The sequence below is a fragment of the Oncorhynchus tshawytscha genome, linkage group LG24, assembly GCF_018296145.1.
Source record: "Oncorhynchus tshawytscha isolate Ot180627B linkage group LG24, Otsh_v2.0, whole genome shotgun sequence".
Lineage (NCBI taxonomy): Eukaryota > Metazoa > Chordata > Actinopteri > Salmoniformes > Salmonidae > Oncorhynchus > Oncorhynchus tshawytscha.
In genome coordinates, this window is record NC_056452.1 from 14,612,742 (window position 1) to 14,680,639 (window position 67,898).

At 41.8% G+C, this 67,898-nt stretch overlaps 2 protein-coding genes and 2 long non-coding RNA genes across 4 annotated transcripts; 2 read left to right on the plus strand and 2 right to left on the minus strand.

Moving 5' to 3' along the window:
* Window positions 1–14,706: 14,706 nt before the first annotated feature.
* On the plus strand, window positions 14,707–17,225 carry LOC112223645 (homeobox protein Dlx3b). Its single transcript, XM_024386736.2, has 3 exons — window positions 14,707–15,224; window positions 16,005–16,189; window positions 16,458–17,225. Exons 1-3 carry the CDS (start codon window positions 14,882–14,884, stop codon window positions 16,767–16,769), a joined length of 840 nt encoding a protein of 279 aa, XP_024242504.1. The 5' UTR covers window positions 14,707–14,881; the 3' UTR covers window positions 16,770–17,225.
* A 4,566-nt stretch (window positions 17,226–21,791) lies between these two features.
* Window positions 21,792–42,425, plus strand: LOC112223643. Its single transcript, XR_002949355.2, has 3 exons — window positions 21,792–22,004; window positions 41,649–41,779; window positions 41,891–42,425. It is a non-coding gene; the product is annotated as an uncharacterized LOC112223643 (long non-coding RNA).
* Window positions 24,494–30,084, minus strand: LOC112223642 (homeobox protein Dlx4b). The gene is made up of 3 exons (XM_024386734.2): window positions 29,484–30,084; window positions 27,999–28,192; window positions 24,494–25,224 (listed from the first exon to the last, which is right to left on the minus strand). Exons 1-3 carry the CDS (start codon window positions 29,794–29,796, stop codon window positions 24,976–24,978), a joined length of 756 nt encoding a protein of 251 aa, XP_024242502.1. The 5' UTR covers window positions 29,797–30,084; the 3' UTR covers window positions 24,494–24,975.
* LOC112223644 lies at window positions 34,457–37,482 on the minus strand. The gene is made up of 5 exons (XR_002949356.2): window positions 36,638–37,482; window positions 35,911–35,949; window positions 35,528–35,611; window positions 35,252–35,348; window positions 34,457–35,119 (listed from the first exon to the last, which is right to left on the minus strand). It is a non-coding gene; the product is annotated as an uncharacterized LOC112223644 (long non-coding RNA).
* Window positions 42,426–67,898: the final 25,473 nt, after the last annotated feature.

Here is a 67,898-nt window from a genome sequence, read left to right on the forward strand (position 1 = left end):
TGCATAGTTTGGGTATTGTATTATTTTAAACTGATATTTCAAAGCAAATAAAGAAAAGGGAAGTATTTGAGTTAGTGTGGGTAGATTTGACTGTAGCACAAGATATCTGATCCAAAAAAAAAATTAAAATCAAAAATAGGAAGTGACTCATTAAGTTCTGTTGTAACTTGTAAGATAGTGCTAAATATCATTATTGATCAGCATGCAAAGTATGTTTCTTGTAAAGTATGATCTGCTTATTATGTCAATATTACCGTGTCTCACCTTAAAAAATAAGCACTTCTGAAAATCATGAAAATCGTGTATTATAAATCCCTATTCAGTCCTAAATCCAATATGGCCGCATTGTTTTATGAATGCACTCCTTATTCCAGAAAGTTGAGTAGGATTAGGCTAACAGGATCTGGAATGTGAAGTGTTGCAATCATAGCAACTGGATCCTCTCTACTCCACTCACTGTATGTGTGTGACTATGTGTATGTTCAGCCTCTTTTCCCCACTGTCTGAGTACACTCTCTCTCCTGGGTGTGTGTGAATGCAGAGTGAGGCCTTTGTTTTCCTGTGACAGGGGGAGCCGCGCTCCACAGAACTGCACATTTTCCACTCAATTGAATGGCTCTCTCAGATCATTAAATATCCATTCATTAGTGCTGGGGGGCCTTGGGGACACTCAGCAAGACAAACACATGGAGGCCCGACTGGGTGGCACTGTCTCTCACCGGCTATCTGGCCCATAACAATGCACTGCAGTATGTGGTAGGTAGCGGTTTAGATACTTCAGTTTAGGCAGCGTAGACAATTGTCTATTTATGGTTCAATTTACGGTTTATTTGCAGTTTATACTGTAGACAATGGTCATTCTATTTATGCAAAGACCACATGTAATATTTGTGGAATTACAGGCAAATCTATCGAATTTAGTTCCAAATTGTTGTCTGTATTATAGTTTGAAATCCTTTCAGTGACTGAGAACATGTTTCTTTAAAGGTGCTTAAGAGTCATATTGCATATCTATTCCACCGGGTGACACAGTACTTCTTACAGTCAGCAGGAGATAGATATATATATATATATATATATATATATATATATATATATATATATATATATATATATATATATGTAAATATAGGATGACCCATTAAGAGATCTCAGTCAACCCACAAGTCCTCCCTCATACTGTACATCCTGTCTGTGTGTATAATAAGTATAACATATAAATAAAAAATATATTGCCTAGAGATACACATAAATACTGTATCTCTGGTATGTCTATTGGTCCTACTCAGTGTGGACTCCGGGGAGGCTTCCAGAATGTCAATCACCCCCTTGGGAATGCTTAACACAGTATGTGACTGGGCAGGAAAGGAGAGGAGGGCTCGGGCTATGGTGTATTTATGCAGCTCTATCACAGCAAAGCTCAGAGATATTGTTGGCTGATACCGATGAGTGCTGCTTATTAACCTCACTAGATGTGTTCCCTAATTTGGATGGTCATATACTGCAGTATTCCTCAACCTTTTTTTGTGCTAGGGCCCAAGCTATGCTGATTCCTCACGGAGAGGACCACTTAGATTAAAACGTAACTATCTTTTGAAATTGACTCAATTCTGTCAGCTGACCCATCTGAAGGACTGGGGCCGGACGGTCCACAAACCAAACGTTGAGAAACACTGACCTATCGTGGTCTATCGTGGAGTCAGTTTGGCTGAGTTTTGTGTAGGCGGTTGAGGTGGGAAAGGGGGAGGAATGGTAATTCCCCCAACCCCTCTGTGCTGCGACATTCCCAGAGAAATGACACCTCTAGTCTCCACACAGTCGGTGTTAACTTGCAAAAACGTACAAATAACAAGGTGCGTGTCAAAGAAAACCTTTCACAAGACTGTGCTGTAATTTTCCTCCCTTGCACAGAACTCAGTCAAAGAGCTTTTTAAATATGGTTGGGTGACTAACTAACTAAGACTGACACAAACCTACACAAAGACACCTCCAGATTGAACACGTTGTCATGGTTCCTGTCATTATTTCCTGTCTACCTCTGTCATTGAGGCGCAGTCAAGTGTGTGGGCCTCGCTGAACACTGAATTAAACACAGTCCAAATTAAATGTCATGCCTGCGCAGGACTCTAGTGTAAACAGGCGTCTTGTCATGGGAAAGCGTGTAGCCTAACTCCCGTCCAGAGATGTGTTGTGAGGAGATAAACCGGGTGCTGATGTCATGGAGATAAGCAGATGGTACTGTTTCATCTAGTCCCCCTCAGTGTCTTAACCCCAGCCAAAACAAACAGAGACTGATCAGCCAGGGTGCGGCTTCCTAGCCCTTCACTGGGAGGGCATCTCGACTGTGCACAGACCCTCAAGGAGAGAACACACCACATAGTAACCGAGGCTACATGCTCACAATTCTCCAATAACCAATAGGAGTGGTGGATGACCGTTAAGGGTGAGAGGTCAAAGCCTATAAAAACCAGTAGGGGTTCAAAGTTCAAACCGTGGAGTGCTGGGTTGGTCTGGGGATTTGTAGTCAGAGGTTGTATCTTTATAACCTCTGAAGATCTTCCTTAACTGCTGTTAGAGAATTTTGGAATTCCATTAAGTTTGGAGAAGCCCAGCGATCGCTCAGAAATCAATGCACCACTCTAGAGACAGCCAGTGCTGAGTCATCTTATTGCCTTCCACGGCCCTCCCTTGCAAGTCAAACTCCCACTAGGAAAGAGGCAATTGTGAATAAGAGGAGTTGGAGGGGCTGAGGGAACAAAGAGGACATAAAGAAGTGGAGACTCCCTTTCTCTCTCTCTCTTTCTTTTGATCACTTCCTCAACAGCTGTTTCCAGCCATTCTGGGATCAGTAGGGCTCCAGTCAGAATAGATTATGCATTCTTGCGGACTGGGCCGGAGTTGCCAGGATGTTGGAGGGTTTGATGCCTCTATATGTGTGCGTGTGTGTGTTTGTGCAAGCTTAGGTGTGCACACAAGTAAGTGTGTATGTGTTTGAGTCATAAAGAGAGACAGAAAAAGAAAGAAAGAAAGAAAGAAAGAAAGAAAGAAAGAAAGAAAGAAAGAAAGAAAGAAAGAAAGAAAGAAAGAAAGAAAGAAAGAAAGAAAGAAAGGGGATTAGATATACAGAAAAGATGGAGAGAGGCTCATTCAGCCAAAGGGGGAACAACAGGGACTATTCTTACTGAAGGGACAAGTTGGACAACCAAAGGGAAAAGATGCAGTCTGGCAGCATGGGCACAGCCTGGGCACAGACAGACAGACAGCCCAGACATTATTGGTCTTTCAAGAAGAAATGCTTCACTGGGAGACAGTGACATTGTCCAGCATGCTGGGTTGGCACTTCTCACAGCAAATTGGCATACAGTGCATTCCGAAAGTATTCAGAATCCTTGACTTTTTCCACATTTTGTTACGTTACAGCCTTATTCTAAAATGTATTAAATATGTTTTTCCCTCATCAATCTACACACAATACCCCATAATGACAAACGAAAACAGGTTTTATTTTTTTGGTGCAAATTTATTACAAATGAACAACAGAAAGACCTTATTTACATAAGTATTCAGACCCTTTGCGATGAGACTCGAAATTGAACTCAGGTACCTCCTGTTTCCATTGATCATCCTTGAGATGTTTCTACAACTTGATTGTAGTCCACCTGTTGTAAATTCAATTGATTGGACATGATTGGAAAGACACACACCTGTCTATAAATGGTCTCACATTTGACAGTGCATGTCAGAGCAAAATCCAAACCATGACGTCGAAGCAATTGTCCGTAGAGCCCCGAGACAGGATTGTGTCGAGGCACAGATCTGGGGAAGGGTACCAAAACATTTCTGCAGCATTAAAGGTCCCCAAGCGGCCTCCATCATTCTCGAAGACGTGGATGTCGATTATGACAGCCCCCCCGCACCTCCCTGATTCGGAGGTATCTCCCTTTCCCCTTCCATTTCTAAATCGAAGAAGATTGGAACCAACAAGACTCTTCCTAGAGCTGGCCGGCCGGCCAAACTTAGCAATCGGGGGCGAAGGGCCTTGGTCAGGGAGGTGACCAAGAACCTGATGGTCACTCTGACAGAGCTCCAGAGTTACTCTGTGGAGATGGGAAAACCTTCCAGAAGGACAACCATCTCTGCAGCACTCCACCAATCAGGCCTTGATGTGGTCAGATGGAAGCCACGCCTCAGTAAAAGGCACATGACAGCCTGCTTGGAGTTTGCCAGAAGACACATTAAAGACTCTGACCATGGGAAACAAGATTCTCAGGTCTGATGGACCAAGATTGAACACTTTGACCTGAATGCCAAGCGTCATGTCTGGAGGAAACCTGGCACCATCCCTATGGTGAAGCATGGTGGTGGCAGCATCATGCTGTGGGGATGTTTCAGTGGCAGGGATTGGGAGACTAGTCAGGGTTGAGGGATAGATGAACGGAGCAAAGTACATAGAGATCCTTGATGAAAACCTGCTCCAGTGCTCTCAGGACCTCAGACGGGGGCGAAGGTGTACCTTCCAACAGGACATCAACCCTAAGCACACCAGTGTCTTCTCTTTTTTTAAGCCCATAACCATGTGTGTGAGGTGTATACTTTGGCTTTGTTTCAATGTAGATTTGTTTAAGACTACCAAGAAACACTCGTGTGACCCTGAATTAGCCCACTGCAGTAAAAGGTTAAATCAATTACAATTACAGTTACAATGTTGATTAGCATGGAATGTTGTAGGGGTCAGAGAGGTCCACTGTTTATAGTTTATACCCCCAGAGTTGAGTACCCTCTAGTGAGTCATGAATAGACTAGCTAATATTTCCTTTATCATCAACTACACCCACTCAGTTTATCTCTCATGTAATGATCAGATATATTTGGATTAATCTGCTGAGAGTGCCCATTCATATTCCTTGATTGAAATCCAATAGGTTCTCTCGATCTCCTCTGAAGCTAGTCACAACCTCTTTCAAAGCACAGGGCTGTGGGGATGTGATGTCATGGAGAGTTGCATGCACCTGCCTCTAAGACTGTGTGTGCGCGCTTGTATGCGCTTACACACACACACACTCCAAGGGTCATCTTAAATGGGCTGGACTGTGGGGGAACATTGGGAGCGGAAGTGTGTTAAAGTCTTGAAAACGCTTACAGAAAGAGGACTGTCAGCAGATGGTCAATACGAGTGGGCCTTTGACTCCGGTGATTTATACATGTGGGGGTGGTACCACTGGGATCAGGGGCACTTTTAGACAGTATCCACTGCAGGTTGTACACCACGCTTCCCCAACTGGCAGCCCACGGACCAGGTTTTATTTGCCCCCCCCCCAAGTTTTCACAGCAAAAAATGTAATACATTTATTTATTTATTTATTCATTTATTCCATTGTAGGACATAAAAGACAGCACAACACCAGGAAATCATCTCCAAGAGATCTGAATTTAAGAAATATGTTCCCAAGTATTCCCACACAAGAGAGAAAAGTGATCATATGCAAATATAAGCAAGGTTTTAAATGATTATGTTTCAGTCAAACATCATACTGTATTTGTTTTGGCTTCTTGTGGTCAATTTGCAGTCTACAAATTATTTGTAATTGTGTTCCGGTACCCCGACCATCCGCTCAAGAACAAATCAGCCCGCGGCTGAATCTAGCTGATGATCCCTGGTGTACACTGTGTGTGCGTTCATGCTTGCATATTTTAGTCTACTGTGTGTGTGTGTGTGTGTGTGTGTGTGTGTGTGTGTGTGTGTGTGTGTGTGTGTGTGTGTGTGTGTGTGTGTGTGTGTGTGTGTGTGTGTGTGTGTGTGTGTGTGTGTGTGTGTGTGTGTGTGTGTGTGTGTGTGTGTGTGCGTGCATGTGTCTGTGCGTGCACACGTTCATGCATTCTGTCACAACATCTGGCTCCCATTAGGTATTTGACTCCTTCAGCAGGCTACTATAATTGATCATGTAATAAATCATGGTCTATCAATGAGAGAGGCTGGTCTGAGAGTGCAGCCAAATCTGCAATGCTCAACACTGGCATCTATTGTGAGACATTTCCGGCAAAACAACAGGTAAGATGTGCATTCTGCAAGAGCATCTGACTGAATTGCACATTACAGAAGTAAATTGAGCAAAGCCTTCAAACCCACTTGTGTGTGATTGTTTTTGTATTTCTGCTTTTTACCCAACGATTACCTTCCACAGGCGGCAGAGGTAGGATTTTCACTGCTGTGCAGGAAACTGCAATCGTTGATATGGTCATCAGAAACAACGGCATAAAACTCACAGAGATTTGGGACAGAGTGTTGGCAGACAACATTACATTTGGAAATATTTACAATGTAAACAACTATTTCTAGAGTCCTGAAACAACATCAAGTCAGGATGACGCAGGTGTACACTGTCCCCTTTGAGAGGAACTCTGAACGAGTCAAGCAACTCAGGAATCATTATGTCTAGGTAAGATGACAATAAAATACAGAACTGGTTTTGAACAAAACCAAACAGGGCAGAGGCACACTTGGCATATGGCATATTTTTTAGGTATAATGTAAACTACCGTAATAGCCTAACTCTTATGTTGTCTTGTGGATTTATTTCAGAGTCATGGAGATTGAAGCCAGGCAAACACCCCACATATTCATCTTTGTGGATGAGTCTGGTTTCAACGAGGAAGGAATGTGACTGGGAAAAGAGCCACAGTGGATGTCCCGGGCCAGAGGGGTGCCAACATCACAATGTGTGCAGCAATATCCTCTGATGGATTGCTGTTACACAAACCGCTAATTGGGCCATACAACACCGAGCGTCTCCTTTCATTCCTGGATGACCTCTATGGAAGGGTTGGGTCAGGTGAGGAAAGGGTTGCAGCGAGGCGAAATCGGTCAACGTTTGCAATTGTATGGGACAATGTAGCATTTCACCACTCCCGTGCAGTCACAGGGGCTTTGCAGCCCATCCCAGGATGGTGTCACTTTTCCTCCCACCTTACTCTCTATTCCTCAACCCCATAGAGGAATCATTTTCCTCATGGTGGTGGAAGGTTTATGACCACCATCCACATGATCAAATGTCCCTCCTAGACGCAATGAATGCTGGATACCTGGACATATCTGCAGAAGATTGCCAGGGATGGATCGGGCATGCCAAAAGATTATTTCCTAGGTGTATTGCCCAAGATGACATAAGATGTGATGTGGATGAGAACCTGTGGCCAAATGCAGAACACAGGATTTACTGGCATTGCTACTGTATCTGTATCGGCAGACGATGTATAAACAAATGAATGTATTTTCACTCAATGCCAAAGAACGACATAAAACATATTGAAGCATATTGCATCATGTCTGATGTATTCCTGTAACATATACTGCAGTGAATTATAAACACTAGATAGGTGTCAATCTTGTTTTGTAAAGAAATTTGACAAAAGGAAGCATTGTGTAATGCTACCTGTTGTTAAGTGTTTTTTAGGTCATTGTTTTATGAGTGACAAAGTGTGCTTGTTGGGTGACAACCTTTGCTAGTGTTATGGAAGAATGAGTTGATTTGAGACATGTATGAAGAGTTTTGGTAGTTTTAGTGCATTTTGGAGGTGAAATGAACTGCTGTGCCAAGCTGAAAGTTGGTTAGGAGAACTGTGTGAAGAGTTTTGAAAAAGGGACCTAAGTATTGAGAAATGGGTCCTAGCGATTGTAAAAAACTGTAATACACACGGGAGGCTTGCAAGACTGGGCTCTCAGATTCATACAGATACACACTGTACAGAGGCCTCAGTGTCCTTGAGTTGGAGCCATAGTGGCTTTCATTAATGACCAGAGAGAGACTTTCTGCTGGCTCTCCCACTCACTAGCTTGCCTTGACTCCCTGACTCCCTAACCCAGCCATCCATTCTGTCTAATGAGTACTATACCCAGGCTTTACCTGGGAGGACATTACCCAGGCTTTATCTAGGAGGACATTACCCAGGCTTTATCTGGGAGGACATTACCCAGGATTTATCTGGGAGGACATTACCCAGGCTTTGTCTGGGAGGACATTACCCAGGCTTTATCTGGGAGGACATTACCCAGGCTTTATCTGGGAGGACATTACCTAGGATTTACCTGGGAGGACATTATCCAGGCTTTATCTGGGAGGACATTACCCAGGATTTACCTGGGAGGACATTATCCAGGCTTTATCTGGGAGGACATTACCTAGGATTTACCTGGGAGGACATTATCCAGGCTTTAACTAGGCTCTTTCCTCCCCCACCACTGTGGCTTTCATCAATGACCATAGAGAGATGTACTGCTGGGTCTCCTAATCACCAGAGTGCCTTGGCTCCCTGATTCACTAACCCAACCATCCATCCATTCTATCTGATCAGTACTATGTAGCCAGGTGTGTGTGTGTGTGTGTGTGTGTGTGTGTGTGTGTGTGTGTGTGTGTGTGTGTGTGTGTGTGTGTGTGTGTGTGTGTGTGTGTGTGTGTGTGTGTGTGTGTGTGTGTGTGTGTGTGTGTGTGTGTGTGTGTGTGTGTACCTGCACGTGTGCGTGCATGTGCTGTGCATGTAAGTATGCACATTTCCTCTCCTTGTGGGTGTTTGCGTGCACTTGCAGGCATGTCGGCACGTTTCCACATGCCTGGAAAAATAGGCTTGCCTCTATAATAATCTGCTGTTGTTCTAAAGCTAAACATGTAACTTTCCCCCCTGCATCACCATAGGGGAATATTAACTAAATGGCCGACAAGTGTGAGGGTTTTTCCTTCAAGCAGAGAACATGAGAACAGAACAGTCTCCCGAGAGGAGAAGCAGACTAAAAACGAAAAAAAGAATGGCTGAAAACTAAATAGGTACTTTGTGTGGAACAAGAGAGTAAGTGAGTGACATAGAGGGTAGATAGATCCTTCAAAGAGCTAACAGAGCGTTCTGTTCAACATCACAGGTGACGTACCCAGTCTTGTTTTAGGTAGTGGCTCCACTCCAATTGTCTCAGCACAAAAAGTATTTTCTTAAAGTGTCATTTCTCCAGCAAAATCAACCTCCCCGCATTTGGTTTGAATGTGACCATTGTTATATTTACAGTCCTAAAGTCTTGTAGTAGGAGTTCCAAAAAACTCAAGTCAGTCTGTCTAATGCTGGTCAGTCGATTCAGTACTATTATACCGACACCCCTTTAGACCTAGGGGGCTAACATAATGACACAGCTGGCTCTTAGAAGGATTTGAGTGGTTTGGCAGAAAATTGCTCTCCTCAAGGAAAACAGCTCCATTTAGAATGTCTCCTACAAAAGGTGAGCTCAATCCAGTATGTCAATGGACTAAACCCTGGTTAGTCAGTAATTACTGGTTTACAGTGAGATGCCCGATCCTTTGTCCTATTCTGGAATACATCCAGATGCTCCAGTTTAACACATTACCCTAGGGAAGTACAGAAATAATTCATTGAAGCGACTTTGTGAGAATATGTTATGCAGCTTGGTCTACTGTACAATGGAAGTTCAGAAAAAAAACCTGTCTGCCTGGGAAACTTACTAACAATGAGTCTTTCATTTGCTTCTGTTCTATAACCATTCCAGCAGAAGCCTTCATGACCTCGGATCTAGATAACACAGCATTCCACCAGGAACCATAGTAGGCACGTGAAAGAGTTTATACAGTATACAACGTCTTTGTGTGTGTGTGCTTGTGTGCACGTGCGTGAGAGAGAGAGAGAGAGAGAGAGAGAGAGAGAGAGAGAGAGAGCGATAGAGTTGTAAAGTTTTATGATGTGACATGTAGGCCACCTGTTGGATGGTCTGTAGCACTACAGTGATGTGCTCTAATCTCAAAACTGACATACATTTCCTGTAGGTTGTCTCTGATCAGGTCTTGCTGGCTGTATTCCATGGGACAGGGCCCAATCTGTGGCCAAAGACAAACTCAAGTGGCAGAAGATTGTTGTGTCCTTATGTCCCACTCGGGATGAGGAGGACTACGTATGTAGGTAACCTCGAGGCCTACTTCTTGTCATTATGGCCAAATATATATTCACTGCTTTTCACCCCAGTAACGCATGTGGAGGCATTCTATTGCAAAATTAAAGTGATACACCAGAGAGTCAAGGTTACCCAATGCATTCTTCTTTGGTGACGAGTTTCTTAGAATTAAAGAAGCTATATAAAGTAATGAATTATCCCTCTTACAGTTGTGTTTCCAGCCAGGTCGCAATTGTTATACATTTGTTTGTTTATAACAGTGTACATATACTGTTGAACCTTCCACATACACACCACAAGGGGGTAGTATAACCTCATACATTAGCAGGCAGGGTTCAATGTGTTGTGTTTAGAATGCAATAGAATACTCCACTTGGAGGAATTCATTACATATGTGACATCGACAGGAGTATGAATGCACAGAGGTGGATAGTGTCACTACAGTCATAAAAATATGTACAGTACCAGTAAAAAGCTTGGACACACCTACTTGTTAAATACTTTCTCTTTATTTTTACTATTTTACACGTTGTAGAATACTAGTTAAGACATCCAAACTATGAAATAACACATATGGAATCATGTACTAACCAAAAAAGTGTTGAACAAATCAAAATATATTTTATATTTGAGAATCTTCAAAGTAGCCACCCTTTTCCTTGATAACAGCTTTGCACACTATTGGCATTCGCTCAACCAGCTTCATGAACGGAATGCATTTCAATTAACAGGTGTGCCTTCTTAAAAGCTCATTTGTGGAATTTCGTTCCTTCTTAATGCGTTTGAGCCAATCAATTGTGTTGTGACAAGGTAGGGGGGGTAATAAGAGCACCGCCTCCCAGCTGCCCACTGCACTGAGGCTAGGAAACACTGTCACCACCGATAAATCTGCGATAATTGAGAATTTCTATAAGCATTTTTCTATGTCTGCCCATGCTTTCCACCTGGCTACCGCTACCCCGGTCACCAGCCCTGCACCCCACACAGCAACTTTCCCAAGCCTCCCCCATTTCTCCTTCACCCAAATCCAGATAGCCGATGTTCTGAAAGAGCTGCAAAATCTAGACCCATACAAATCAGCCGGGCTAGACAATCTGGTCTCTCTCTTTCTAAAATGATCTGCTGCAATTGTTGCAACCCCTATTACTAGCCCTTTCAACCTCTCTTTTGTGTCTTCTGAGATCCCCAAAGATTGGAAAGCTGCCGCGGTCATCCCCCTCTTCAAAGGGGGACACACTCTAGACTCAAACTGTTACAGACCTACATCTATCCTACCCTGCCTTTCTAATGTTTTCGAAAGCCAAATTAACAAACAGATCACCGACCATTTCGAATCCCACCGTACCTTCTCCGCTATGCAGTTTCCGAGCTGGTTATGGGTGCACCTCAAGCCACTCTCTAGGTCCTAAACGATATCATAACCTCCATCAATAAGAGACAATACTGTGAACCTGTATTCATCAACCTGGCCAAGGTTTTCGACTCTGTCAATCACCACATTCTTATCGGCGAACTCAACAGCCTTGGCTTCTCAAATGACTGCCTCACCTGGTTCACCAACTACTTCTCAGACAGAGTTCAGTGTGTCAAATCGGAGGGCCTGTTGTCCGGACCTCTGACAGTCTCTATGGGGGTGTCACAGGGTTAAATTCTCGGGCCGACTCTCTTCTCTGTATACATCAATGATGTCGCTCTTGCTGCTGGTGATTCTCTAATCCACCTCTACGCAGACGACACCATTCTGTATACTTCTGGCCCTTTTTTGGACACTGTGTTAACTAACCTCCGGGCGAGCTTCAATGCCATACAACTTTCCTTCCGTGGCCTCCAACTGCTCTTAAATGCAAGTAAAACTATGCATGCTCTTTCCACCGATCGCTGCACACACCTGCCCGCCCATCCAGCATCACTACTCTGGACAGTTCTGATTTTATAATATGTGGACAACTACAAATACCTAGGTGTCTGGTTAGATTGTAAACTCTCCTTCCAGACTCACATTAAGCATCTCCAATCCTAAATTCAATCTAGAATCGGCTTCCTATTTTGCAACAAAGCATCCTTCACTCATGCTGCCAAACATACCCTCGTAAAACTGACTATCCTACCGATCCTTGATCCTTGATTCGGAGATGTAATTTACAAAATAGCCTCCAACACTCTACTCAGCAAATTGGATGCAGTCTATCACAATGCCATCCGTTTTGTCACCAAAGTCCCATATACTACCCACCATTGCGACCTGTATGCTTTCGTTGGCTGGCCCTCGCTTCATATTTGTCGCTAAAACCACTGGCTCCAGGTCATCTATAAGTCTTTGCTAGGTAAAGCCCTGCCTTATCTCAGCTCACTGGTCACCATAGCAGCACCCACCCATAGCACGCGCTCCAGCAGGTATATTTCACTGGTCACCCCCAAAGCCAATTCCTCCTTTGGCCGCCTTTCCTTCCAGTTCTCTGCTGCCAATGACTGGAACAAATTGCAATAATCACTGAAGCTGGAGACTCATATCTCCCTTTCTAACTTTAACACCAGCTGTCAGAGCAGCTCACAGATCACTGCACCTGTACATAGCCCATCCAACTACCTCATCCCCATACTGTTATTTATTTTTTTGCTCCTTTGCACCCCAGTATCCCTACTTGCACATTCATCTTCTGCACATCTATCACTCCAGTGTTTAATTGCAAAATTGTAATTATTTCGCCACTATGGCCTATTGCCTTACCTCCCTTATCTAACCTCATTTGCACACACTGTATATATAATTTTATATTGTGTTATTGACTGTATGTTTGTTTATTCCATGTGTAACTCTGTGTTGTTGTTTGTGTCGCACTGCTTTGCTTTATCTTGGCCAAGATGCAGTTGTAAATGAGAACTTGTTCTCAACTGGCCTACCTGGTTAAATAAAGGTGAAATAAAAAAATAAAAAATACAGAAGATAGCCCAATTTGGTAAAAGACCAAGTCCATATTATGGCAAGAACAGCTGAAATAAGGAAAGAGAAATGACAGTCCATCATTACTTTAAGACATGATGGTCAGTCAATCCGGAAAATGTCAAGAACTTTGAAAGTGTCTTCAAGTGCAGTTGCAAAAACCATCAATGGCTATGATGAAACTGGCTCTCATGAGGACTGCCTCAGGAAAGGAAGACCCAGAGTTACCTCTGCTGCAGAGGATAAGTTCATTAGAGTTAACTGCATGGAGGAGGAAGTGTGATGGTGTGGGGGTGCTCTGCTGGTGACAATGTCAGTGATTTATTTAGAATTCAAGGCACACTTAACCAACATGGCTACCACAGCATTCTGCAGCGATACACCACTCCATCTGGATGGTGCTTAGTATGACTGTCATTTGTTTTTTTAACAGGACAATGTCCCAAAACACACCTCCAGGCTGTGTAAGGGCTATTTGACCAAGGAAAGTGATGGAGTGCTGCATCAGATGACCTGGCCTCCACAATCACCCAACATCAACCCAATTGAGATGGTTTGGGATGAGTTGGACCGCAGAGTGAAGGAAAAGCAGCCAACAAGTGCTCAGCATATGTAGGAACTCCTTCAAGACTGTTGGAAAAGCATTCCTCATGAAGCTGGTTGAGAGAATGCCAAGAATGTGCAAAGCTGTCGTCAAGGCAAAGGGTGGCTACTTTCATGAATCTCAAATATGAAATACATTTTGATTTGTTTAACACTTTTTTGGTTACTTGGTTATTTCATAGTTTTGATGTCTTCACTATTATTTTACAATGTAGAAAATAGTACAAATAAACAAAAACCCTTGAATGAGTAGGTGTGTCCAAACTTTTGACTGGTACCATATATATGAGCACCTTTCTCCACAATCATTCAACCATACACTAGGGAGCAGTGTTGCCCATGCTTTCAACAAGACATTTTTTTTAGTGTTTTTTGTTTTAAAAAAAATAATGGCATAGAATATCATGGAAGGTTTTTAAAATGACTAGAACCTTAATTAAGATAGTCTAAAGCCTGGATGATGATAATATCACAAAAAAAACTACAGAACCTGGATGTAATGTTACTTCATGCATCTACCTCACATCATTTTTGAGCCCGAATCAATGAGCACTCCTTTAACAGAATGACAATAACAGTAACAGTTTGTTGTTTTTGGAGATTTACATAGATTTTGGAACACGCGCACACACACACACACACACAGGCACGCACGCATGCACACACACACAAACACACACACACACACACACAACAAAATAATTTCCCCAAAGACATCAATGGAATGGTTTCCTTATCCGTTTGATCTCTTCTCATTTTGAATGAGAATGGATAGGCTAGGGGCACCGTTTGCCCCCCTTTGAATAAGTAAATACGTTGTCTTAATTCTGTATCTTAGCTCTTCTTGAGAACAAGGACAAGTAAATGAGACAGACGTTCTGGCTACAGTGGGATACGTAGTAGGCCACAAGAGTGCCAGTACTCTTTGAGCTCCATTTCAAACAAAGCACAGGATCATGCAAAGCCATGCAAATTTTGTTTATAGCTTTTTTGCTATGCTTTGGAGTGATGTTGTCAACAGCTAAATAACTCTAACTTGCCTCAAAAAGCTAGACCTGACTCGCCATAAGGCATGCGTGTTTAGGCACTTTTGGCCAAGTGTAGGTTTTTAATACTGAGCGCAACTATTTCGCCTTGAGGCCAAGAGGGAGAAAAAAAAAATATTGACTGGAGCCAATGAAAACGCAGTATCCATCCCAGCGCTCTATAATTCATTTTCACCGGGGGGGAGCGCTGCCACAACGGAGTTACTACAGCTAGGAGAGTTTGAGGACTTGCTCTCCAAGGACTTGCGTTTAGGACGCGCTACTGACTATATCTCTTCATTGCGATTTATTTTAACACTACTGAACAAACGTTCTGTATTTACGAATTATCGTGGACTTTCTTGTCTACCCATGATGAGTGGACAGATTTATGAAAAGAAGATAGCGAGCATTTTGACCGATCTCCCCGGATCTATGAGTTGCCATCCGAGCTCCAAGGACTCTCCGACTCTTCCCGAGTCCTCAGTCACGGACATGGGTTACTACAGTGGACAAACGGCTCACAGCCATCACGAATATTATCAGTGTCAAACATACGGGCAACAAATGAATGCATACCATCACCAATTCAATCTGAATGGAATGGGTGGTGCTGGAGTTTATCCCACCAAGTCTGAATACCCTTACACAAATGCCTACAGACAATTTGGACATTACAACAGAGATCATCTGCAGGCTTCACCTCAAAGCTCAGGTAAATACTGAAAAATATTTGAATTATTTCTGTGTTATATTTTGCCTCATTTCGGAGTTTAACAACTGAATCGTTTCCGTGTTTGCGTAAATAGAGAGAGGAAGAGAGAGACGGATAGGCTACATACATACTGTGTAAAAAAACATTCAGGTAGTCTCTTGGGTAGTTTTATGTGGTATAGGTCTGCTCTATCTAGAAGGAAATAGCAGAGATAGCGAAAACAATTCAAGGGCGTCCTGCTCTGTCATAGTCATATTTGGGTTTCAGACATATAATTCATTTCAACTGTTAAAATCAGATTTTGTATAGGTGGGATTTATTACAAGTTACTATAGAGTAAAACACAATACTGAAGTTGAAACCAAGCTGCTAATTGATAGCCTTTGATGAAGAATATAGCCAGTTATTAACAGCTAGTCATAAACCATTATGGTTAGTAATTGCAGTGATAGCAACTGTATGTGAATCACTTGCCAGATATTTTGGGATATTATATAAAATATTGACCGACTATTGAGGTTATTATAGCAGGTTGAGCATGACCGAGACTTTTTCCATTTTAGCATTGCAACATGGAAATATTGCTATTGCTACTTCAACTAGCATATACCAATGTAATAATGATAATAGTAATAATATCTTATTACACGTATAACATGCCATTTCTATTGATTATAACTTATTATTATTATTATTATTACATTGTTTTGGCAGTGTTAAATGTTTTTCATAAACTGATACTGAGAACTAATGATACAATTTTTGCTTCTTTCTTTATAGTGAAAGAAGAACCCGAGCCTGAAGTTCGTATGGTGAATGGAAAACCCAAAAAAATCCGCAAGCCGAGAACGATTTACTCCAGCTACCAACTAGCAGCGTTGCAGAGACGTTTTCAGAAAGCGCAGTATCTCGCCCTCCCGGAGAGAGCCGAACTTGCGGCTCAACTCGGTCTGACACAAACACAGGTAAATATCAAATGATTCATAGGAAGCCTACGCTATTGTTTCAATGTATTGTAAAAAAATATATAAGAAAAAAAGCATAGTTTATTAAAATATTGCATTTGAATATTGACAACTACAACAAAGGCTCACACAAAAAACGTTTTGGTTGTATGTTCTTGAGCCAGGTATCCTTATAACGTAGACCTGGAGGCCTACCTTTATCAAAATTACGATGTTCATTGTTTGAACATGACTTTTAGACTAATAACATTCATCTCCTTCCTAACAGGTCAAGATTTGGTTCCAAAACCGGAGGTCCAAATTCAAGAAGCTTTACAAGAACGGCGAGATTCCCCTTGACCACAGTCCAAATGCCAGCGATTCCATGGCGTGCAACTCCCCGTCATCGCCGACGGTCTGGGACAATAACTCTCTCACCACACCCGCCAGCAGGCCCCAAGTCCCGCAGCCGCCCCTCAGCTCGTCGCCCCCCTACCTGGAGGATTATAACAACCACTGGTACCAACAGGGATCGCATCTACAGCACCCCGGCGCAGTGCATCACCCAGTACCACAGCAAAGCGTTGGGGCTGTTTATTAACAAAGACTAAACATAGAGTTTTAATACGAGGCCCTTCCACATCAACTGAACTTACCAGAGCTCTAAAAAAGTATAAACTGGCGCTGGCTTGTTTTGGACGTAGACCTGACAAAAGTGAAAGTAGGTATTTCCCTGAAAAGCGGGGTAAACCATTTTTACTGTAGGCTAGCTTACCTAACACGGGAAGAGTAATGGCAAAACTGTTCAGTTGATCCATATTAAATCGTGGATATGGGTTTGCAGAGCATGCGTCAGAAACTCAGGTCATAATTTATATCGATTTGTACAAAATGTCGAAGGCTGTACATAGGTGTTAATAGAAAGCAGAACCACTAAGATCATATTTGTTTGGAGTGGAAATACCGCACTGTGGTGCTGCGAACCTTTTTATATTAATTTTGTAATTAGTATGTTATTATTGCCTTTCTGTCAAAACGAATAAAGATATCGATTGAATATTGTGTTTTTAACTTATGTTTTAACTCACTTGAATCACTTATAAATAAATACATTATGTTTCTTCTGTATTTCGCTGGTCCAGTCGGGAAATAAGTAACAGACACAAAATAGAAAAACATGGCAGCTTATCTGCTTATCTGAGATTTGTTCATATATATCGTAAATGTTTCATTTATATAATTGTTTTCTTCATTGCTGAATGTTGCCCCAAATATTTTATGGCCAACATCCGGAAAGAGTTAAATCTGTCGGTGTGACAGCTTGCCTGCCTCCCTGAAGCTTGATGCAGTCAGTATAGGTCCAGGTTTGGTTTTTAGTCTTCGTGCAAAGAGGTTGTAGGAGGCGAAAGGCAAGCAGACATGATGGAGTCGCTTGATTGTACTAGTGTTACTTTTGCCAGATAACAGGGAAGAATACAGCCGACAGGGGGGGGTTGCCTCAGGGATACACACACAAACACCGACACACTCATAAACCCAAAACAAGAGCATCAGAGGATAGAAAATGCGGCATATTTTTTACCCATTATTTGCTGGAGTAATTCTGGAAAGCATTAGTTGTGTTATCTCTAGATTCAGTCAAGAGCTGTTGAACACATTTTGAGGACGACTGTATACTTCATTGTACATTTAAGGCATGTGTGTGTGTGCGTGTGTGCGTGCGTGTGCGTGCGTGTTTGCATTGCGTCCGTGTGTGCACAGACCTATAGGAAATTAAACCAATTACATCTTGAATTATTACATTTTGAGAAAAAAAGATGAGGACTTGATTATCTCATAAGCAAAATTCAACATCAATCATCACATTTCTTAAATAAAACTGTCACCAATGTAATATATTGGCAAGATGTCAGAGGTGTCAGAGGTATTTCATAACATAACTTGTGCAATATATAACATATCGTCTTTTACATAATACGAATTTGACTTCATATCACAAACTACAATAATTGATGTCTCTATTTCATTTTTTTAAAATTCGCATGCCCTTAACACTGACCACATTGCCTCAAGATTATGAAGTATCTTGCTAAAATCATACGATATACAAACCGCGCATGGGCGGCATTGCGCCCAAAAATTATTTACGAGTACAGCAAATTCACTCTGTGGAATCTGAAGGACATAATATGTTGACTATTCGGATATTATGGTAAATTTAAATTAATGATGTATTTTATGTAACCTAAATCTAAGCCAGCGCAATAATTTCAGCAGTAAGTGTTGACAATGGCAGCATATTGCATATGTCAAGACTTGCTTGAACTGTGTTCAAAATAGAGCGATTATTAACAGGTTTTTGAACGTTGCTTTCTTCAATCAGATTCAGAAGACAATTGCTTTACAAAGTACAGTGTTTTTACTTATCTGCCATGCTATGCTTTGCTCACATTAGGACCGATGTTTTTTTTTCCATTGGGAAGCTCCGTTTCTCCATTCTCATGGGTAGGCTACAGTAATCGGCTTGAGTGATACTTTCCTTGCGCTTAACCCCAACGTTTTGTCGTTTTGAGATGTATAACAATGTTATGTTCATTGTATAGGAACCTACTGAATTTGTATGTGATATTGAATGTTCAGACAAAGCTATTTAACTTGGGAGAGATTTGATAATTCTGTAAGCTTAGAATAAATAAAATATATTTATTTAACTGTTGCATGTTGGGTCCCCGATACAGTTGTTTACACAAAACAATTGTTTGAAATTTGTAATAAGAATAAATGCCATCATTTAAATACAGAAATTCAATTGATTTCACTATGCAACATAACACACTTGAGAAACTATTCACTTTCAAAATCAATTAAGCCACATATAGCACTTTAGTCATTACCATCCAATTTCAAGTCATATAGGATCACTGACTATATTTGCTTGTAATTACCGTAACATGAATTTACTTTAGGTTATTACTGTAAGTCTCATGATCCAAAATGGCTGACATGATACACACTATATATATATATATACACACATGACCTTCCCTCTGTGCCTCCCTCACCATGTGTGGCCCATGGACACACTATTTGCTTATATGTCGTCAGGGGATCTATTTCTGCTGAAGACAAATGCACCGGGTGGCTTCTGGCTCTGGGCTGGTGTGTGTGGGCCGAAGCTTTCACAAAGGTGTCTATATAATTTCAAAACTTGAGCAAGTATAAGTGCCCTGGCTGCTGGTGAACTGTTGAACTTGAATGTGACACCGCATGGCAACACATCAGAACAGCCATCATTAGGAATTGTGCCAAGGATCCTGAGCTCTTCTCCTCCCCTAGCACAGTAACAGTCAACAGCACAGTGTCACAGAGGTCTCTGTGGTTCCAGGGAATGGGTTGAACTAGGGGTTGACATGTAGTCAGGATGGCAAATGTAGCCATGGAAAGACTGTTTGCAGCTGCCCACACGTATTCAAATCCTGATATCTCCCCCTTGCATTGGAATCACTCAACGGCACAATTTTGCTGAAAATGTAAATGAAATGAGAAAGCCATTCTTGACAGCTGCGGACTCCTGAACCCCAGTTGACCTCAGGGCTATGGAAGGTGGTGATACCAAAGCCAGTTAGATCGTGATTATTGGTGGATTTGATAAACCGTGATTGTGGCATTTATTTGGGAGGCTGCCAGCACAGACATTGATGGGAGTTTCATCATATTTTTTACTTTTTGTTATGTGCAAAGGTTGATGTTTGTCTCTCTCTCTCTCTGTGTGTGTGTGTGTGTGTGTGTGTGTGTGTGTGTGTGTGTGTGTGTGTGTGTGTGTGTGTGTGTGTGTGTGTGTGTGTGTGTGTGTGTGTGTGTGTGTGTGTGTGTGTGTGTGTGTGTGTGTGTGTGTGTGTGTGTGTGTGTGTGTGTGTGTGTGTGTGTGTGTGTGTGTGTGTGTGTGTATTTGTGTGTGTGCGTGTGTGTGTATTTGTGTGTGTGCGTGTGTGTGTGCGTGTGTGTGTGTGTTTGTGAAATTATTTTGATTCAACCAGTTTGTGACCAATGGGATGGATGTGTGTGTCGCGCGCGTGTGTGTCATAAATCTAATCCCTCCAAAGTGTAGCATTGTGCCCAGGAGTCAACCATTCCCTCAAATGAAACCAAACCTGGTCATTCTCTCCAAACGGGAAGCTGCACACAATTACACTAGATGTCAGATCACTCAAGTTAATAACAATAATCACCATAAAGCAGCTTTGCTATTCAGCTGCCGCCGAAGCAACTGGGATTGACTGTAATAACATCCCCATTTTCCTTCTCATTGCTATCCTGCAATTAAAATCCACCAGACACACTGTAAACCCCAAGGCATTTTTAACTCAAATACTTGTAGTAAGTTGAACTCAAAGTCAATGGAATGTCATTGTTACTTCAAAAAAAATGGTGGTAAAGGACTCAAAACTAAATGAGAAGTCACATCAACTCTCACAAATTTACTTTTTTCCCAGCTTGCTCTACTGCAGGTAGATTTGTTTTTAATATGTTGTTTTTAATATCTTGGTTTTTCATGTACATTGAGTGATTGATTGATTAATCTTATGCTACTGAAAGATAAATAACAACACTAACATAATCATTTACTTTGATGTTTTGTATCCGTTACTGAAATGTTTTTTTTCCAGTTTAAATGGTTTAGGTAGTTTCTTCACACTGTTCCTAATCCTGGCAACCATTATGATTGCAGGTTGCAGGTGAATAGAAATTCCAAATGTTGGATATCCTAACTGGCTGGATTCTAAAAGGAATTACACATAACTTTGCAAACCAGCAGAATGTGACTTGCAGTTCTGGTTAGAGAATTTGTGTATATTTCCCAGGTTTTCCAGAAATCCTGGTTGGAAGATTCCTGGAAATCCTTCAACCAGAATGTTTTTTAAAATCTAGGAATTTGGGGAAAGTTACCAGAAATTTGCTAGGCCTCAAAATAAGGCCTTAAGAGATATGTATTGTCAATACAGAGTTGAATTATAATGATAAGATTTGCTTAGGAACTCACTTGATGAAGGCCACAGGACTGAAAGTTAATGAATTCAACAATCACGTACTGCATGTCTCTGTCACTAACACAAGCAGTCATGGCTGATAACTTCACAATTCACTCAAAAATGCAAGGCACACTGGGAAATTATATTGGGGGCGTGGCTTGGTGGGGGGGCGTTACTTAACATGTTCAAGCTGATACAAGTCAAATCTGGACACCCTACAGGGTCACAGTGACTATGGTTTGAGTTTTTTTTTAAAGTTTATGTAACTGTACTCAGATATAAGTGCAAGGGGTATCATAAAAAGTTTTGAGTAATGACAGCACATTGGCGTTTACAGTGCAACCTCCGATCCTGATAAGCCAGCCAGGCCTTTGATCCATTATAACTTATTTTATCCATATCATCACCCATCTCCCACTCTCCCTTCCCCTTCTGTAACCTACAATGTCATTCGCATGAACAGTCTTTTGAGTCTCCCTTGAATCTGCCTGATAATTGCCCTGTTTGAAAGGCCCTACTCTGTCTGTCCAATTTGAGCACCCATTATTCTAATCTTGAGATGTGAAATTGCCTATAATTTTGTCTGGTGCCCCGTCACTTCATTCAGCAACACTTTGCCTCCTCTTCTTCTACCCAGGGCACACGGATAAAGGGAAAGTGGGGTGTATATAAAGAAAGAATGCAGGGCGAGGAAATTTAAATGAAACACAATAGTTCTCTTCCTCTTGTTGCAGGAGGGGGAACATAAGGCTATTTGTTTTTTCCCCCTTTTTCTACTGTATGGCATCGGGAGACCCCTGTGAAAGGTAAGTCTATGTCTATAATAATCGCTGAGGCAGTGGTGGTATGAGTTTGAGGAAATTAACAGCAAGTCAGTGTTTCATCCTGTGTTATTATATTTCTATATTTCCATATTGTTTGTTCAAAACTAACTATAATCAAGCATTGGATTCCAATAGTGCTAAAATTAAAATCTTACAATTAAGGAAAATGAAGTTTAAGACTAAAAACAAAAGTTATTCAAAACGTATTCATAAAAATCTCTGCAAACAAATCGTTTTGTATTTAATCAAATGTTGTATTAATAATTGAGCAATATTGTTAATTTACATATAACCTTTAAAGGATGATTCAAGTATGCCGTGTTCTGTGAACTGAACAAGGTCACAGAAGGTCATCGTTGCCTTGGCCCCAAAATGACATCACATTCAAAGTGACTCGACAAGCTATTTTATCTTATACCTATCAACAACAACAAAAAACGCTGAAAAACAACCACCATATGATATTGTTAGAATAAAAACAACCCTGAATGCCATTATTAATTCAGTAATCTTACATTTTTATGCTACAATTAAATTAAAATGTTCATGATGGACTTTACATAGCTGACGTTATTTTTGACAAGACCCTGAAAACAAGAGGTGATGAGTGAAAAATAAGAAAATACTTATTTGCTTCCAAAACGTATGCATTCGATATCATTAATCAAGCTCACCACGACGCAATCTGCACCATACTGAATTAACATCAGTTCGCTCCAGTGGATACTGTTTGAATCAATATAAATAGCTTGTTCCCGATGTTTAAACAGTTTAAACGCCAGAATGTACAAATCAGTACAAAGTACTATTAATCAGCCACTGCTTCGTGATAGAATGATGCACTATTTTATCATTGTATTATGATAAAGACAGTTTTCTTCCTGGATTTAACCAGAGAGAGGCAGAGGGGGAAACTTCCGTTATAAATGTGGCAATGCCTGCTCCCGTCTATTCAATACGTCTTCTTTTGTTATACAAAAAGGAAAACAGGGCAAAAAGTGAGGAAAACCTAATATCCTTGTACGTCCCTTGCAAAACCGGAAGGGTTCTCTTATAATTTCACGGTGTAAACAAAAATATGCAGAAAAAGATTCCCCCTCCATTGTAATTGAATGAGCATGCTTCAATTGTCTATTTTCTCGTAGGCTACGTGAAAATGTCCTCACCTTATTGGAAAAGTTGTATTTACTGGTGTCATGACTATGTCGGCTAATTACTATTCATAATCAATTAAGAAAACATCTAATGTGACATGTTAGCACGGTCCTGCTGGTATAGCCGAACACCTGTCTCGTGCCAATGGTGGTAAATGTTCCATGTCCCCACTCTAGGACAAGGCCTATTTCTCGTCGTGGACTTTCGTCCTTTCTTCCACTTATGATGAGAGCTATTTTGTAGACTTTGAATAGCTGGTAATTATCCCGCACGAATGAAAGCTTTATTCAACAAGCACTGTCGAAATGACCTTAATAGGTGTGTCCATTCAACGAAGCACTGACGATTTCACACTCATCCAGATGTTCTGAGAGTAAAGCTTTGACCTCCTTAATTGTACCGAGAGGGGCTCGCATTTTAAATTCCGTGCAAGCAAAACAAGCATAATCTACATTAATAAGAAACACAATTATGAATTTATGAGGTATAAAAACGAATATTTGATATTCGAATTGTTGATAGACAATGTGCAATTCAGATTAAAGACCAATGCCACGGCTCTTGTCATATTCATAATGTCAATAAAATAAAAATCGAACATAATACATTATACTGAACTTGGCTTCCAATTTTGAATATGGCTTCCAATATTGTAGGCGTAACTAATCTGAAAGAAGTCTAGCCCTTATGTCGTTATTGACGGGTAGGCCTATGGGCCTAACCACGCGTGTAATCATACTGTATTTCGAATACTCTACCAAATGAAGACATTTTGGGTTCTATAGTGTTAAGAAAGATATGCTACTATGCAAAGAGTAGATTTTCGATAGAATATCAAGACAGAATCATTCCAACTTGACTCGAACAGCTGCTGTTATTTACATGCTTGTCCACGTCACTGCAGGCTGGAGTTAAAAGCCCACTATCTCCTGCAGACGTACCAGCCCTGGTAGCTCGCGGTGATCGTATAGTGGTTAGTACTTTGTTTTGTGACCACAGCAACCTCAGTTCAACTCCTGGTCACGGCGTTGCCAAGACAATGTCACGGCAGAAGTAAACTATTTAGTATTAGTATGCTATTTAGTATGCTATTACTCCACCTTGGCCTGCGGTTTTATAATAACTGTAATATCGTAGTGATTATACTCGTGCATTTGACTAAATTACATATTTTCATAGGTTTGCATTATAAGATTTTCACCATACATCATTTAATTTGAGGTGTATTGCAAACAGGCTATATATGTCACACAAAGCACGTTAAAATGATCAAAAACTATTGACACCTTCAGAAAAATTGACGCGGTGAATCAATACAGTTTTTATCAAACAAATCTGACATTTATTATGCATAATGAGTTCATAATTGCTGAGACTAGCGATCCAAACGTGGACTGGGGCACTCCTGTTAATCACATCAATAAAACGGTCATAACCAGTCGACACACATATTCAGGTGCATGTACCCTGCTGGAATCAAATCATACACATGTTTCCACCTGCCAGCACAATTCTCACCAAAGCCGTTCCAATCTAAAGAACAGTGCGTAAAGTGGACACATACGAAATAACCATAGGCCTACATAACAAATCTTCATCCAAAAACATACACTGCAATAAAAGAAAAAAAAAATACAATTTCCATTTAACACACGTATACACACAATTCAAACTTGATAGACGAAACACGTTTGCGTTTGGGTATAGGCAGCCTATAGGCCTTTAGGCCTTTAAAATGTTCAAAATGGCTGTGTGTGTGGTGTTTTACAGCACCGCGCAATGTGTTAAGATGGTTCGCTCATAACATTTGAGGTCTGCACATAGGATCCTGGTGATGGTTTGGGTACCAGTGACCAAAATTGTTCATGTAATTGTTGGGGTGCATAGGGGTCCCTTTGTTTGCCATTGACACCTCCCAAAGTTGGGGCATGCCGGGTGAACAGGGAGAGATAGATGACGTACTGTGGAGATGTTCACCCTCCGGTCCGCTGCCGTGCTTCATTATTTTCTTATATTTCGAGCGCTTGTTTTGAAACCATATTTTCACCTAAAATGAGAAAAAATAAAATAAAATATGAGGGCGAAGCCGCACTTTACAGCCTACGCTATCACACTCCACTGCCACCACCACCGCAATCATTAAACAATTCTCTTCACAATAGAAAGTATTTTCATTTGAAGGGCACTTGTTATATTTATATTCACATTTTATCACTTCGAAATTACATTGACATTTGGGCCATAATAACTTGAAAGGAAAATGGCCCGGTTTCAAGATGGCATTCGTTCTTGAAACGTCTTATAATTTAAACACATTTTGCAATTCAGCTAAATGGATGAGCGACACTTCACTAGTTCATTAAATGCCAGCACCCCCATTGTTCAACATTTTATGAGGCCAATGATGGATGAGTCTGACAACAACAATCCCATGCTAAAAATATAGTAAATTTAAAAAAGCCACTGAAGAGCTTTAATACAGCACTGTAAAACGGAGGGACGTCAGTTGCATTTCTATTTATTGTGCTGAGTCAGAACAACATGCAATTTTGATCGATTTTACGACGGTATAAAATATTAATAAAAAGCCACAGAGCCCGAGGTGGTCAAACCATTCGCAAACATGGCAACAGGACACAAATCCAAATCAGACCCAGATAGGATGGTGTGTTTCAGAGATTTTGAATGACAGCTTAATTCAGCCAACCTGGGATTGCCTATCTTTTTATTATTTATTTTTTTACACATAAACGCTATTGATTTAGATCTGGAAGAGAAGATTGGCCTATAAAATATATTGAGCAAAACAATGTTTTAAGGCTTGAAGATTGATTCCATAAGAGACAGATGTGCATGGTGAGATGTTGGACGGAAAACATTATGCTCACCACCTGTTTTATGTGCCTTCCATTATGTTTACCGATCCAAGGGAAATGGTTGCCATGACTTCCTCCTTAGATGTCATAATTTCACCTGACATAAATGAATAATGCCAACAAATGTCCGTGTGTGTATGTGCCCACTGCCCTCATTGTACTACTGTATATGCATTTCTGCGGAAACGTATGTAAGTGTGTTTTAGCATTAGTTTAAAGAAAATATTGGTGGTAATTGTAGAAAAACATTGCGAGACACTGTTGTTTAGAAAGGCAACACACAGGCCTACACTTTAGAGTGGCAAAATGTATTTATGTCGTGCTGATACTCTATGAGACCAATTTGTAGACGCAATATTGCAATTTGAGTTATATTTGCTAAAAGCCACAGACAGCTCTCATGGAAGGTTTTAGCCACAATGGTAATATAAGACTAGGAATATGTGTAGAGAATAAAGCTGCATTAAGAGATTGACGCAGCAAAGCTCTCCAATTAGCCGTTTAATTTGGTCTTGCAGTGGAGAAAGCCGCAATAATTACCCACGGATCCGTGATCCATCTTAACCCCCATCCCCATTCAACCAAGGGAAAGGTTGTTTTGTGTTTTTCTTCAATCAACCACAAACATGAACTTGTGGAAGTATTAGTGTTACATTTTCAAAAGTTAACCTGTCTGTAAGGTTTAATGTCAACATTTCTGAGACATTTTGTCATAATGATTTTAGACAGCTTTGCATAATATTTCATTCTCTGTTAATTCTGTCAACAAGGATATTAATTGAATATGTGCACAAATGTACGTATAGTCTAGCCTCGCAGCATAGTTAAAGTATGTGAGGGTTTTAGATCTTTGATTTTATTTGAAGCAAATTTGAACAATGGATATTCCAAGATTGAAATTAATAAGGAAAAAGTTAAACAAATACATGTTTTATTTAAAAACTATTTACAAGGTCTTTGGTACCTATAGCTTGTCGGCACTGCACTTTAATTGATAAAAACCATTTGGTTTGTTAGGCCTACTTAATAAAATGTAGATTAGGCTGAAGCCATAATTTATAGATCAGCAGGTAAGGGTGCTCTCGAAGGGCTAGATGATCTTTGCCATTCGGCCATCAGAATTGTCACCAATGCTCCTTATAGGACACATCACTGCACTCTATACTCCTCTGTAAACTTGTCATCTCTGTATACCCGTCGCAAGACTCACTGGTTTATGCTTATTTATAAAACCCTCTTAGGCCTCACTCCCCCCTATCTGAGATATCTACTGCAGTTCTCATCCTCAACATACAACACCCGTTCTGCCAGTCACATTCTGTTAAAGGTCCCCAAAGCACATATATCCCTGGGTCGCTCCTCTTTTCAGTTCGCTGCAGCTAGCGACTGGAACGAGCTGCAACAAACACTCAAACGGGACAGTTTTATCTCTTCATTCAAAGACTCAATCATGGACACTCTTACTGACAGTTGTGGGTGCTTTGCGTGATGTATTGTTGTCTCTACCTTCTTGCCCATTGTGCTGTTGTCTGTGCCCAATAATGTTTGTACCATGTTTTGTGCTGCTACCATGTTGTGTTGCTACCATGCTATCTCTTTATGCAGTATTGTGTTGTCTCTCTTGTCGTGATGTGTGTTTTGTCCTATATTTATGTTTTTTTGTTTTTTGTTTTTTATCCCAGCCCCCGTCCCCGCAGGAGGTCTTTTGCCTTTTGGCAGGCTGTTATTGTAAATAAGAATTTGTTCTTAACTGACTTTCCATATGAAATAAAGGTTAAATAAATAATAAATAAAAACACAAGGCCTGAAGGTAAGGATGGCCTGGAAATAAAACACTGCAAAACAAATTTATTCTAATTTGGTAATTAGCCTACTGAAATAAGATATCGTTTTAAAAGCAAATGTCCTACTCTTGATGTTGACTACGGCGTTTAATTTAGCCCACCTGTGTTTGGGTCAGCCCTAATTTTGCCGCCAAATCCGCGCGCTCGGGTAAGGCCAGGTATTGTGTCTGCTGAAACCTCTGGTGGAGCGCCTGTAGCTGCAGACTGGAGTAGATGGTCCGAGGTTTGCGTATTTTCTTTCCTTTACCATTCAGGCGAATTTCCCCATTCTCAATCACTGTAGACTTCTCATGGTCTGTGGATAGAAAAGAAAATTTCAGTCTAGCTGCACTGAAGAGTAGCCTAGTAGGACCTAGTCTGTCGTAGCCTACTCACTTTGATTTACAACTTTCCACTTTACATCAGCGCAGAAGAAACGATTTACAGGAGAGTTGTTATCGCACGCTTGAACTTCCTTTCGACTGCGACAGAAAGCCAACTCGTATAATCATAAAATTAGATACAGGCTATATTTCAAACATATAATGAGGAAGACATATATTTATATCCCAGGGACTCAGATGTTTGTTTATATAGCCTAGTCTAGTCAGAAATGGTCAATTTCAAATGTAGGCCTAGCCAAACCCATTGCCTATAGCCTTACAAACAACTTCATGATAAGGCCTATCTCTGGGTAAGATATAAAGGCCCACCTGCACATCAGGAAACCTATGTGGTTTCAGAATAGATTAAATGTAATATATTGTTATATTTTGTTCTAAGCCTATTCGCTGCACACAATTTCTATCAACACAGAAATTCACGGCCTGGAATCCTGGCTGCATGCCCAAATGTCAGGTAGGCTATTTAATGAAAACGCCAGCGTTTAACAGTACGTTTAACAGTATACAGGCAATACAAATATAAACTACAAAGGCCACTGACATAGAATAAATAGTTTTTAAGTGTTAAATAAAGACCAACCCCATAGTGCTGGGCATAGATGAAAGGGTTATTTTTTTCGGGAATTGTTTTGTTAATCTGGACTAATAATGTAAGTAAAAACGGACGTCTGTTTCTGAGCTATTGCAACTCATGCATAATCGGGCTAACCCGCAGAAAATTATGGTCAATAAAATTAATGACACCATCTGTGTTCATTATGGAACATTAGTAGTAGGCCTAAAGACAACCCCAAATGCCTGAAATGCATTTACATTTCGAAAACATTTTGATTACCGTAACACTGACTGTAAATAGCTTTTTAAATGTATTGCCTTTTAACCCAACTTTGATTAGGACAGTCTGCCATTTTTGTAAACTTCAAATATGTACAGACTCACAGCTTTATAATGTACGTAGGACCTACATCTGGGGTAGGCTATAGGCCTACCGGCTATAGGCTATAGGCCTACCGTAGCCTACAAAGAATTGTCTGAAAATATGCAGCCTACAATTTCAATACATTTTAAAGAACAGTTCCATACAATCCATACTCCTTTTACCGTTAACCGGAAAATTGCACGCGCAGCATTTGCACACTGGCGTTGTAGACAAAACATGTTATAGGCCTATGACGAACAAGCAGATATTGATGTTACACGTACCTGTCTCCTCTAATCTGGAGTGCGCCAAACTGTGATTGTTGTGCTGGTAGGGCATGTAGGCACTTGGGGGATGAGTGTTCACCGCGCTGGGGTAGGCGTAGCCCAGGGAGCGGCCATAAGAGGACGCGCTGGGAGAGAAGGGACTACCGTGTTGAGAATGTCCGGCAGAATGTAAGCCATTAACGGGGTAGATGTGAGAGATTCCTTGGGAATGCTGCTGGTGCGCAGGGTGCTCGTACCCAAACTCTAAAAATGCAGATTTGGAGGGGTCTGAAGCATTCAAACGATCAGGCATGAAACCCATCGACATCATTAGCTAATACAGAAGTCCATAAAACCGTCGGTCTAAAGAGGAATGCATTGAGCAATGTCGGATAGCGAAGAAAAGTTTAACTGGATCCAACATCAAGTCAATAACATTGACTGTATTAAAAATGTATTCCAAACGAAGAAAATTTATATCCAGGGCTCTGTGAAACGAAATAAAAACGAAATAAAAGGCAATCCTTCTTCACATCATTTGTAGGTTACACCTCACAATATTCTCCAGACACCTCCTGCATGTAGACCCGGTGTGCCTCAAACCCACTACCTTCCATCAGCGCGCGCTCTGATTGGTCTGGAGCACCTACGATGTCACTCGAGCATGCGGGAAAAACTCATTAAGTTCATTAACATATGTTTTTGAATGCACTCCTTCAGCTACGGATGTAATGTCACTTAAACGATTTGATAAACAATATTTTATGCACTGTGCGTGGCTTGATTTACATAACATAACAAACAACTTATTTTAAACAGAAAGTTCAGAATGATATTTAATGAATCATTTAAATATAGCCTAATTGGCATTTAGAACCATTTTTACCGTAAAAGGTCCGTTCCATGTAAACTCAAAGTGGAAATGCTATTTATTAATCGCATAGTTTTCATGAAAAATGGTTTGCAATAATATATGTTTTGTAAATCAATTAGGTGACCTCCTATGTAAAATTATGTGTAATTAGCCATTCTTTGTTATACGATTGGTTTAGATTAGGCTTCCAAAACTGTTCAATGCATAAACAGCACAAAGTTTTAGAAGTATAATTGAAAATGGACACCTAATGAAGTTGGTTCATGCGGGCCCTGAGACAAGCAGGGATTTTGGGTTTGAGGGGTCACTTGTTGCCAATAGGCGTAAAGCCCGCAAACTGCAACACCAAAAACACCAAAAACAACGAGTAGTATAGGCCTAGGGATATTTATATTTTACTCTCATTCGAGTAGATGCAGATATAGGCTATTTGTTTTTTTTTATTTTGACATTACAGGCCTGCAATGGGAATTTGCATTTTCCATGTAGGCTATAGACATTAAATTTAAAAAACTTTCTGGCAGTCAAATTATAAACCTAAACCATGGGCTATTTAAAACAAGTATAGACAGTTTTAACATGTTAATGAAAACATCGCAGGTGCATTGTTGATCTTAATAATATAAAATGGCACATGCGTTATCAACCATATTTCACGGTATGGTTCGTTATCCTGTATTTTACGAAATTATAACCAACAGTTGGCTATAAATAACCCCTAATAATAAACGTTATAACTATAATATTGAGTCATGGAAATGTTATCCTAAGAGGCCAATACCTGTTTTTTTTAAAGGATATAATTCCAATAAGAACGACCAATTCAAACTCAATCGAATGAACGATATAAATATCTGATCCTGGTGAATTTACCTGCCCCCTAGGCAAACCATCTTCTTAATCCCATCTCAGCAGTTTGACAGCTCTTTGAATATGTCAGTCCGCTGGAATTCTCACCGTGGCGCCAGTTAAAGTTTGAAAACCAACTTATGTATTAGCAAAGCCTTTCATGCACATCAAGGTGACATTGAAAATCGCCTAGTTACCTCCTATCCATAGGCTAGATTTACCTATAGGCTATGTTTTGTCCTCCTATTCATAATGTTGTCAGCATGATAGCATCATGGTGGCGGAAGAATAAAATATCCCAGAACGTCCCTCTGTCATCTCTCACAGCAAAGCTCGCAACTTGACAGCACCGTGATGCATGCACAAATTTCATCATTAGGCCTAGATATTAACCATCATAAAAACCGTTTGGCTCAGTAGGCCTATGTTGCCTACAAGGTAAAGGCCCACTCGCTGCTAACCACTGTTAACCGTTGTTAACGCTGTTAATGAGAGGCAACGCGTGTCATTAAGGATACGTTTTGCACCCTTTTATCAAGTGCCAAGATTATCCTACCCTTTACTGAGCCAACACTGAAATCCATTGGAAAGAAGCTTATAGGTTATTTTGTATAATCTTGACATTATTATGGAATTACTTTCATAAGTTATTGGTATGGAAGAGTAGCCTTTAAGTGCCAGGTGAAGAGAAGGGGAAAAACGTGCTGTGTGGTACTTCGACTTTTTTGAGGGGTTTTGCAATGTAGTATTTCAAAAACTCAAAATACTTCCAAAATAAAGGGTGTCTCCTTTATTCATTTCTGAAAATAAAGTCAAAATTAAATTTCGAAAGTTACTACATTTCCAGTAGAAAGTCGCAATATTTCCAGAATAAAATCGAAATTCAATTCCGAGAATGAAGTAGAAATAATATTTCGAGAATAAAGTCAAAAACTTTTTAGATTTTTAGTAGCGTACAGCAGGATATTTTTCTCATCCATAATGCCATGCGACAGCTGAAATCAGTACGGAGCACAGTGCAGAGATGTACGGGATACATGTTAGGATTCGGTCATTCCTTCCCTTCAGACCTCACCTCCTCACTTAGTCAAGCATTATCCTGCACTAGTCAAGCGTCACCACTCCTCTTCAAACCTCCTCACTTCTGCATTGGTCAGTTATCATGCCTGCTCTCATCAAGCGTCAGTTATCCTTCTCACCGCCCACCCTTGCACTAATTTATTCACAATAATGAGCTTCTCCATTGGCCGAAATGCATGCTAAGAGCCGACAACAACAATAACAACATAAGAGCCGACAACAACAATAACAACAACACGTGGAGGTACAAGACTGGGAAAATGTAGCTGGCAATTATGAATGGTCATCGTCATAATTAGCCATGATTACATTCATTTCAATGACACTGTTGTTAGTTAATATGGATGTCATTGGCACTCAACTCGCCACATGTAAACACAACCACTTCACTTCCTGGATCTGGGCTAACCCCATTACAATGTTGTACTTGACTAAGGGAGTGGTGATGGTTGAAAAGGAGTAGTGATACTTGACTAGCGCAGGTTTGATACTTGACTAGGGGAGGGGTGAGGTCTGAAGAGTAGGAATGATTAAGTTCCTAATATGTATTTCGTACTTTAGTGTTGATTTCACTTTGCACAAACGCCAAAACGACATCCAAGTCTGTGTGGTCCCTCCTGAAAAGACCCAATCTGCAGCATAACATCTTCATCCTAATACTTATAATAATATGGTTATTTTGTGTTAAAAGAGCAAAGATTTCCTTCTTACTAGAGCCAGGTCATATAATGCAGCCAGGGATGCAAGCAATTAACCAACATTTCCTACTTGAATCTTGAAATATAACCGACTTTATTCTCACAATTTTGACTTTATTTGGGAAATTCTGACTTTCTCTATATAACTTTTCTACTTTATTCTCAAAATTTCCAGATTCTTTAAGTAGCCTATTGTCACGCAATTAAAAAATTAAATAATGATCTAAGTAGACACACATGATTTGTTGTATTTTTTCTTTGCTTGGCCCCAATACTATATTAAGGAATAAAATAATGATGTCTGTCTGTAAACATTTTTGTGTGATCTCAACATTGCTTTAACAAACATACACAACATATCTAACATATTACCAAACATGACATAGACTAATAGAGTACCACAGTGTTGTTGTCATACTCATACAATCTAGCAGTCAAACATGGAGATGGTGCCAATCGTTTTGTCACCATTCATTTTTCCTATAGGTAATTTTAGAACCACTTCAAACAAGGTCCGTGTTTTGTGTAGGCTTTCCCGGGCAAGGTGAACTTTATCAATATTGTCAGCTCTATTTGCTCTCAACCTCGAAAATGCTAATTAGCATCAAAGTAGACATCATGCAAGACTACAAATCCTTGCAAGCTCCCACATGACACATTTGCTGTCAGCTAGCTAGCTACTAGTTGCCTTGATCCAAAACTAAATATATTTTAAACATTTTAATGTACTGTTCCATATTTAATTTAATTTAACTCGTATTTGTTGGCTTATTTATCTATTTGGTTTTATGTCTTGTACAGAATACCTGTATCAGTCAGATATTTACAATGAATAGTCTAGTTTTCTGCAAAGAAGCTAGCTAGCTAACTAGCTACCTACATAGATGATATTAGCAACATGCCCTTATTTTATCAGATTCTCTTCTCCTTCAGCTAGTGGAGGTCTAATATTTAATCCTATACCATTTCTGCCAACTATAGGAAAGAGGTGAAATCTATTTCAATTCATGGTGTCAGAATGCATTGCTGTATTAAACCAATTTAATCAGCAACTTATTCTGCTGCAGATTCAAAGCCAGAGATGAACTCATTGAAGAATGTCTCCTTATTCATAAATTGAACTGAATAATTGAATAAGAATGAACCTCGTCATCCATCAATCACATCAAACACATGAACTCCAACAATTGCATTGTTTTAAATAAATATTTTAAATCTAATACCCCGATGAAGATGATATACCCTGATGAAGACAGCTTGGCTGTCGAAACGTTGGTAATTACATTTTTGCATCTGAGCTCCTAGAGTGTGCGGCTCTCTTTTATTTTCAAATCTAATATACATTAACATATAAACATCTGACGTGAAGTAAAGATGAAACAATTTCTTTGTCAATGCCACAAACCTGGGACATTGAAGAGCGTCATATTAACTATTATTAGCCGACTATCTAAGAGAGCACAGATTCTTCTGCTTTTCCATGACATGAATTAGACCAGCACAAATAACACATGTAAAACAGCATATCTTGATTTTTGTTGTGTGAGTTACAAGTGGACAATCAACTGGATGTGTTAAGGTAGGTTTAATACAAAATACTGGGTCAACTCCAGAAGAATGAGAAACAGAAATGCACACTTAGCAGATTTTAAACAAGGATGCCATGCCTATATGCAGCTATATCAACACCCTTCTTGTCAATTTAGGTCCATGTTGCTGCTGCCAATTATAAGCAGCACATTTACCGCTGCATACAGTCTGAACCCCAGAATAAGCAGGAGGACAGCACTACACAGGTGGAAAAAAAGGTAGCAAAAACAGCACACCACAACACTTAGAAGCGTGTAACTGAGTCTAGATGTTATCAAATCAGGAGAAGAACAACTGAAGGAAACATGCCTGCTCCCAGGCATGTCCCCCCCCCCCGTCTCCAGTGAAAGTTGCGCCCCTGGTGTGGAATAAGGGGTAGCTAAAGGGGTGGTTGGCCATAACATAAACATAAAATAGGGTTCTGGTGTGCTTCTGCACCCATTTTAGATCATTGTCACAAATATCTGGCCCTCCCATGTCCAGTCATACTCAGGGTCTCAGCGTGTGTCCCTTGACGTCATTCCGTCTCAGTTGACAGCATTAAAATCGTGGTCATCGTGTGTCTGTGAATCACAACATCAAAGACGATGAGTGATCAGAGCATTGAGACATACACAATACAATTTAAACAGTGAGGACAGCATTTCGCTGACAGCATGGTGGTTTACACTATACTGTGTGCGAATGAGTCTTACCGCAGCTGTAGGCCTGCACATCAACCAGTAAAACGACCATTGGAGACTTGGGACGCTTGCTCTCAAAATGCTGCTTGAATATCTTTGGGGTCTGCATCTATAAAGGTCAATGGAGGACATGATCAACCTGTGGTTTAGATTACATTTAAAGTTGACACAATTAATACGCTAAGCAATACAATGCGACAAACTGCTACACATATGAAAGACTGTACCACACAGGCCAGTACAATAGTCTAAAGGCACATACAGTGCCAATCAATATTACTCACTGACCCGACAGACAGGGAAGGTGTGGACCAGTGCTGCCTTGGCTGCAGTCTTCTGGCCTGTTGCTCCCTTCTTCTTAGCAGCCGCCGCCTTGAACAAGTTCAATTTCAACTTGTGAGTGGAGCATGCATTGTATGTCAATACAATCTAATACTCCCCTAGATGCAGATCTGAATGTCAGGAGTGTGTTTAAGCTTTTGTTCCAGCCCAGCTCATACCTGATAACAAATCATAGCCTATCATTGTGATTCATTAAGTTGATTATTTAAGTCATGTGTTAGAGCTGGACTGGGACAAAACCCTTCACACACTTCTGATCTTCAGGACTTCTTGCAATGACTGAAACAGACCAAAGCAGGAGAATAGTGTTCCAGGTTGAAACAGCTTACCTAGTTGAGAGGTGATAAGACTCGGCACACCCATTGGTTCTGGAAGAGAGAAGGAGCAAATAAGGTTTGTAATGTGGAATCAATAACATGACAGCAATTCTACCTCAAAAACAAATGTGTGAATACCAATTAATTTAACCCCTAATTCTAGGTGGGCAAGCACTGTCCATGACACAAATTGTTCAGTTTTTCTTTCAGGTTTAAAGCTTATATCTTGCAGTTCAACACATTTTGTCATCGAGGACAAAGGAAATGTTGCAGTTTTAAAGTACATTTTCTTGCAATTCTATACATATTGCCATGTCTTATGTGTATTCATGTGATATTTGAGTGACTAAAAAATGACAACAATATCTCTGGGCAAAAAAAAAAAAAAAAAACGTTAGCTGACATGGGCTAGTTGATCTAGACATTTCTGACAAGTTATAAATAGCTCTTTAAGGTATGCAATGAACTGACGATGCACTACCCAATTCCGAAATTGCACCTTGTGCATTCTACTATTACAACTTTCAAGAGCGAGTTTAAAGCCGGACTGAGTTCCCCAAGGCCCCCCTGCCGACCCCTCGCACCACAGTTTGGGAACGACTGAGCTAGATAACAGGTATTGTGTACATTTCTAAACTTGCCCAAGACAGTTCACAGAATTGTCAAATTAAACAAAATTAGCCCATTTATTCATGAACAAATTTGGCTAACATTACAAGGTTAATCCAGATATCCTTACCTTTGCCTCTATTCTGTAGTTTCGTCTAGATCATCATGGCCCTGGTGATTGACGTGAAGCTTGTGACAGGCGTGTGTACTGTAGTTTTGTATGATAGCCACATTAGTGGCTAATTAGCATATACTTTTTGGGGGGTAAATACAGGCGAATATATTGCCAAAAGTCACCTTGTCCGAGAGAGATTTACAATGTTAAAATTACAACACATGCTTCATCAATGTTTTTTTTTTAAATCTCTGTTGATGAGAGGTGTATATATTTTTTCAATCCAGCAAAACTAAAAGTTTAAATTTGGACTGTACCTGAACTTAACAATTGTGAAAATGTTAACAAAGGGTGTTGGTAAAATATAGTGTAAAGCTGGTGTACGACCCATTCATTTAGGCCATGTCTTACCCAGTGCTATCCCTCCCTAGGCCTACTTGGAGTAGAGTACACCACCACTGGGGTAGGGCTGGAATGACTTTGTCTCCTCCTTTCCTTCTGACACAGCCTTCAGCCAAACAGCCTGAACAAAGTCACAAATTAAATCATGGAAAATTTAAGTCAGAAAAATTACAGCAAAGCTGAAATTCATGGGGTTTTGTTACCGAGCACTGCTATAGCTCCACACAAGGCCTCCGAATAGGAAACCTTGGTGAATTGACCTGAGAATGACCTGTGGCATCACTAAAATGGAGCAATAACATGGCAAATTATCTACAGTATCTGTTCAATCTGTTAATTAAAATAGTGCAAGCATAAAACAATAGCTAGACAATGATAGACTGTGGGATCAGTACACATTAGGTAGATGAGCATGTGCTACTCCTAGACTATGTGCTACTCCTAGACTATGTGTTACTCCTAGACTCTGGATTCTCTAAACAGGAGAACAACTAATATGGAACTCCTGCACATGAAACTGACAGCTTGACACATGAATGAATCAATAGGCCCAATGAACAGAAACAGAAAATAAAGGCCTATGGACATGTACCTCGCTGATTATAAGGCACGTAGTTGCTCAATCAATGGCTAAACCGTGATCTGAATGTCTGTCGTAATCTGGCAGGGTGAGGGCCAGGGTGTGGGGCGGACGTGTGAGAGAGAGAAAAGGAAAGGTAGACGCTCTTTAAGGCTTGTAATTATGTCTGCATTAGGGGAGAAGAACAAAGGCGAGCCCTGCAGTCATAGCACTGGAACGTGTCCTCGCTGTGGCTGTCTTAATACACGCAATGGAACATTTTAATAACAATACTCCTGAGCAAGGCCCAGACTCACTGGCGTCTTCCTAGCCCACATGGTGCGCACGGGCATGGGTGTGTGTGTCAGTCCGTTTCGTCCATCACGCTGCACTGATACATAGTGACAGCAGTGCCCATTTACAAAATCAAGTGCGCGTTCTCATGCAATGCTCTGATCTCCCCCGTGGGCACGTCATGTTTTACAAGCAGGGCTCTGTTAGAGGACTGAGGCCTAGTTGGTGTTAGAGTGACTGACACTCCACTGCCCCTGACAGAACATCATGGACGCATGGGATCCGATCAGAGCAACAAAGAAAATGGAGATTATCCGCGTCACCTGTATCAGTTTTCCACATGATGTTGAAATGCTAATTAATTGTGGAAAATAAAAGCTTTTGAGTTTTTGTATATTCTCATATGGTTAAATGGCACCCAAAATACATTTGCAATTATAGAAAATCTATGGAAAATATTTGATTTAATTTTAACAGGTAATATTGTGTTTTTGTAGTTATACTTGAGGCGGGGATATCAGAACGTCTATCACAGAACTGGACTATTTGACATACTGTACAGTACATGTTACAGTGCACATACCACTGTAGACAGGTGGATTTGCTATTTTCCTTTCATGTTCTCGCCCAAGGAAAGAAAACAAAACAGAAGAAGAGTTAATGCCACAGAGGATGAATGCCATAATCTCTCCTTCTGGCACCACTTGACTGAGAACAACACTAATGTCTGTGTGCTTAGCCCATCACTGTCATTCCAGCAGTGCAGCCATGTTGTTTCTGACGGGTCCTTCCCATAGACATGTGTATGTATATGTCCTATTATGGTGTCTCTGAGAGCATGGGCAGCGCCATTAAGACCATCTCCATTTTTTAAGTAGTCCATTTTCTTCTTCTACTACTTCAATGAGTTAATAAACAAACTGAAAGGGTGCATACTGTTACCCATAGTGTGTTGTCTGAACAGTTATAAAGCCAAGGTTGGCGATTTACTGCCACCTGCAGTTGTGGAATGTTTTCATTGGCTGATCCCTCCTGATTACCTGGTTGGTTGGCAGGTAGCCTAGCATTTAGAGCATTGGGCCAGTAAGCGAAATGTCGCTGGTTTGAATACGTGAGCCGACATGGTGAAAAATGTGTTGATGTGTCCTTGAGCAAGGCACAAAAACAACACATTTCACTACGCCTTTCCAGTGTGTGTGAAAATACATTTACATTTTTTTAAATGATGTCATCCTTCCTTAACCCATAGGAAGTCACACCAAGTTAACTACTTCAAAATGGTGAAAGTCTCCAATGGCGCTGCCCATGCAAAAACTGGCTTGTGGGCCTTAGAATCCTCTATCTATCTCTAAGGTCCTTCCTCTGAGGCTGTTTGAGGGCTGTGAACAATGAATCTCTCTGGTGTGCATTGTTCTTTCTCTCTTACAGAGCCATTCAAAGTCCTAAGCCATTTATAAGTAACACTTAACATACTCATATCATGTTACTACAACCTACAGTATGACTCATTGGACACATCAATTCAAATGACTATTATTTGGCTAATAAGAAAAAGTGGCCCAAGCTTATGGGAAACAATCTTTTTATTTATTTTAGAAAATATATGGTTTTAAGAAAACATTGGTCAACTAATAAAAAGTATTCCTATAAAGTATACATCCCACTGGGTACACACTGGTTGAATCAACGGTGTTTCCACGGAATTTCAATGAAATGTTGAACCAACGTGGAATAGACTTTGAATTGACTTATGTGCCCAGTGGGATAGTAGCCTATAACTTGTGTAATAACCAGTAGAACTTGTGTATTAGCACACATTCATATAGTTTTTGTGCACTCAAAACTAAGGTAAAATGTCTGTTCAAATGAAAAGACATGTAAACATAATTTCAGGATTTATTGTAGTTCCAGTAGTGCAATTATTGCCCCTTAATTTGATACAGCGTTATTATTTTGTAGGCATAATATACACATCTACATTTATACAACACGAAACATACGATAAAATAATAAATGCAGAAAATAATCTCAAAAAGAAACAAAGTCATAACCAGACAGAAATATGCTATATTAAATTGATTATTTGTAGATATATATATATATATATATCTACAAATAATCAATTATATATAAAAAGATTTAGCCTTATTTTATCAGGGAGTCGTACCCAGCTATTATTAATAAAATAAATTAATGAATATTATGATTAAATTCATTAATTAAATGATTCAAACTTTACATTATTGAGATTTATGACCAAAAGGAATAATGTAACCTGTTGAAGTCGAATAAATCAACCTTCCATTGTTCATGAACGACTAACTCATGCGGCCTGGACCAAATAGACCTAGCATGGCATAATTATACGCACAGCAACATGACGGATTCGGTTCGGAGCTCGCTACCAACAGCAGGACCCCCGACCAAGCACCTGCATCGAGCGAAAGAGGGGGAAATAGACCTATAATTAGCCTACAAACCTAACTGACTGACGAGTGGCTGAATACCGCTCTACGTGACTGGGAAAAAAACATGTGCGTCTGGTTTTTGGCCAAACCTTTGAATTCATCATTGGAGTAATTGTTGCCAGAAAACAGAGGGAGGAGAGCGCTTAAGCAACGCACCTCCCCACTGACGGACTTACATTTGTAATTGATTGGCTGCGTAAAGGCCCGGAGCTTATAGCCTACCCGAATATCCTTCTGGATTCTGTTAGGCACAATGGCATGCTGAGGCCAAACATCTACAATACACAAGCGCATATACAAACGCATGCACATAATCTAATAAATCTATAATCTACTGAATAGCCATAATGAAATAACTAATTGCATTATAGAATAGCCACACTATAGATAATCCGGTTTCCGGGAGATAATACCCTAAATGATGTAAAATAAGGCTACAGAGAATTGCAAATTAATTGGAATTTTTCCGAATACGTCATTTGTTTTATGTTATCATAGGGCCTTTATAAACCCCACAAATACAAAAGAAAGGTGAAATCAAGACAAATTATGAATCAGAAGTAATAAATCAGAGCGTCAGAAGTCTGTCTCGGTAAATCCAAACAGAGAGGAGGAAGAGCTGGAAAGCGAGAGAGAGCGGTGATGGACTGCCATTGGGATACCATTAGCACTGGATTGGGTTGCAGCAGCCATCTCTCTCGATGCCTGCATCACATCTGGGGCTGGGACTACCCTCAGTATTTACAACACTCTGTTGTTTTCTCACACTCCTCGCAAAACTCCAGATCCAACACACATTCCAGACACACCAGCTCAACACTTTTTCCACTGTAAATCTTAAATCCAGCCCCGTGCCAGTGGCGGCTGGTATGTTTTAATATAAGGAGGAGAGGTGGTGGCCTGGGTGTCTGGCTTGGATCAGTGGGGTGTCTGTCTGAGAAACTGAGAATCAATCCAGGCTCTGTGACTCTGAGGTTGCAAAGTGGTTCAGCTGAGGTCACGCCAGCAGGAAGGGTGGCATGTCTTTTAACTGTTTGTTTATAGACATCGAGGAGGCATCTACGCAGCCTACAAGATACATGTGAAGAATTCCAGTCCTCCAGGACAATGAGAAGGCAAACAAAGAGGACAACAGACCGTTTTCAACTAATCGTTATATATCATTATAGCTGTTTATATCAGTATATCAGTATTTAGCTACTGGTATTAGGTAGCACAAGCAGAGCATACTGTACACTAAAACACTAAGTATTTCATAACTTTCCCCATTTTCCATTCTCCCTTGTTTGTATCCTCGTTACAGAGCAGTTGAGACAACAGACGGAGATGAACACACTCCAGCTGGAGAACGATGAATGGCCCAGGGGACTTTGGACTGAGGGAACACGTGCAGACTCAATCAACAGACAATACCGCGCGGCTTGAGGTTGCCAGGTAAAGACAGTAGGCTCTGTTAAGACCGGTTTACCAGGTCCACGGATTATCCTTCTGAGGTTACCTAGCTAGCTACTGGTAATGTGACCGTCCCCCCTTTGTGGTCCACAGGGCACAGTAGGGGTTCCATAAGCGTTGGTTTAAGCGTCTGTGGTGATGGGGTCTTTGAAGATGGGGGAAGACATCTGTCTGGATGACAAGGACAGGACAAGTCAACCTGTCTCATCTCAAGGACTGCTGGTTATGGGGATGGATGATAGCACCAGAAAAAAATGTATGTTCCTCAAATACATGAAGTTCTATCAAGCCATCCAGAACTATAGTATGTGAAATTATGCTCAATCAAGTTTCGTTGGAAATTCCCACTTCCTGTGTTTAAGACCGATGTATGCAGTGGCCTAGCAAGACAACTCTTTAAGATCTTCTACATGTTTCAATCTTTCTTACTGTAGCTATATGCAGTATTACTATCTGTGTGTTTAGAGTCAATGTGATATGAAGACTAACTGCCTGCCCCAGGGTCAAATCCCTCCCTTTATAAACTGGGTGGTTCGAACCCTGAGTGCTGATTGGCTGAAAGCTGTGGTATATCAGACCGTATACCATGGGTATGACAAAAAATGTATGTTTACTGTTCTAATTACATTTGTAACAAGTTTCTAGCAATAAGACACCTCAGGGGTTTGTGGTATATGGCCAATATCCACAAAATGACATAAAGTATGTGGACACCTGCTCGTCGAACATTTCATTCCAAAGTCATGGGCATTAATATGGAGTTGGTCCCCCCTTTGCTGCTATAACAGCCTCCACTCTTCTGGGAAGGCTTTCCACTAGATCTTGGAACATTGCTGCAGGGACTTGCTTGAAATCCAGCCATAAGAGCAGTAGTGAGGTCAGGCACTGATGTTGGGCGATTAGGCCTGGCTCACATTCGGCTTTCCAATTCATCCCATAGGTGTTCGATGGAGTTGAGGCCAGTCAAGTTCTTCCACACCGATCTCGACAAACCATTTCTGTATGGACCTCGCTTTGTGCACAGGGGCATTTTCATGCTGAAACAGGAAAAGGCCTTCCCCAAACTGTTGGAAGCACAGAATCATCTAGAATGTCATTGTATGGTGTAGCGTTAAGATTTCCCTTCACTAGAAATAAGGGGCCTAGCCCAAACCATGAAAAACAGCCCCAGTCCATTATTCCTCCTCCACCAAACTTTACATTTGGCACTATGCATTCGGACAGGTAGCATTCTCCTGGCATTTGCCAAACCCATTTCCCCTGCTTCAGAGTCCAATAGCTTTACACTACTCCAGCCAACGCTTGGCTTTGCGCATGGCTTGTGTGCGGCTGCTCGTCCATGGAAACCCATTTCATGAAGCTCCCAACGAACAGTTCTTGTGCTGACGTTGCTTCCAGAGGCAGTTTGGAACTCGGTAGGGAGTGTTGCAACTGAGGTCAGACGCGCTTCAGCACTCTCCGGTCCCGTTCTGTGAGCTTGTGTAGCACATCGCGGCTGAGCCGTTGTTGCTAATAGACATTTCCACTTCACAATAGCAGCACTTACAGTTGACCAGGGCAGCTAAAGCAGGACAGAATTTGTCGAACTGACTTGTTGGAAAGGTGGCATCCTATGACGGTGCCACATTGAAAGTCACCGAGCTCTTCAGTAAGGCCATTCTACTGACCATGTTTGTCTATGGAGATTGCATGGCGGTGTGCTCTATTTTATACAACTGTCAGCAACGGGTATGGCTGAAATAGCTGAACCCACTAATTTGAAGAGGTGTCCACATAGTTTTGTATATATAGTGTTCCACATAGTTTTGTATATATAGTGTACCACGGTTTAGGTCTGTATCCAAGAACAGCCCATAGCTGTGTTATATTGGCCATATACCACACCTCCTCAGGCCTTATTGCTTAATTTTAGCTCTTCACTGGGAACCAACCAACAGGATCAAGTTCCGTTGCTGACAAGAAGCCCCAGCTACGTCAAGTGTTAAGTTCCACACAATAGTCTCCACAGCACACGGCCTGTCCTTACTGCCTATTGAATAACACACATCGTTGCCCGGTGAGGAGACAAGGAAACGTGTCAAACTGATATCAAAAGGGTTTCTGCATGGTAGTCATGTCATTGTCACTTATATGGTATGTGTGATAAGAAACAGGAAGGTAAGTTACTGTGAACTCAAGAACCAAATGTCACTTTGGTCAACATAAATGATAAACCACGATACAATCGTGTCTACTGTGTTAAATAACCATGGTGAATAAAATTATAATAACAGGTGGAATGATATCTGCTGTCTTGCACTACCAGAAAAACACTACAAAAATGTTCTAATCATCTTAATTATCTACTACAGAGCAAATATTGAAATTCTGATAGTTGTTATGGCTCAATATCTCTATATTATATGCGCATATGTGTTTGTGTACTTTATAATATCACATATTCCCCACATAGATGAAAAGTGAAACCACTTAGACCCATGACCATAAAAGGTCCATAACGGCCATAATGAAATGCCAAGAATCACAGTGTTAAAAGCTGCCCTCCTGACCTCTAACCCTTGATCCGCAGCAGCCATTTTGCTGAACTGCTTCAGGTGTTTAACCTTGTCATATTAAAGTGCTTGTCACTGGAGGGGGAGAGACTACTGGGGCCAGGACGAAAGAGAGATTTAAAAGGGCTGTGGTGCTCAGATTGTCTACGTCGGTCTGTCTGAGGTCTAGTTGCCAGAAGACATCAAAGGCACAGTCATTCGCTTATACCATCTTTGAACCTCAAAAACACGCCCTCTCGTTTTCCCTTCCTGCATTCTTGACCTACGTCAGTTGTTGTTTTTCTTTCATGATGTCCACTATGGTAGGCCCGTACTACGTTCTTAATTGACATAGTGGGCTTGAAGCAAAGTGTGTACTTTGTCTTTTGAACAAGCTCTCACAAAGCCATTTTGGGGTTTGTGAGAGCCAGAGCCGTCTAAAACATTCTCTCCCACGAAAGGCATGACTAACAGCTAAATTGCATCTGATTATCATTCTATGTACTTGGGATCAACACCATTTGTTGTTTAATAAAAGGTTAAATAAATAAATACAAATCAAATAAAACGTGCTAGTTCAGAGGATTCAGAACGTATCACCTCACCTCACTGTTCCTTCAAAGAGGGAAGTGGGGGGATGTTCTAGGTCTGAACAAGCCTTTTCTGACAGAGCAGCCCAGCCATCAACTCCCAGTCTAGATTGATGGGTATGAAAGAGTTACCTGAGGGAGAGATCAAAGTACGCCTCGCCGTTGAACTCTTTCATCTCAGCCCATCTATGTTGAGTCACGACCCTTCGCTGTTGATCTGATTGACCATCGGTTGACGAACAGAGGAGAAAGGCACGTGTGGGTTAAAATGCCATCGCAGCGTTTGATGTACAGGGGTAGAAACAGCAACCTTATATGTTGAGATTTCAAATCACATTTGCAGGTTCTATACTCCATTCAATGTAGAGACAAGACAGACCGTAGGATAATAGGACAGGAGGCCACCTCATACACCACAACTTTGACACCAAGATTCCTATTGTAGCACAACAAATAGGGAATTTCAGGTTCTTTTTTATGGGGCTCTCCTGTAGTAGTAGTAAAGAGCTATTTGCATTCCAGCAGTGAGAGTGAGGGAAATTAAGCCATTTCCCCTTCAATCTATCTCCCTCCAGCCAGCCAGCCACGATCAATGGAGGCTCATTCTGCAGCTGCACAACCACATATGTGCCAGGTCCAGGCAGACAGAGAAGAGGAGAAGATTGGGGTTACCCCCCCCCCCCCAGATTGGGGGGAGGGGTACCGCAGCTGTATTTGTTTTCTTAACCATTCGAGCAAAGACGCCTGTGTTTTGTATTAATCAAGATGTATTCGTGACCAGGCCCCTCAATAAACATCTTAATTGGAGCTGAGAAGGGAAAACACCTGGAGATTCAGACCAGGGCTGGATTTACCACCTGTATTGCCCTTTGAGAGAAAGCAGTGGTTCCCCACCACCACCACCTTCCATCGCAATCCATCTGAGCCTCTCCCCGGGCACTCAGACCAGCCACTCCAAACTCAATTAGCCAAATCTCATTTCACAAAAGCACATTGAGTTCACCTTCCACTAGCCTACTTCTTCGGGTGTGAAAGACTCTGGCTTAGACCTGGAGGCCGTGGGCTTCGGTCGAAGAATGGCGCGGGATTAGGCCTAACAAAGAGCCCCAGATATCCCTCGACACCCGTGCAGCTAGGGTTTGGAAGATCACTAATAGGCGAGAGCCTTTGGTCCAATTGGCAGGTGGTGAGAACTTCATCTCCATCAGCTCTCGGGTCTTGTAGGTATCTGTTTTCTCCCCCCTGCTTGGTTACGTGAACTTGGACACAACTGTCATGTGACAGGTATAAAGGCTACGCAACCATCCATCCTCTGCAGCCAAATCCAGGTGATCAATCATTTACATCTGTAATTAGGGGTGGGTGTCAAAACAGAAACTGTACACTCGCACAGGGACTCTGTGTGTGCAGTGGGTCTGACATCAGACTTGGCAAGTGGTGGGTAAACAGGCCTGGTGGCAGAGAAAGAGTGGGAAAGATGAGAAGAAGTTGAAATGTGAAGGTCTTTCAGGGACTTTAAATCTTTCTAGGTCTTTCTATCCCCAGGGCTTGAGCAATTCTACAAGATATCACATGATATAAGAGCATATCTCTCATTTCTATTGTAAGTGGTATTTGATATTCTATTAGGATCCTCATTAGCTGTTGCAAAAGCAGCAGCTACTCTTCCTTGGGGTCCACACAAAACATGAACAATGACATAATACAGAACATTGATAGACAAGAACAGCTCAAGGACAGAACTACATCAGTGAATTGATAAAGTGATCAAAGTCTTTTAAATAATTCAAATTTTATGCCTCTGCATGTACCACAGTGAATACATTTAACACAGAGAAAGAATACAAATACGCTTTCAGAATTTTTGGACTTTTTAAAATAATCCCAGTTAGTGGGTATCAAAGTGACAAGTGCATACAAGGATATCTTAATGAACACCTCTGCTAAGAAGTCCCTTAACCTCACTCACCTGCCATTAGTCAAGTGGGTCAACAGGCTCTTTTGCGCCCAACCAGCCCTTTCTTTCTACTTCAGGCCTAAACAAGGGATTATATAAAGAAACAACAAAGCCCTAGTGTCTGATGATAAACTGCTTTGAATACAATCCCAATGATTGGTTGCAAGTTTGGGGTTTTATGACCCATGATAGTGGTCATTTGAGTTTAGTTACACCTTCTCCGAATAGTTGATAAATACATCCAGTGATGTTTCATATTTACATATGTTTAATATAACTTTTTGCATTTAGTCACATTTTCAAGAGATATTAGAATAGGGGCATGATCAGACATTTTCTGAATTGATAATACCAACACCAAATACCAACACAGAGGTTGGACAATTTCACACTAATGCCCAGAACATTCCCCCAAAATCCACCTTTCCCGTGGCAGGAGGTGGGCAGAGGAATGCAGACAAGCCAAGGCGCAACAATCCAACCACCCACTCGCCCGAAGGGGACAGGCGTGGTGCTCCAGGCACTGAGGAAGCAGGGCTATGTGCAGGCTACTGTGACTCATTTGGACTATCCAAACCACCACCTCAGCACCCCAGGGGGTGAGTGGGAGTTTAAAGGTCTGTCTAGGACCTGAGATTAGAGTTTCCCATGCAGAGTCTAGTGCCTGCTACTGCGTAGAAGAGAAGGGACAGACAGGGTCCAGTAATGAATGAATGTATTGTCTGCTGAGAGGGAGAAGAAGCCCCTGGGTGGGGCATCACATCAAAGGAGTTTCCACTTTATTGCCTGCACCTTCAGTTTAGGTACTGTATGCAACTGGACAGAGCGGAGGGCAAGGCAGACACGCTGACCCCTCCGAAGACGTTTCAGCTTCCAGAGATGGACCTGTTCTCCAATAGTGTTTTGCACACTTGTGATGGCAGAGTTGTTAGTAACGACTTTGAGAAAAACGATCCACTCCACCAGAAATATTGTCAGTGGTGATGTAATGAGCGTCATTAGCAATAGCAAAAATTAGCAAAAATGATGCACTGTGTTAAACAGAAATAATGCAAACTACTATATTGCCAACTTGCCCTATACATTCATATAAAATATGACAACTGAGTCATTTACATGGCATGCTACCTCCACCCGTTGGAGCCCCCCACTATGCTGAACCAGAGACCCAGCTACGGTCTGCAGCTCAGGTGTGACTGGGAGTCGAGCCGTCAGACACGGTCTGTCCAGTCCCGTCCACTGTGGTCAGTCTTTACAGTGGGGACTGGACTGTAGAATGCACTGACTGATCACTCCTATTCTCTCAGGTGGATCCACGCTGTCCTCAGGGTCATTCTCCCATGATACCCAACCCTGAGTGTGAACACCCCCTGAGCTTTGATCTTAGAGTGGCCAGGTTTGGAGTATGTGGCATTGACGCAGGTAGACGCAAAGAGCCGTACACCTGGACAGTGGAACTAAAGGGGGGCAGAGTGTAGCACTTTGGAATGTCAGGAATGTATTAAACAAAACAATATTATAGTATGAAGCACATCGCAGATTTTCAACAATCGTTCCTAGTGTAGACCTGTCTTGAGTTCAGTGGAGCCTTTGACATGACATCAACATTTTCCAAGCTTCCAGTAACAGTAGTGCATTTCCTGTTCTTTTCCATGCCATTAAAGTTAACCTGCATCAGAAATAACTGGCTAGCGCCAAGGTCGTCCCCCAAACCCCAAAACACAGAGGCACTGAGAAAGCCTCCCAACAGACAACTATATCCCATAGGAGGAGTGACAGAGAAGTTGTGAAGGGAGGAGATGAGGAACAGATGGGAGCCACAGTGTGGTCTGACAGGTCTCTCTGTACTGGATTGCTTTTTCCTGTGGGAACAGAACAGCCTCTGGTTCCCCCTTCCTTCTATCCAGCCCTGTCTTTCTCACCAGCTGGAACTTATGTTCTGCTCAGTCACCGGTTTTTAATGCTATAATCACCCTGCTCCCATGCTCCTCTGCTCCCCTGTCCGCCACGAGGGAGGGCACAATGGGTAACAGCTTGGGCAGACTAATGTTGAATAAGGGCCCAGGCAAACTGGGAGGGTTTCTAAAAATCTAAATGATTCCCACACCTGCCGTTCTCACCAAGTCACTATGAATGGCTGTATGTGACTTCCGCTGAGGAGGAAGGCAGGTAAAGGCTGTGAGTGTGGGACTGGGCCTGTTTTTCATGTGAACAAAGTCAAACATGGTAGTTTATTTTAAATCGAGACATAACACGGTTGAGCTGTTGAAGGGACTTCTGTATTCAGATTGAGAAGATTTTCCTCTTTAGTAAATGTTTTGATTTTAAAATATGAAAATACACATTCTTTCTCTCACACAAGTTGTATGTGAATATATAAAGATAAACTACATGGCCAAAAGTATGTGGACACCTACTCGTCAAACATCTCATTCCAAAATCATGGGCATTAATATAGAGTTTGGTCCCCTCTTTGCTGCTATAACAGCCTCCACTCTTCTGGAAAGGCTTTCCACTAGATGTTGGAACATTGCTGCAGGGACTTGCTTCCATTCAGCCATAAGAGCATTAGTGAGGTCGGGCACTGATGTTGAACGATTAGATGTGGCTCGGTTCCAATTCATCCCAAAGGATGTGGCTGAAATAACCGAATCCACTAATGTCAAGGGGTGTCCACATACTTTTGTATATATAGTTTATAAATATGTCCTTCAGAACAATTATTACAAAAGGGAGATACCATGGTAATACCCTTAATGAAACATCCCACAAAGCCACAACACCAAACCCATAGGAAACCACCAGTAAGTCCTAAGAGAGGGAGAGCAACTAGGCTCCCCAAGTTGCAATTAGCCTTGATGGCTTACCTAGTGGGAGCAAGTGTTGAAATCACTCACAGAAATTATTGTCAGGGAAGCATAATAATCGGCAGAGGGAACCACAAAACAATTACTAATGACTTAGATCTGCCTGTCAGCTATGACAACAGGGGGTTCAATAAGGCAAGCAGGAGGGGAAAACAAAATCAACACACAGGGGGACAGAGCCACAGCTGGAAAAGTGGCTGGCTGTATATTAAACATTGTAAATAAAACGTGGAGGCAGGTGTGCTCTACCTAGCAACATCAATTGTGGCAAATGAAAACCCCTGCCTCTCTATTCAATCTGGAGGCTCTAAATCCCCAATAGCATATTGAAATCAACAGTAATGCTTATGGAAATAGAGACTTGGAGTCCATTTTGACGTCACAGGTTTTCATTTTTACTACATTGAAACTACATTGAAGTCTTGCATGGAAATTCAGTGAACATAACAATCAAAATGCATTGTAAAAATCTATTTTACACCACCATTTATTCACCAATCCCTATCACGTCTCCAACATGTCCATATAAGGCGGGAGCCATTGTCGTGGACGTGACCACGGGGGTCAGTCAATGATGATGTATTTCCTGTGGGTTTGTCCCTTCCAGTCAACCCCGCCTAGTCTGGCTCAGGAGAGATTGGCTGATAATGTGTAGGGCCTGACTACTTCTCATCCTCGCCAGCTGCCTCTTCTGGTCACTTTAACATGCCCCCATTAGTCATCATCTAGTCCCCAGGGCCGGGCTTGAAAAACCCTGCCTGGCAACTGCAAAGTAGTGCCGAACGAAAAGCTCACTACGTGCATGACCTGAAGGGAGAAAAGAGAACATTTTATCTGATTGACTGACTGAGCTTTTGGCAGTTCCCCTCGCTGACTGCTGGGCCGGAAAAGAAAGTCACTCTTGCGAAGTTGAGTGTACGGTGTCAGAAATAGCTTCTTAAATCTGTGGCGTTACCAAATAATGTAGACTGAAGTCAGTGGCTCCCTCAGATGGTATTACAACACTACTATATGTGCAGTACATCATCCAAGTCATTATTAACATCTGTGGCATTGTGTGTGTGTGTGTGTGTGTGTGTGTGTGTGTGTGTGTGTGTGTGGTTTTTGTGTTTATTGTATGTATGAATGACTACACATATAACTATTACTATACTATTAGCGTATTCATTTGCTAACGCACCAGTGCATCAGTTATGCATCAGCATTTTCAAGACAAGGAAAGACAGCAAAAGGCAAGTAATGACCTGAGGATAGCAATCTAGGGCAACTGAGTCAGAGCAGAGGTTTGGCAGACATGATGGCCTGGGTTGATAACCCTAGCAGACTGACTGATCTCCCTCATACCCCGAACGAACATGTTACCTCTGCGTCGGCTGTGTTGGGGCCAGCTATAGTGCTTCAAACGACATCCATATTTCAATGACAGAGGTTGCAGGGGAGGGACAACCCATTTAGCGGAGAGTGGGGTAAATTAATAATTTGACCAAATATTTAGGAAGAGGTCATCATTTCATGGAGTCTGTGAAGGAAGAAACCACATGGGAAAAATGGTAAGCAAGTTAGGTTACAAAAACTAATTTTCACCAAGTCCAAATAATTTATTGTGTTCGATGTTCCAATGATGATTGTATCTAAACCAAAGTAGATCATTTTAAGATGTTTTTATACATTATTTGGGGTCTCTAAGTTTCAATATAGTCCTAAACCTAGCATGAGAGTGCATCCTTTCACTGTGTTAGAAGATGCTTAAAATTATTCAAAGACAGAAAAGTAATTGCGATTGTGTTCAATTGTGTTTTGGAAATAAAGATAAACATGGCTTTAAAAAGGTAGAGGTAATATTTCCTTTTTTTAGGCAGCTTAACTTACCCTGTCCCGTGGCTCAATTTATCCCACTCTTCCCTACCTGTAATCTGCTAAAAGCCTGGGAGCACAAGAGGACACAGGGAAGATTTGAAGTATGAGGAAGTGGTCTGGAATAATCAGGTAGCTACCAGGGGAGACCATGCCAGTGACTGAGAAGAAAAGACAGAACAACGGTAAATAGGTCAACCATAGGTGTTCATTGACCAGAGGTTGTCAATGCAAATAATCTGGGTGGCCATTTTATTCATTGTTCAGCAGTCTGATGGCTTGGGGGTAGAAGCTGTTAAGGAGCCTTTTGGACCAAGACTTGGCACTCCGGTACTGCTTGCCGTGTGGTAGCAGAAAGAACAGTCTATGACTTGGGTGGCTGGAGTCTTTGACAATTTTTTGGGCCTTCCTCTACTTTTTCACAAAAAGATGGACATGCAATTTGTAGACATTCCAGCAGTACCTGATGCTCCTTAAGGTCTCAAAATAGGCAACAATATATCAATGGCTAAAGAATAAAACACACATCACAGGATGTTAAATCAAATATATCTAACATTTTATTAAGAAAAACTGTTGTGAAACTGTTGCAAGGACTTGATGATGAGTTATAATGTGAGTGTTTTGCTAATGTGGTCAACCTAGATCGAATCCCCGAGCTGACAAGGTAAAAATCTGTCGGTCAAGGCAGTTAACCCACTGTTACTAGGCGTCATTGTAAAGAAGAATTTGATCTTAACTGACTTGCCTAGTTAAAAAAATGAAAAATAAATAAACATGGAGATGTAGCCTTTACACAACAGCTGATTGGACCGACAAGTTTTTCTCTAGTGGATGATTATTCCTTCATTACTACTGATATGTGATTAAGGTAGAAATGTTATGTACAGGTAACTGCCAAAATAACGGAAACGCTTAAGTAAATGAGGTATACAAAGTATATTGAAAGCAGGTGCTTACACACAGGTGTGGTTCCTGAGTTAATTAAGCAATTAACATCCCATTTTGCGTAGGGTTATGTATAAAAATGCTGGGAAGGACATTATTTTGGATACCATGCCTATGCCCCCATACGATGACAAGGCTCCCATCCACAGGGCGCTAGTTGTCACTGAATGCTTTGATGAGCATGAAAACAATGTAAACCTTATGCCATGGCCATCTCAGTCACCAGATCAACCCAACTGAACACTTATGGGAGATTCTGGAGCGGCGCCTGAGACGGTGTTTTCCAACACCATAAAAAAAACACAAAATGATGGAATTTCTCATGGAAGAATGGTGTTTCTATTCCTCCAAAAGAGGTCCAGCTTTGGCTAAGAGTTCCCTTCTGTGAAGGGTGGACACTTGGCAAACCTGAACTCCCAATTTCCAATACCTATTGACCTAGAACTTAATTGCTGCTGACCAAATTAGGCACGATTTTAGTTTTGGCTTAACCGAGATTAAGAGTGACTACAATCCACACTTTCGTTTTGGTAGAAAAGTCACTGCCAAGGAACGCTTATGTTAGCATTTTTTCAGCTTAGAGTGTGTCTGAAGTTACACATCACACTATTATAACAGTGTGACTGTTTTGGAATACAATTTTCAATATACTTTCTTAAACATCCTCTGTATTGTGTGCTTATTGTCACCCATGATGAAATTGGGGAGGGGATTGTAGATCTGTCTCCGTCCGTTAGTATTTTAGTAAGTTTGTAAGGACAGATGCCGGGGACGAGAAGCGGGTACAGGGAGTGAACATTTAATGAATAATGGACATGAAACAGAACAGGAACAGAATACAGACAGCGTCTGGACAGGGGAAACGACAACAATGCTGATACAAGGAATACACAGGGCAACAGACAGAAATAGGGCAGGCAATCAACAAATTAAAGGAGTCCAGGTGAGTCCAAGGCAGTCTGGCGCCCTCGAGTGTCAGAGAGGGAGAGCGGGGGCAGGCGTGACAGTACCCCCCTCCTCTAGGGCGCCACCCGGTGTCCCACCTGGGCGAGCCTGACGGACCGGCCGAGGCATGGGCACTGCACAAGCTAGCCAGAAGCTAGCCAGAAGCTAACCAGAAGCTAGCCAGAAGCTAGCCTGAAGCTAACCAGAAGCTAATCAGAAGCTAGCCAGAAGCTAGTTAGCTTCTTTACTGGCTAATCGTTAGTATTCAGCTAACCACGGTTTGTGGTCATCAGCTATCCTTTAGCTCGAAAATCTATCGCCAGTTTTGTACGGCGCGGCTCGGACCGGAACATACCGGAATAATTTTTCTCTCCATGTCCCCGGATTTCAACCGCAAGCTCTGGACATTTATACCTGGATCTCGCAGCTAGCTAGCTGCTATCCGTGTGACTATCGGCTTACGTCGATTCCGGAGCAAACATCAATTACGTCTGAATCCTGGCTTAGGAAGACCACCAAAAATTCTGAAATTTTCATCCCAAACTACAACATTTTCAGACAAGATAGAACTGCCAAAGGGGGTGTGTTGCAATCTACTGCAAATATAGCCTGCAGAGTTCTGTCCTACTATCCAGGTCTGTACCCAAACAATTTGATCTTCTACTTTTAAAAATCCACCTCTCTAAAAACAATTCTCTCACCGTTGCCGCCTGCTATAGACCACCCTCTGACCCCAGCTGTGCTCTGGACACCATATGTGAACTGATTGCCCCCCATCTATCTTCAGAGCTCGTGCTGCTAGGCGACCTAAACTGGAACATGTTTAACACCCCAGCCATCCTACAATCTAAGCTTGATGCCCTCAATCTCACACAAATTATCAATGAACCTACCAGGTACCTCCCCAAAGCCGTAAACACGGCCACCCTCATAGATATCATCCTAACCAACTTGCCCTCTAAATACACCTCTGCTGTCTTCAACCAAGATCTCAGCGATCACTGCCTCATTGCCTGCATCCGTAATGGGTCAGCGGTCAAACGACCTCCACTCATCACTGTCAAACGCTCCCTGAAACACTTCAGCGAGCAGGCCTTTCTCATCGACCTGGCCGGGGTATCCTGGAAGGATATTAATCTCATCCCATCAGTAGAGGATGACTGTTTTTTTTTAAATGCCTTCCTAACCATCTTAAATAAGCATGCCCCATTCAAGAAATTTAGAACCAGGAACAGATATAGCCCTTGGTTCTCCCCAGACCTGACTGCCCTTAACCAACACAAAAACATCCTATGGCGTTCTGCATTAGCATCGAACAGCCCCCGTGATATGCAGCTTTTCAGGGAAGCTAGAAACCATTACACAGAGGCAGTTAGAAAAGCCAAGGCTAGCATTTTCAAGCAGAAATTTGCTTCCTGCAACACTAACTCAAAAAAGTTCTGGGACACTGTAAAGTCCATGGAGAATAAGAACACCTCCTCCCAGCTGCCCACTGCACTGAAGATAGGAAACACTGTCACCACTGATAAATCCACTATAATTGAGAACTTCAATAAGCATTTTTCTACGGCTGGCCATGCTTTCCACCTGGCTACCCCTACCCCGGTCAACAGCACTGCACCCCCCACAGCAACTCGCCCAAGACTTCCCCATTTCTCCTTCTCCCAAATCCAGTCAGCTGATGTTCTGAAAGAGCTGCAAAATCTGGACCCTTACAAATCAGCCGGGCTAGACAATCTGGACCCTTTCTTTCTAAAATGATCTGCCGAAATTGTTGGCACCCCAATTACTAGCCTGTTCAACCTCTCTTTCGTGTCGTCTGAGATTCCCAAAGATTGGAAAGCAGCTGCGGTCATCCCCCTCTTCAAAGGGGGGACACTCAAATCAAATCAAATCAAATTTGATTTTTACACTCTTGATCCAAACTGCTACAGACCTATATCTATCCTACCCTGCCTTTCTAAGCTCTTCGAAAGCCAAGTCAACAAACAGATTACCGACCATTTTGAATCTCACCATACCCTCTCTGCTATGCAATCTGGTTTCAGAGCTGGTCATGGGTGCACCTCAGCCACGCTCAAGGTCCTAAACGATATCATAACCGCCATTGATAAGAAACATTACTGTGCAGCCATATTCATTGATCTGGCCAAGGCTTTCGACTCTGTCAATCACCACATCCTCATCGGCAGACTCGACAGCCTTGGTTTCTCAAATGATTGCCTCGCCTGTTTCACCAACTACTTCTCTGAGTTCAGTGTGTCAAATCGGAGGGTCTGCGTCGTTGTAACTCTGTGTCGTTGTATGTGTCGAACTGCTTTGCTTTATCTTGGCCAATTGTAAATGAGAACTTGTTCTCAACTTGCCTACCTGGTTAAATAAAGGTGAAATAAAAAATAAAAATAAAACAAGCCAGCTGGGGCGTAGAAGCCCGACGAACCGGCTCAGGCGTGGGAGCCTGATGTCTGGCTGAAGCATGACGTGGGGTGGGCGCCTGCCGAGCCTCCCGAAGCAAGAAGGCCTCTCAAGCCAGCTAAGGCGGGGAAGCCCGACAAGCTGGCTGAGGCACCCCGGTTCCCTCGGAGACGGCACCCGGACCCGATGTCACCAACCAAAACAAAAAAACAAAACTCCCTGATGCTTCTTTAGCGGTATCAGCATTCTGAAAGGACAGATGCCGGGGACAAGAAGGGGACAAGAAGGGGACATGAAACAGAACAGGAACAGAATACAGACAGTGTCCAGGCAGGGGAAATGACCACAATGTTGATACAAGGAATACACGGGGAAGCAGACCGAAATAGGGAAGGCAATCAACAAATTAAGGTGAGTCCAGGTGAGTCCAATGATGCACTGCTGCGAGTGATGTGTGTAAGAAGGCAGTCTGGCGCCATCGAGCGCCAGAGAGGGAGAGCGGGAGCATACGCGACAACGTTAGTTCGTTTGTACCTTAATCACACGCGATATCTCAGACAGCACAGGCCCGATTGTGACGAAACTTGGGTGAATGACGCATCTTGCCATAGAGATCCGGCATTTACAAAATTATATAACAAGAGTTTGAAAATGTAAACTTACCCCATGTGACATAAAGTCAGTACATGTATCTGACAAGTTTACAAATTTGCCTCAGGGACGCCATGATGAATTTTGACCGATCTGCACAAAATTTGATATGTGGCATCTATGACAAAGGTCTCAACACAATATTTTCCAGACTTGTACCTAAAACAACATAGCCGTTATTGACCAATAAACATTCACAGGGTGTGGTCTGGCACATACAGTGCACATAGTATTCAGACCCCTTGTCTTATTTCACATTTTGTTACAGCCTTATTCTAAAAATGTTTTTTTTCCCTCATCAATCTACACACAATAACCCATAATAACAAAGCAAAAACACGAAGAGAAAAAAAAGGGAAAAAAAGACTGAAATATTACATTTACATAAGTATTCAGACCCTTTACTGAGTGCTTGGTTGAAACACCTTTGGCAGTGAGTACAGACTCAAATCTTCTTGGGTAAGAAGATACAGGCTTGGCACACCTGTATTTGGGTAGTTTATTCCATTCTTCTCTGCAGATCCTCTCAAGATCTGTCAGGTTGGATGGGGAGCGTCACTGCACAGCTATCTCTCCAGAGATGTTCAATCGGGTTCAAGTCCAGGCTCTAGCTGGGCCACTCAAGGATTTTCAGAGACATGTACCGAAGCCACTCCTGCATTGTCTTGGCTGTGTAATTAGGGTCGTTGTCCTGTTGGAAGGTGAACCTTCGCCCCAGTCCGAGGTCCTGAGCGCTCTGCAGCAGGTTTTCATCAAGGATCTCTTTGTACTTTGCTTCGTTCATCTTTCCCTCGATCCAGACTAATCTCCCAGTCCCTGCCTCTGAAAAACATCTCCAAAGCATGATGCTGCCACCACCATGCTTCACAGTAGGGATAGTGCCAGGTTTGCTCCAGACGTGACGCTTGGCATTCAGGCCAAAGAGTTCAATCTTCCTTTCATCAGACCAGAGAATATTGTTTCTCATGGTCTGAGAGTACTTTAGGTACCTTTTGGCAAACTCCAAGCGGGCTGTCATGAGCCCTTTACTGAGGAGTGACTTCCATCTGGCCACTCGACCATAAAGGCCTGATTGGTGGAGTGCTGTAGAGATGGTTGTCCTTTTGGAAGGTTTCCCCATCTCCACAGAGAAACTCTGGAGGTCTGTCAGAGTGACCATCTGGTTCTTGGTCACCTCCATGACCAAGGCCCTTCTCCCCCGCATTCTCAGTTTGGCCAGGCGGCCAGCTCTAGGAAGAGTCTTGGTGGTTCAAAACTTCTTCCATTTAAGAATGATGGAGGCTACTGTGTTCTTTGGGACCTTCAATGCTGCAGACATTTCTTGATACCCTTCTCCAGATCTGTGCCTAGACACAAACCTGTCTAGGAGCTCTACGGACAATTACTTCGCCCTCATGGCTTGGTTTTTGCTCTGACATGCACTTTCAACTGTGGAACCTTCTGTGGGGCGGCAGGTAGTGTTGGGCCAGTAACCGAAAGGTTGCTAGTTTGAATCCCTGAGCTGACAAGGTAAAAATCTCTCATTCTGCCCCTGAACAAGGCAGTTAATCCAATGTTCCTAGGCTGTCGTTGTAACTAAGAATTTGTTCTTAGCTGACTTGCCTAGTGAAATAATGGATACAAAAATAAAATAATTGACAGGTGTGTGCCTTTCCAAATAACTTCCAATCAATTGAATTTACCACAGATGGACTCCAATCAAGTTGTAGAAACATCTCAAGGATGATCAATGGAAACAGGATGCACCTGAGTTCAATTTCAAGTCTCATAGCAAAGGGTCTGAATACTTATGTAAATAAGGTATTTCTATTTTTTTTTAAATCTGTTTTCGCTTTCTCAATATAGGGTATTTGTGTGTAGATGAGGATTTTTGTTTTAAACCCATTTTATAATAAGGTTCTAACATTACAAAATGTGGAAAACGGGAAGGGGTCTGAATACTTTCCGAATGCACTGTAAATGCATATAAATCAGTAAAGCATATTCGTATTGTAACAAAATGTGGTACACATGTTGCAAACACTGTCGAACCTCAACATATGCAATAACATCCACATCGACCTCACTTTGGCACTATAACAGGAACATGTTTTATCACTTGATCTGTTTGACCCAGAGTGATGAAATTTGGCACACATGCTCAGGGATATGAGTCACACGATATCTCTGACACCACTGGCCCGATTCTGATGAAATGTGGGTAAATGATGCGTCTTGCCATAGAAATCCGGCATTTACAAAATTACACTAATGTGCCCAAGGGGGGCATTGCATCATTTGTGGGGGATGACATGTTTACTGTTGCCTTGTTGTTTAACCATTGATATGTTCTCATGGCCATTTTGAGACCTTTCTTTCTTTCTTTTTAAATTTTTTATTTCACCTTAATTTAACCAGGTAGGCAAGTTGAGAACAAGTTCTCATTTACAACTGCGACCTGGCCAAGATAAAGCAAAGTAGTTCAACACATATAACAACACAGAGTTACACAAGGAGTAAACGAAACATACAGTCAATAATACAGTAGAAAAATAAGTCTATATACAATGTGAGCAAATGAGGTGAGATAAAGGAGGTAAAGGCAATAAATAGGCCATGGAGGCAAAGTAAATACAATATAGAAATTAAAACACTGGAATGGTAGATTTGACAGTAGATGAGTGTGCAAAGTAGAAATGCTGGGGTGCAAAGGAGCAAGATAAATAAATAAATAAATACAGTAGGGGAAGAGGTAGTTGTTTGGGCTATTGATAGATGGGCTATGTACAGGTGCAGTGATCTGTGAGCTGCTCTGACAGCTGGTGTTTAAAGCTAGTGAGGGAGATAAGTGTTTCCAGTTTCAGAGATTTTTGTAGTTCGTTCCAGTCATTTGCAGCAGAGAACTGGAAGGAGAGGCAGCCAAAGGAGGAATTGGCTTTGGGGTTGACAAGTGAGATATACCTGATGGAACGCGTGCTACGGGTGGGTGCAACTATGGTGACCAGCGAGCAGAGATAAGGCAGGACTTTACCTAGCAGGGTCTTGTAGATGACCTGGAACCAGTGGGTTTAGCGATGAGTGTGAAGCGAGGGCCAGCCAACGAGAGCGTACAGGTCACAGTGGTGGGTAGTATATGGGGTTTTGGTGACAAAACGGATGGCACTGTGATAGACTGCATCCAATTTGTTCAGTAGGGTGTTGGAGGCTATTTTGTAAATGGCATCGCCAAAGTCGAGGATCGGTAAGATGGTCAGTTTTACGAGGGTATGTTTGGCAGGATGAGTGAAGGATGCTTTTTTGCGAAATAGGAAGCCGATTCTAGATTTAACTTTGGATTGGAGATGTTATATGTGAGTCTGGAAGGAGAGTTTACAGTCTAACCAGACACCTAGGTATTTGTTGTTGTCCACATATTATAAGTCAGAACCGTCCAGAGTAGTGATGCTGGACGGGCGGGCAGGTGCAGGCAGCGATCGGTTGAAGAGCATGCATTTATTTTGACTTGTATTTAAGAGCAATTGGAGGCCACGGAAGGAGAGTTGTATGGCATTGAAGCTTGTTTGGAGGGTTGTTAACACAGTGTCCAAAGAAGGGCCAGAAGTATACAGAATGGTGTCGTCTGCGTAAAGGTGGATCAGAAACTCACCAGCAGCAAGAGCGACATCATTAATGTATACAGAGAAGAGAGTCTGCCCATGAATTGAACCCTGTGGCACCCCCATAGAACCTGCCAGAGGCCTGGACAACAGGCCCTCAGATTTGACACACTGAACTCTGTCGGAGAAGTAGTTGGTGAACCAGGCGAGGCAATCATTTGAGAAACCAAGGCAGTTTAGTCTGCCGATGAGGATGTGGTGATTGACAGAGTTGAAAGCCTTGGTCAGGTCAATGAATACGGTTGCACAGTATTGTTTCTTATCGATGGCGGGTTAAGATATAATTTAGGACCTTGAGCGTGGCTGAGGTGCACCCATGACCAGCTCTGAAACCAGATTGCATAGTGGAGAAGGTATGGTAGGATTCAAACTGGTCGGTGATCTGTTTGTTAACTTTGCTTTCGAAGACCTTAGAAAGGCAGGGTAGGATAGATGTAGGTCTGTAGCAGTTTGGGTCTAGAGTGTGTCCCCCTTTGAAGAGGGGGATGACCGCAGCTGCTTTCCAATCTTTGGGAATCTCAGACGACACGAAAGAGAGGTTGAACAGGCTAGTAATAGGGGTTGCAACAATTTCGGCAGACAATTTTAGAAAGAAGATTGTCTAGCCCGGCTGATTTGTGGGGGTTCAGAACATCAGCTGACTGGATTTGTGAGAAGGAGAAATGGGGAAGGCTTGGGCGAGTTGCTGTGGGGGGTGCAGTGCTGTTGACCGGGGTAGGGATAGCCAGGTGGAAAGCATGGCCAGTCGTAGAAAAATGCTTGTTGAAAATCTTAATTATAGTGGATTTATCGGTGGTGGCAGAGTTTCCTATCCTCAGTGCAATGGGCAGCTGGGAGAAGGTGCTCTTATTCTCCATGGACTTTACAATGTCCCAGAACTTTTTTGAGTTTGTGTTGCAGGAAGCAAATTTCTGCTTGAAAAAGCTAGCCTTGGCTTTTCTAACTGCCTGTGTATATTGGTTTCTAACTTCCCTGAAAAGTTGCATTTCACAGGGGCTGTTCGATGCTATTTGCAGAACGCCACAGGATGTTTTTGTGTTGGTTAGGGGCAGTCAGGTCTGGAGAGAACCAAGGGCTATATCTGTTCCTGGTTCTACATTTCTTGAAAGGGGCTTGCTTATTTAAGATGGTGAGGAAGGCATTTAAAAAAAACAACAAGGCATCCTCTACTGATGTGATGACGTTAATATCCTTCCAGGATACCCGGGCCAGGTCGATTAGAAAGGCCTGCTCGCTGAAGCATTTCAGGGAGCGTTTGATAGTGATGAGTGGAGGTCGTTTGACCGCTAACCCATTACGGATGCAGGCAATGAGGCAATGATCGCTGAGATCTTGGTTGAAAACAGCAGATGTATTTAGAGGGCAAGTTGGTTAGGATTATATCTATGAGGGTGCCCGTGTTTACAGCTTTGGGGTTGTACCTGGTAGGTTCATTGATAATTTGTGTGAGATTGAGGGCATCAAACTGAGATTGTAGGATGGCCTGGGTGTTAAGCATGTCACAGTGTAGGTCACCTAGCAGCACGAGCTCTGAAGATAAATGGGGGGCAATCAGTTCACATATGGTGTCCAGAGCACAGCTGGTGGCAGAGGGTGGTCTATAGCAGGCGGCAACGGTGAAAGACTTGTTTTTAGAGAGGTGGATTTTTACAAGTAGAAGCTCAAATTGTTTGGGTACAGACCTGGATAGTAGGACAGCACTCTGCAGGCTATCTCTGCACGATTGCAATACCTTTCTCCTTTGGCCGTTCTATCTTGTCTGAAAATGTTGTAGTTAGGGATGGAGATTTCAGAGTTATTTGTAGTCTTCCTAAGCCAGGATTCAGACACAGCTAGAACATCCGGGTTGGCAGAGTGTGCTAAAGCGGTGAATAAAACAAACTTAGGGAGGAGGCTTCTAATGTTAACATGCATGAAACCAAGGCTTTTACGGTTACACAAGTCATCAAAAGTGAGCGCCTGGGGACTAGGAGTGGAGCTAGGCACTGCAGGGCCTGGATTCACCTCTACATCACCAGAGGAAAAGAGGAGGAGTAGGATAAGGGTACGGCTAAAAGCAATGAGAATTTGACGTCTAGGTACTGCTGGAATGTCTACCAATGTCATGTCCATCTTTTTGTGAGCAATTACACTGGTCAATCAAAACATTTATAAAGTATTTATAAAGTATAAATAGCTCACACTTTAGATGAATCTGCACAAAAATACTTAACTAATGATTTGTAAATGGTTGAAAATGACTTATGTTAAACATCTTATGAATGATCTTATGATCATTGTTAAATACTTTAAAAGTTATTTACAAATGCGTGAATAACTAGGTTACTAACATTTATAAACGAGGGAGTAATGATTAACAAATGATGAATAAACGATTTAGTAAGCCATTATAAATGCTTTATAACATGGAGTTATTATAACGTGCTACCAAGGGACTTGTTTCCAGAAAGTTATGGTCACAACGACTTGGTAAAAACACTGATTCTCCCCTTGACATCATAAACTAGGACTGAGGTCGACACTTGAATATGATGCATTGCAGCTGTAAATATTCGTGCCATAACAACAGCTCAGACTCGTTTTTCTCTTTTTATGCAAATGATTGTTCCATCATTGTCTGCGCTGTCATAATACATTTCAAGACTTGAAGGATAAACTTCAAGTCAAATGAATCTTTCAGTGACACACAGAGGCTACTCCGTCTACTCTGCCTATCTTGGAACTGGCTCATTGTCATGCACTGCTCAGCTCGGGGCCCTAAGGGCCTCTAAGGGCCCATATGGCTCAGGTGGCCACCCTCTATTGTCTCCCTCAAAGCTTCAGAGATTTACCAACCCAACTCCTTCTCCTTCCCCTACCACCCCACCACCCCACCATCCTGCCAACCCCCTTGCAGCTACCTAGCTCCAGTGTACCTTACAGTGTACACGCCAGAATGGAATGTGTATAAAGCCCATTTGACAATTACAACAAAACACATCAACAAAAGGAATGGGCCCAGCCCAATTGAGTGGTCTCCACTCAGCAGACAATGCTACTGGCTCACCTCAATGCTTCACCCTGCCCTCCATCTCGGCCCAACCCTTGGCCCCCTGCAGACTCCGGAATGCTCAGGGACACTGAGGGGATAGTGACCTTTCCCCCCCACCAGTGTCCCACCTTAGATTTCTCGGGAAGATTATCAGTTGGAATAGGGGGAGTGTCCCAAGCTGCTATCCGTAGCTCCCTCCTAACCCCGTATGAAAAGATTCCAGTGAGACGTCAAGACAGAAAGACCAGATGCTTGGTTTGAGGGAGGCTCGTCTAGAATTACATGCTACATTGCAAAAACTTTGTAGGGCTTTTTAACTTGTCATTGGTCTAGCTATTATTCAAACGTAAAAAAACAGACGACGTGACAGCAGTTTCATATTACTGGGGGATATGTCTCAAAAACTCAACACAGATTGAGGCCTATAAAGCAAGTCTGTACTACACGTCAACTCCAGACCGTCAGCAAACATGTCATATGTGATTGGTGACTTTATTAGTTGTGCTTCGGGACTCCCTTCTCTTCCAGTTGATAAGTTGTTATTTGAGTGATGCCCAGAACCAGTATGCCACTCACCTGTGTCTGTCCCAGTGGCATTGGACCATAGCTCTACCCAGGGAGTGCCATCAGGTGTGTTGATCATGATTAAGTGCCAGCCAGACACGCTACCAATCCCTAACAACTGTATGGGTGGTAACAGTGGCCCACCAGCTGGTGACATCACCAATTAAGAAGATGATCAACATTTTATTGGGCCACAGAGTGACAGTGAGCTTGGGAGAATCAACTGTTGGTATGACAAAGACTGACACCAATAGAAATAAGGTCTGAGCACCCCTACCTACATGTACAAATTAGCTTGACTAACCTGTACCCTTGCACCGGTTTTATTGTGTAACTTTTGTATTTTCTTTTTTTTAAATGTAGTTTATTTAGTAAATACTTAGCATTTCACGGTGCGTGTGACAAATACAATTTGATTTGATTTGAAATCCTTTCTTGAATACTGTTGCCAAGACATTTCTTCCACTGTATTGATGGAAGATGTGATTATGAATGGTACGTGTTTTGATGGGTTTGTTAATATCCAATAAAAGCATTAGTATATTAGAAATATGAACAAATTCATCTTAGGAGAACATAAGACACGAACATGAGACACACCGTCTTTGCAAACGAAAGTCTCTGTGCTACAAACAAGTGCGGCAGTCCACCATAATGTAGGTTATATAATATTTAGCAGACGCTTGTATCAAAAGCAACTTGCAGTCATTCATTAGACAGGTCCCAGGAATCGAACCCAATGATCTTGGTGTTACAAGCGCCATGCTCTACCAACTGATCCACAAATGCCTCCAGGTGCAGAACACAACATATTCTAAGAATTACACTTACCAGTCTAAAAACCACGTCACAAAGGGAAAAACAAAAAAGAACAACCAAAGTGACAACAAAGAATGCCAGCCGCACAAACACGCAGGAAATGAAACAGTCTGCATGTGCAGCGTTTGGGTGTAACTCCGACAGGCCAGACCGAAACCAAACGAAAAACTTAACATTTCCGCAATTAAGGGTTTTCAATGGCAGAAAGTTTCAAATTCCAAGCCAAAGATAAAAGAGGAATATATGGAAAACACACTCCTGATAACCAGGGTGAACAGCCATTATTCTAAAATGTTACCAGATGCTTCAATAGCACGGTCACTGAGAGAGGTTATCGTATCTTTGCACTTTATTTTCAGCTTATCTACCCCATGCTCCATTGCCTTCAATGGCCAAGTAAATCAATATTAAACCCAACCTATTTTGAATAACTGATTTTGGCCTTATTATCTCATACGTTTAATATTTGAATTAAAATTCCAACTATTTTGGATACTACACATTTTGCTGGTGGGGTATTCCTAGACTCTCGTTTAACCTTGTGTTGCTCTAGTTCAATATTTGAGATGCGTAATCTCTGATCCCAGTTCACTCTATTTCGATTGTAAACAGACTGGCAATGTGGACGAGGCTCTCTATCTGCCTAGAGGAGAAACGACTGTACCTCCCTTTGTTTACATGCCTATCAAATGGATACTCAACATGACAATCACACTGTATTGCTCGAGACTTTGCACGAGGGTCTTTCTTCCGACCCTTCCCCTTTTTTGCAAATGCATACAGCAAACTGACAGTGGTGAAAAGGTTTAAACAACTCAAGTAAAGACAGGGTAATGACCATATATGCTCTTCCCGTGGGAGATGCTGGTCACTCACAGTTGAATGGGGGCCACATGTGACTGACCGATTGGGGGATCTTGTTTGTATCAAGCTGAGTGACAGTTGGGTGGGGCCCGGGGCAGGGGAATAACAGAGTAATAACAGGGTAATAACTGGCCTAAAGCCCCCCGGTCCTTCACCCCTCCATCACTCAAAACTCCCCAAATCACAGCAAGGCATCCAGAGGCCCCATGTCTCAAACCGTTAGGAAAGAGGACTAATGAATGAACAAGGGATGGGTTTGAATAAAAAGTCGTTTTTCCAATCGACCAAGCTTGAGAGGGGGATAGTGATAGATTTTTCTCTTCTACCACCAATGAAGAAAGTGTGCATCATCTAAGACTGAATTTAGAAGATTTGACCAATGTCGATATTAAAATGCTCAAAACAATAGGATTCCTGTAGTTTTAGCTGTCAGTTACCAGTCAATGCCACAATCCTGTGTAAAAACACTTAAATTATTAATGTGGACAAGAAAGACTTTGCCGGGGTATTTAGTCACTTGTCCACTGGAGAGACGTGCTCATGAACCACTACTGTAATAATTAACTAAGTATTTAAACAGGCCAAACAGTATCTCTCCTTACACATGACAGTACAGCAGTACATAGACAACATGACACTGCGGATAGGGATCTGGATTTCAAGGTGTATGGAGAGGGGCATTTTCCTGTGGTGTGGTAGCTATGTGTATATCAGTGGAGGCTGGTGGGATGAGATATAGGAGGACGGGCTCATTGTAATGGATGGAATGGTACGGGGCGGCAGGTAGCCTAGTGGTTAGAGTGTTGTGCTAGTAACCGAAAGGTTGCTAGATCGAATCCCTGAGCTGACAAGGTAAAAATTGGTTGTTCTGCCCCTGAACAAGGCAGGGAACCCACTGTTCCTAAGCTGTCATTGTAAATAAGAACTTGCCTAGTTAAATAAAAAAGTACCAAATACAGCCATTAAAATGAGCCAGTCCTCCTATAGCTCCACCACCAGCCTCCTCTGGTAAATATGCATACAATGGTTATAGAATAACTCAGCACATCCTTTGAATAAATATTAAGAAAACATTGTTAATGCATAGTATGTTTTTCCAGTGTCTCTTTAAAATAAGTAAACGAAACTGCATCATGAGAAACATATTTATGGAATGTTTTGGGAGTTGGCAGGATCCAAGCCACTGTGACCACCCTCATAAAGACATGATTTATTATGAACAAGAGTGTCAAAATCATTGTGGCAGAACTGTAAATCTCCAGTTTTTATGTTGCATATTGGGAAAACAAAAACCCTGACCAAAAGTGATGACAAGATTGAATGCAGCTGCATATTTTATGACCTGCCTCATTGCATTTCTATTTCTATTTTGCTCATAAAGCAGACACTCTTATCCTGAGCGACTTACAGTTTGTGCATTCATCTGTTGCCTAAACAGCATCAAATCATCGCTTTAATGTGATGGCCTATTGTCTATTTTCTCCAAAGCTAGTTATTCTTGAAGTTGTAGGGACTAGGAAGGAAGCTGTAGATTGGTTGCTGCTCTGCTACAGATGTAGGATCTTAATTTGAGGCAGTTTTCTACAGCAGGAGAAAAATCCTGCAGCAACGGGAAATGTGAATTTCTATGTGGATTATAGTTAATGGACATTTTTGTATGGGTTGATAGATTTTTCAAAGTGATGACAAACTTCGGAAGACTTTTTAAACCTCAAATACACTACAAGTTAAACATTCCTGCATTGCAGGAAAGTGTTCCTGCAACAGGGTGATCAAAATTAAGATCTGTAGGTAGAAAGGGAGGAAACCCAATCCATCAGGTCAGTGTTAGCTGCTAGCTAGGCGGGTGGGCTCGAGGTGCCTGACGATTACCAGAAGCCTGCCTGACAGAAGCCGTGGCTTCTCTACTGACACACACGTGTCACCAACAACACAAGATAGGAGAGAGCACACAGGAGGCGTTTGAAAAGAACAAGCATTAGACAGATCTGGTTTGAGTAATAGTTTGAAAAATAAATGGAAAAAGATCACATTATCTAAGGGCTTCCACAAATATGAGAAAATTCAAAGAGGAAAAAAATTACTAATATAGATCTACGCAGAAACTAAAGCAAAATATTGTATCTATGGGGGCAATCCAGCAAGATGTACTTTAACAGCCAGAAAAGGGCCATCAATAGTATGCAAATGAAGGATGGACACCCAAGCACCATAGATTCTCCAGTGTCCTGATTGGAAATTGGTCCAGTGAGTGGGAGATCTCTAATTGTCCCGATTAAATATAGCACGGCTAACACTCTAAGACTAAACAGAGCCGTGCATACGTTCAATGCAGACCCCATTCGTTAATCCTCAAGTGGCTTCCTACTCCAATCAAACCTCTGTAAATCAGGCAAACATGGCCGCCACCACCTCACTGCTTTATTTCAA

Bases quoted from the DNA above. Each gene is read 5' to 3' on its own strand.
- LOC112223645 (XM_024386736.2), top strand. From the start codon at position 14,882: ATGATGAGTGGACAGATTTATGAAAAGAAGATAGCGAGCATTTTGACC. The intron at 15,225-16,004 runs GTAAATACTGAA...CTTTCTTTATAG, and splicing joins GGCTTCACCTCAAAGCTCAG to TGAAAGAAGAACCCGAGCCT. The intron at 16,190-16,457 runs GTAAATATCAAA...CCTTCCTAACAG, and splicing joins TCGGTCTGACACAAACACAG to GTCAAGATTTGGTTCCAAAA.
- LOC112223642 (XM_024386734.2), bottom strand. From the start codon at position 29,796: ATGATGTCGATGGGTTTCATGCCTGATCGTTTGAATGCTTCAGACCCC. The intron at 28,193-29,483 runs GTACGTGTAACA...TTCTATCCACAG, and splicing joins CTCCAGATTAGAGGAGACAG to ACCATGAGAAGTCTACAGTG. The intron at 25,225-27,998 runs GTGGGCTAAATT...TTCTCATTTTAG, and splicing joins TAGGGCTGACCCAAACACAG to GTGAAAATATGGTTTCAAAA.